Source organism: Spermophilus citellus (genome assembly GCF_964194105.1).
Source record: "Spermophilus citellus genome assembly, chromosome: 1".
NCBI classification, from domain to species: domain Eukaryota; kingdom Metazoa; phylum Chordata; class Mammalia; order Rodentia; family Sciuridae; genus Spermophilus; species Spermophilus citellus.
Genome location: NC_138182.1, coordinates 55,849,748 through 55,921,836, shown reverse-complemented (window position 1 = coordinate 55,921,836; position 72,089 = coordinate 55,849,748). Strand labels below are relative to the sequence as shown.

Genomic DNA, 72,089 nt, shown 5'->3' with positions numbered 1-72,089 from the left:
AGGCTTGTGGAGCGACAGGTTAGGGAGGAAAAAGAGTAACAGGACCAGTGTCCGAGAATCCTGGAGAGTTCTTCTAGTGTACAGATTGACCTGACACCGCTCATGTCATTCTCCTGAAGACTGGAACCTGTTGGTGTATGCCAATGTTGTCAAATTGGTCTCATCCTGAGGATCACCTGCATAATTTCTGACTAAAACTACAGATTCTCAGGCTGCCCTGGAGATAGAATTTTTTGTACCTGGAGTAACAGGAATTTAATTTTTAACAACCATCTTGGTGATTTCACCAACCCAGCAAGTCTGAACTGGACACTTTCCTCAATGGCCTTGCCATCGCCACAACTCTTCTTACTACCTACAGCTGATCTCAGGATTCTCATGAAAGTTCCTTTACTTTCTGAAATTTTCTATAAGCTTTAGAAATGATTCCTCTCTCTACTTAAACTGAATCATGGATAGCTCCATATATACTTGTACATAAGATTTTTTCTATTCCACTCCATTCTGGACAATGAGACACCAGGATCTGTTGCTTGAACTGAGTTCTCTTTGTCCCTGTATTATCACCTGCTACTTTCTTTCCCATTCAATATTACTTTTAGTAATTTCTGTTTGCTCATAGTTATGCTCTCTCTGTAACTCTTCATTGTGTAACAGTCAGGTAAATGGTTTTGGTTGCTTGGAAACAAACAAAATTTCCCTTAAAAGGTCTTTTTCAAGTGATAATGCAGGTGTCCATCTTTTTTCTATTAGTTGTCTCCTTAAGAGTTTTTTTTTTTTTTTTCTGGTTTCATGAACAGGGAAGAGAAAAAAAACATAGATCTCTAAAGGTATGTTAGAACTCCATATTGCTTTAGAAGAAGTAGTCACTTTTTCTACCAACAAGAAAGTATTTGCTATCTCTATATCTAGGAAGCATAATAGGAATGCTTAGGCTGAAACTGGTCTGTTCCACTGCCCCACCTCAGAGAAAATAATGTGGCTTCTCTCTTCTAGGATTACCTTGTGCACTGAATTGTGCTGGACTTTAAAGTTCTGATTGTGTCTAATAATTATTTTAGTGTTTGTATACTAATTTAAATAGATAAAAATTTTAAAACATTACCTTTGTTACCTAATGTACTAGTTTAAGAAAATAATAATGAACTTTAATCCTCTGGGAACAAAGGAAGATTACTTTTTTCTTTCAAGTTGAAGAAAAAGAAGCCAATTTCCCTACCACACATGAGCGTCACTGTTAATATACTAAGGACACTCAGAAAGATGGCTCCCTGAACACAATGTCTCTGTAGACCTTCATGAATAGGATTTGACTTCCATTTTCTTTCCTAATACCTTAGTTCTAGAGTCATTTAGTGAAATCACAGTGTTAAGGGAATATTTTAATTCAGATATTACTTATTTACATGAGGTGCATTACAGATTTTATGAGAAATGAAGAAAGCTGGGGGTCTTTTTTTAAAACAAAATTTTATTTTGCTTTAAAAATTCATATTTTATTTTTATTTATTTATTTTTTAAAAATTTGTTTTAATTAGTTACACATGAAAGTACAATGACCTTGACATATCATACATTTGAATCAGATGGGATATAATTTCTTATTTTTCTGAGTATACAGTTTGCAGAATCACATTGATCATGCATTCACATATATACACACAGTAATAATAATTTCTGTTTCATTCTACTATTTAAAAAAATTTAAAAATCAACAGAACCACAGCAACAATAATAATGAAACACCAGGAGAATTATTAAAAATGCTTTATGTTTTCAATAGGTTCCAGGCTTTTTTTTTTTAGATAATCCACAAACATCTTAGAACTAAACTTGATAACCTGACTTACGGTTAAACCTAACTGTGAAAGTCTAGTGCGTTCGGGTCCCTGGGTAAGGGTCACGAAATAACCCGGACACAGGGGATGCAGAGCCAAGGCAGCAATTGCAACTGCATGCTGAGGTTTATTTGTAAGTTCCTTTTATATTCTTCTTCTAACAAAGCAAGCAATTCTTCAGTAACACTTTACCTGCATTGCCCAAAAATCATGCCTCAGCGGGTACACAGAGCTAAATTCAGATTGTTCCTGTTCATTTGATAAGTACCCTCCCAAAGTTCTTTGTAGACATTATCTAATCCCCGAATGTACTGTTCCCAGGTCCAGTATGCAGGAAGCTTCTTCCTCTTGGCCAAACCTTGCAGAACTTGTGACTTGCGATAAGGGGAAGAGAACTTTTCCTCCTCCTAACTGAGGTTTGCCTCAGCTGACCTAAATCACAGCCACAGCTCTTGCAAAAAGTCAGGCCTGAGGGAGCTAAACTCTGCAGACTCAAACCCCAACAATTCCTTCCTTTTTCTTTTGTTTTTCTAAAACAGCTTTCCACAAAGTTAATATAGAGTTTTGAGATGGTCTTATGCACATGCAATATATAGTCACAAACAGGATAATAACTAAGCATAACACTATTCTCACTCCTCCAGCCGTATGGGTAAGACTTTGAGCAATTCCTTTGGGATCTAATCCTTCTAACTGTTTTAAAAACAATTCAGCTATTTGTGTAGCATCATCATGTTGAAACCCTTTTCCAAAAATTTCAAAGATATCCTTTTGTAAAGAATCAATCATTAATTGAGCTGTTTCATTACCATCAAGATAATTTTGTATGATACTCCATTCGTGTAAACTTTGATTATATTGTATATTAGTTATACAGAAAGAAGTTGAATTCCAGTCACATTTTAATCTAATTTCTTGTTCTAAAGTGAGTATCTTTTTTCCTAACCAATTAACTGTCTGTTTTAAAATATCCATTTGAGTTTGAAGTCTAGAATCAATTTGAGCTTGGGATAGCCATAACTCATGCGAATCTTTATGTCATTCCTCAACAAAATGTTTTGTTTGTAAAGAAGTATGTAAAGCTATCCCTGAAACTGTAGCAACTGTAGCCACTGCCGGTGTCCATTTTCTGTTGAAACATAAGCATAACCCTTTCCTCTATAAAGTAAAATCCCTGGCTGCCATTCAGCATCTGCCGCAATTTTTATCCAGATTGGTTCATGAGCTGTTTCTAAGGTTTTTTACTCAAAATGTCATTCTGCTCTTGTCAATATTTCTCCTTGTGGAAGATTAAGGAAATTTAAAATAAATAAGGCTTGATGTAACAATGCTTTAGGTTGATTTTGTAAATGTCTAAACAAGTGCATATTTAAATCTGTCATTTTCCTCCTTTTTAATTTTTTTAATTTGTGTTTTAAGCGTAGCATGTACACGTTCTACTAAAGCTTGTCCTTGTGGATTATATTTTATTTCGGTTAGATGAACAATATCATATAATTTGTAAAAATCTTTAAAATTTTTACTAGTATAAGCCGGACCATTATCAGTTTTAATCATAGCGGGAATTCCCATAATAGCAAATGTTTTCACTAAGTGTTGAATAACATGATGGGTGGTTTCTAATATCTTTAAGTTTTGGTCCATTGTTGTTTTTAATTGGGTCATTTGTTGTGTCCCATGGACCAGGGAAGTGGTCCCTGTGCCCACCCCTGCAGCAATTCCCATTTCTAATAAGATGGTTAAAGTGAGGGATACAGGTTCCCGGCAGAACCGGGTTGTATGTCCCCTTATTTGATCTTCAAATGAACCTGCGTCATGATAGAGCACTCTGGGAAACATCTGTACCATTATACAATTAATTACATCTGTTGACCATTTTATGAAAACATAAATAATGTTTAAGTATATAGAATTATACTGTTGTAGGGACAGACAAGGCAAGGCACCTAAGATAGCACTGAAGACAGGGAAATAGTCCTATTTGGTTGCAACTGGATTCAGAGGGCATTGCTTCTGTTGTAATCAATTAATCCCCTGAACCCCAAGTTCAGGTAGTTTTAGAATTTTGTACTCAACATGTAAGGGAAGGGGCTCAGAAGTTCACAGTCTGCAGAAGTTCACAAAAAGCAGTTTTTGTTTCTGTTTTTTCCTCTGTTCTGAGCAAGTTAACTTTTCAAGGACACCTGGGAGAACTTTTTTCTTTTTGTCAGCTGTTACCATGGAGCCCAGTTGATAACTTTTTTTATCTTAGAAATGTAGCCATCTCTGTGAAGCCCCAGCTCAAGGCCAGAGGCCTTGTTCACATATTTTGTGAAAAACTAGTAAGGGGGTGTCTAGCACCTGGAGTGCTGATTTTTTTGGACAGTGGCCAAGTAAAACAGGGCAACATGAAAAGTGGAAGTTTATCTACATTAAACTCTTTTGTAGAGATTCTTTTGCTTATACTTTGGAACAATTTTTGAAAACCTTAGAATCTATAAACAAATGATTATACTTTGATAAGAAATATCAATGAAAATATAGTTAAAACCCTTAGATATTTTGTAGAAATAATTATAATTATTTATGATCTTATGAGTTTAAACAGTAACTTTGAGAATTAGAAACTACTTGATTGTATTTTCACTTAAAAGTAAATTTATAGTAAACACATTTATCTCAAATATCTGTAACTGAAAAGGCAGAGTATCTGATAAATGTAAATATAAAACATAAATTATGGGTTTTCTGTTGAAGAAAAACAATTAGGCAAATATATATTAACTAATCAATTAGGCATGTGTTAATTAATTTATAGATTAACAAATATAGGTTATCTAAATATATATAAAAATATATATATTAAGAATAAGAACATAACTTATAATTGTATTAATTTTATGTAACCACGTGATCTTAAAATATTTGGATCCATTTTAATTTATTTTTAACTCTTCTATGTGACGTTACTTGATGTAACTGAAATAAGATCCTTGAGTATACATTTTTATTTTTATAGTTAGCAATGAGAATAAGGATTCCTTGGTCATCACAGGAACTTTGCCGGCTTGTTCCTGTGGTGAGCAAATGCATCCTCATAACCTCCAAAATTAAAAGTAAAATATAAAGAAGCATATTTGATATCTCTCATCAATAGAACATTATTTAGTAACACAACTATAGAGAAAAGTCAGGTTATTTAACTTAGAACTAGCTTAAATTTAGGACTGTAACATAGAAACCTGTGGAATTAAATTTTGTCTGAAAAAGATATCTTTCGTTAGCATTTACAGGTAGGCATTTTTAAAATACAGGCTCTGAGCAGCTCCGGTAGAAATCTGAAACACAGTAGTACAGGTTAGTGGCTGGAAGGTGGGACTAGAAGTCCTGTCTAAGTGACTGTGGAAGAACCAATCGGAAGCCCGCAAAAGTGTGGGAGGTGGGACCAGGAAGCCGCTCTTCCGGCCAGGCACCCCATGGTTACCATGGTGATGCAAACAACATGGAGTCCGCTGCCCATTTTCGGGGCAAAAGTTCCCCAAGTTTTCCTAGTCAATTGCATTTTGTCTGATTTTGTCTGCATTTTCCCCTGGGGAGTCTACAGATAGAAAGGGGTTTGTCTGAAGAAGGTGACGGAGTCGCCCACTCCCCAGGGCACCATTCCGTCCCTGGATTGCCCCGTACACTCTGGTTTCCAGGGCCTGGGGCGGGCACTGACAGGAGAAGAGAGGAGTGAATGGGTGGAGAGATTCTTCAGTACCTGTTACTTTAGCAAGGGGGCAATCGTCTGAGAACCGGCAGAGGTTTGGGTTCCATCTAGAATTAGTTAAAATTGAACATAAGCTCCCCATTGTTCTAAAATATCCCTTCCGATTATATTAAGAGGAACTTCTAGAATGTAGGGTTTTAATACAGCTATTTGTCCGTCCTCTGATTGAATAGTTATATGGTTTAAAGCTTGGCCAATACTTTGGATGGGAGCCAAGCTAACTCCCTTAATCTGACAGGGTATAATTTGATACTGAAGATTAGACGGCCAATCTTGAGTTTTTATTATAGTAATATCAGATCCTGTATCAATTAAAGCACTAATCATTTTAGTCCCTAGCTTTACTTTTATAAGAGGTTGCATTTTAGTAATTTGTGTGGCCCAAAAAACACTCTGTGTGTCAGTACTGTCAAATCCGCCCTGCCTCTGATTAGAGGAATCCCCTATAGGGAGGCAAGGTAATAAGAGAAGTTGGGCAATTCTTTCTCCTTTGGAAAAATGAACATCAGCAAGAGAAGACATTAAAATCTGAATTTCTCCTTCATAGTCTGCATCAATAATGCCTAAATGGACAGTAATACCTTTAGCATTAAGGCTGGAGCGTCCTGTGAGCCATAATGTTCTCCAGTAGGTCTAATTTTGTCCCAAGCTTCTAAAGCTATTTCCTTCAATTGCTCATGAATCTCAGGAGGAATATTGATTTGATGTTGAATGTCATCATACATACCAGTGCCAGATAACATAGGGTATCCTATTGTACGAATAACAGGATTTTGACTGTTACCATTTTCTCTAGCCTTAGTGGCACATCCTTCTAAAAACCACATGTGCCATTGAAGATATTCAGGTTCCCGTAAAAGAGCACAGCCCACAATCTTCCAATCCTCAGGAGCAAAATTATTGTAATGAGTAGCAAAAGCATTAAGCAATTCTTTTACATAATGGGACTGAGGTCCGTACATTGTCACTGCCTTTGTTAATCTGCCAATATGATCAATATCAATCCCCTCATACCGAGGTGGATGTGCCATTTCATTAGCTGGATCAGGCCTGATTATAGGAAAAGAAAAGAAGGGAGTTTCGTCCTCATCGTCAGAAGGCTCTGAGTCCATTTCCTGGACAGCTTTTAAAGAAGCTGCCAAAAAAGGGTTAATGGCCGGAGGGGCAGAGGGCCTGGTTCCCGATAAAGGCCTAGAGTCCGCTTTAGCTTCTAATTTATTGAGACGTCCCAGAACCTCCTCCATAACGAGTTTGAATTGCTCCGAAACGGAACAATCATCAATCATCGTTTTTACTTTCATTTTCTTTTCTGTAACATTGCCAATTAAATCAGCAGAATTTTGTGAAGAATTATGAGTTAATTGTTGCGTATCTTTTACTACCTCCTCCTTTTCACTAATATCCAGAGGGAGATCTAAAATAGAGGGAGCTAGCTCCTTTTGTAAATTGCCAATCAACCTTTCTTCCTCCATAGCTTTAAACATTGTATATAAAATAGACCAGATAGACCAAAACCGAATCAGAATTTTTTTGCCTTGCCTCATGGCCTTTTTAACATTATGACGGACCCATTTCCAATTATCCACATCCATAGATCCTTCCTCCGGGAACCAGGGATTCCATTCCCTGACCACCTTAAGACACATCTCTATATCAGAATGAGAAATGTTAATACCATAGATGGCAAGTGAATGCCTAAGAATACGTAAAAAAGGAGAAGATAAAGATTGTCCCATCACCCTGTAATATAAAGAAAAAAAACTTACCCTTCCTGACAATCCAGCAGGGTCCCTGTTCGGGCGCCAAATGTGAACGTCTAGTGCGTTCGGGTCCCTGGGTAAGGGTCACGAAATAACCCGGACACAGGGGATGCAGAGCCAAGGCAGCAGTTGCAACTGCATGCTGAGGTTTATTTGTAAGTTCCTTTTATATTCTTCTTCTAACAAAGCAAGCAATTCTTCAGTAACACTTTACCCGCATTGCCCAAAAATCATGCCTCAGCGGGTACACAGAGCTAAATTCAGATTGTTCCTGTTCATTTGATAAGTACCCTCCCAAAGTTCTTTGTAGACATTATCTAATCCCCGAATGTACTGTTCCCAGGTCCAGTATGCAGGAAGCTTCTTCCTTTTGGCCAAACCTTGCAGAACTTGTGACTTGCGATAAGGGGAAGAGAACTTTTCCTCCTCCTAACTGAGGTTTGCCTCAGCTGACCTAAATCACAGCCACAGCTCTTGCAAAAAGTCAGGCCTGAGGGAGCTAAACTCTGCAGACTCAAACCCCAATACCTAACAATAACAATAATTTTAAAACTTTGTAAAGTGCATGAAAGTGAAAGTCAAAATTTACAGAAATAGCAGGCCATTGATATATTCAAGTGCTTTTAATACCCTATATTTATTGTTTTCAACCAATTCTATTTATTATTCCCCCAAAGAATTGGACACTTTTTCCCACATGCAGTACTTGAAGGAAATAGATCATGTATCCTTGGCTTTCTGATTTATAGCAAAATTTATCTTCCATATTTATCTCTGCCTTAATAAATTGTGTGCTGATTTACGCAAATCCTTTTAACTGAAAAAATGTTACAAATTTTTCTTTTTGCTATATGTTCCATGACTTAAACAATTTCAACAACCATTACTTCAGTCAGCTTTAACTTTAATCAGTTTTGACATTCTGACTGCCCTGTTCTTGGGAAGGTTGATTACTTCATACTCTTTGACCTAGAAGTGATATCTTGCTGTTTTTATACATTTCATCTGAAAGATTTTCTAATTTTTTTCTTTGATACTATCTTTAATATTTTGAGCATTTCAGTAAGTATGTGGGAAAACAAAGAAATTATTCTATATACTAAATTAATGAAAATTAATGAAACAAACATCATAATAACTTCTATATTTAGCAACTTCAGGCACACTTAATATGCTCAAAATCTTAGGTAATTATTTAATTGCAGTGAAATTCAGAGTTGTTTATGAGAGTAATATATATGTACATGTATGTGTGAGTGCGTATTAATTTATATTTGTTTCCTATTGGTGCCATAACAAATCATCACCAACTGAGAGGCTTAAAACACGACAAATTTATTATTTTGAATTTTGGAAGGTCTAACAAGTTTCACCTGGTAAAGATCAAGATGTGGACAGGGCTTCATTTCTTTCTTTCTTTCTTTCTTTCTTTCTTTCTTTCTTTCTTTCTTTCTTTCTTTCTTTCTTTCAAAGATGGACACAATATCTTTATTTTTTTTTTGTTTTTATGTGGTGCTGAGGAGCGAACCTAGTGCCTCACATGTGTGACGCAAGGGCTCTACCCCTGAGCTATAACCCCAGCCCCATGCTGACTTTCTTTTTAAGGTTTTTAGGATCAAATTCTTTTTCTTCCTTTGTGTATGTGTATGTGTATGTTAAGAATTAAATCTAGGGTCTGTATTTATCCACTGAACTCCACCCCAGATCCCTTTTCCTTATCTATTCCAGCCTCTAGAAGTTACCAGTATTTTGGTTCATCTTTTCTTTCCTTCTTACCGGGGATTGAACTCAGAGGCACTCGACCACTGAGCCACCTCCCTAGCCCTATTTTGTACTTTATTTAAAGGCAGAGTATCACTGAATTGCTTAGTGCCTCACTTTTGCTGAGGCTAACTTTGAACTTGGGATCCATCTGCCTCAGCTTCCTGAGCCACTGGGATTACAAGCATGCACCACCCCACCAGGCTTCTTTCTTCCATTTATTAAACACAGAAATATTGCATTTTCCTAACACTTCAGTTACATATCTTTCTCTGGCAAAAACCAGGGAAACTTTGTTAAATTTCAGGACCTATAAAATTAAGCTGGACTCACTCAGACCATCTCATATAACCTCCATAATTTAAGGTCTTTAACCCGAATTTGCACTGCTGAATTATTTTTTATTATATAAGGTAAAACATTCACAGGTTTCATGCTTTAGAATGTAGATATTGTGGAGGGTTATTAATCTGCTTACCACAATATACTGTGATAAATGATATATATTCACATATGTGTATGTTATATAAGATATACTGTGATATATGATATTCAAATGTTTATATTAAATTATGAATTATATTTTGAAGCGTATCATACATAAAAAAATACACAAATTTTTGTATATAGTTTATGTTACAATAATAAAAACAAAACATATTTACCTACTAACTACAAATACATAGAATATTGGGCTACAAATACACAGAATATTACCAGTGGTTTGGAAGCTTTCCCGCTATTTTGCTTCTTTTTCAAATAAATAATGCTTTCTTCTTCTATACCTCTCCTCTTAGAGAACATTCATACTTGATTTTCTGTTTTTAGCCTTGGTAAACATTAATAGTGCTCAACAGTTATTTGTATATCTTTCCTGCTTAGGCATTTGAGAGAAAAAATTTCCAGTTATCAGATAGGTAAAGCTATGTATTTCTGAAAAATGAAATATAACAATTCTTTCTTTTCTGTGTAAGGCATTATAAAACTCAGCATGTTACTGAATTCTCTTTGAAATTCTTCTAGGAAAAAACATGGTAGGGTACAATTTCAACAGTCTAGCTTGGTGCATCACCATATAGGAGATACCTTCATTTGCACTGCATCTGGCATAGGCAAAAATTAGCCTAAATTCTGCAAAGATTTTTTTTTCAGAAGAAAAATATAGCTTTACCTTTGTGAATGAAACTATTTGCTTTCTTTGAAGTTTCCCCAATTTCATAATTATCACTAAATAATAAGTTTATTTATTTTTCTTTGTTTTCAAATCAATAGAAATTACATAAAATTTTATATATTTTTGTGGTTTGTATTGTTAGTCATTACTATGTCTTGATTTTTTTCATATAAAAATATGTAGCTATTCTCATTATTTTTCACTAAATTAAAATATTTCATTATAGTAATATATTACAAACTTTCCATTCATGATCATTTTATTTTTCTACAAAATTTACTGATATTATTGTTCTATATAATGAATCACACAAATATCTCCTGGTAAATATAAAATATTAAAGTTTCATATTGATGGGAGAGAAAAAGCTGCGGTATAGAAAATACATTAGTGCAACATATTAGAACTATTATTCTAAAACAACTACCTGGTTTTTGTACTTTTATTTTGAGTAAGACTCCTCTTTCATTCACACTCATGATATTATTTGGTATTGAGAATACTTTGAATTGTTTGTAATTTCATACTTTTTATGGTTTATGATAGTCATTTTATTGTAAATTTAATTTTCTTTATTATTGATGAAGCTAAGCATAATTTCAAATATTACAAACAACTTATAATAATTCTTTCTGTAATTCCCAACTATTGCTTCTTCCCAAATAACTTGTTTTTTCCCTCATTGTTGATTCATTACATTTTTATAGATTTCAAACATACATCAATTTGTCAATTTATGTCATAAATAATACTTTGTTTTGTGTTATACATTTTCTCTGTCATTAGGTGACTTTTAATTTACAATGATTCTAATTTTAATGTGATGTAATGAGTTGGTCTTTCCTTATATTACCAATTCATATAATATTTTAAGTAGCTTTTGTGTTGCTGTGACTGAAAGACCTGACAAGAAAAATTAGAGGAAGAAAAGTTTATTGGGGGCTTATGGTTTCAAAGGTATCAGACCACAGATGACCATCTCCATTCCTGTAGGGTGAGGTGATGCAGGACAACATGGCACAATGATGTTGTGGAGACAAGTAGCTGAGGATGTGGCAATCAAGAAGCAGAAAGCAAACTTTGATCATCAAAGATAAAATATATAGTGAAAAGACATGCCCTTAATGACTTCCCTTCTCCAGCTATACCCTACTTGCCTACAGTTTTCACCCAGTTAATCTATTCAAGTGGTTTGATGTACCAAAGAGGGTAAGGCTTTCCTAACCCAATCATTTCACCACTAAACTTCTTTGCATTGTCTCACCCATGAGCTGTTTGGGGAAAACCTTAAATCAGAACCATAATACTCTGCCCCTGGACCTCAAAAAGTCATGACCATCTCTCAAGGCAGAATGCATTTAATCTGTTTCCAAGAGTTAACCATAGTCTTAACAATTCCTGAATTTTTCACGTGTTCAAGACTCAAAGAAAACTCTCACCGTAAGCCCCTGCAAAAAATCAAAAGAAAGTTACATATTATAATATATGATGGAACAAACTTCACATTTTCATTCCCCAAGGAAGAATAGAGGCATAGAAAAAAGGGATGAGACCAAAGAAAGACTGAAATTAAACTGGACAAAGCCCTGTAGCTCCATGTCTACCATCTGATGCACATGGCATGGTAATATTCTCTCCAAAAGACTTTTGTAGATCCACTCCTGTGGTTTTGCTGGTTTTAGCCCACATACTCTCTTCCTTGGATTGTCTCTCCTTGGATCCTGCAGCTTTCCCTTGACAGGCATTCCAAGGTACTGGCATCTCTTAATCTTGTAGTTCTCCACTGCATCTTCAGTTTCCTTCTCACATATTCACATATCACCTTCTTAGGGGCAGCCTGCAGTGACTCCATCCTGCTATACTTTGCATGGGCTACAAGGTCTTCCTTTGAAACTTCCATGATCCCCTAACTTTAGCATCCTGCATTCCTTCAGAACAAATATCATATGGTTGATACCAACGTCCATTGAGATCTCCAGTAGTAGCCAAACTTCTTAGAACCCTCGCTATAGAATCCTCTGTGTGCCTGGTTCCAAGAGCATGGTGAAACCACTTCCTAGGCCCTCTGTACAAGCAGGGTGCCCCAATGGTCTTTTCTCAAAGGAACTTTCACTTTTATAGCTTTGAACTTGAAATGGGTGTGGTCTTGCCAATTCCTGAGATACCATAAAGCCATCTTTTCCATTATTTGAGGGGTAAAGTAATTGGTTTTTGTTTAATGATTGTAATTCCTTTAACAAACACATTGTCCTTAGCCTCAGTTGAACTCCCAGCTGTCTGTCCATGCTGTAATTATTCAAATATTTCAGCTTTGCTTTCTGCTCCTGATTATCACAGAAAATTTGCTTAAAAACCACCAGCAATATCCATTCTACTGCCTGGATGCTCTATTACAGTGAAATTTCCTTTATCATATCACCTTTAAATTTGATCTCACAGAAAATATTAGGACATGGCCAAAGTTCAGACAACTTCTTTGCCACAGCACAACATAAATAGCTTCCAGTCCATTTTTCAATAGTCCTCCTTTTCTGAAACCTAATGGGTCCAGTCTTTATTGTCCACAGTCCTATTGATATAATAGTTTTTGAACTCCCATGAGAATTGCCCATTAAGCTCAATTGACAACATTCTAAAGCTTTTCCAGATTGCATTTCTGAACTTTCCAAAATTCTTCCTACAAATTCCAAAGATCTCCAAAAGCTTCTGAACCACATTGTCAGATTAATTAGACCAATGCTCCCACTCCTAGTACCTATTTCTGTTTTATTTAGCATTTTTGTTACTGTGGCCAAAAATCTTGACAAGAGCTGTTAGAGGAGGAAAAGTTTACTAGAGGAGTAGAAGTTTCAGAGATATAAGTCCATAGAAAGCTAATTCCATGGCTCTGGGCCTGAGGTGAGGCAGAGCATTTGGCAGAAGGGTATGGTGGAAGAAAGCAATCATGAAGTACAGAGATGAAGTTCCACTCACCAGGGACAAAATATATACCCAGAAGACTACACTGCAAGTCACCTACCTCATAGCACCCAGTTAATTCATTTAAGTGTATTAATGCAGTGATTAGGTTAAGGTTCTCATAATGAAATCATTTCATCTCTAAACTTTCTTTTATTATCTCAAACATAGATACCTCATATTTAAACCATAATATATTTTGTGCTACAGAAATCATTACACATTCCAGGGTCATAGGATATTTTTAAAAAATATATGTTTAGAGAAATCTAAACATTTATGCATTTTCAGTCTTATGATGTTGAGATATAAATTTGTATTTATTCCTCTGTAACCAATTACTTAGCAATTTTTGCAGAATAGTTTATCTAATATATAGTACCCATTATCCAGAATCCATTCACGTGGCAATGCTTAACCAGAAGAAAGACTAACTGCTGTATCTGGAAAGAAGAGGAATGATTTATGTGAATTTCTTATTTCACATTGTTATCTTCTTGATACTAAATCTTTGTTTTAATATTATTTCTACATATAATGATAAGCTCGTCACTTCCACAAAAGAAAGTATTTAGGACTCGACCTAATCACTGCATTCAGCTCAAGCACAGCATACCTATCTGATGTGCTTTCCTGTGAACCTGGTTTATTTTACTCTATCCATACATGAACTAAAAAGATAAGGTTTCAACTGACTCTTGATCAATACACAGTGGGGGAAGTGTTGAAGGTAAGAATACTAAAGGATCCTGTATATAAAAGGGAAACATTCTAGTGTGCTTTTATATAGTGTGGTGACAATAGATAACAATAACGTACTAACATTTCAAAAAATTAGAAAAAAGGATTTTGAAAGTCTTTACCACACACAAAAAAATGATAAATGGTTAAAGACATAATCATGTTTAACCTGAATTAAACATTGTACAATGTTTATATATCAAAAAATAACGTGGTTACCCATTAATATGTATAAATTTTATGTTTCTATGTATAGGTTATGATGGATTTAACTTTAAAGTGGTAAATAAAAGGAAATCATTTTAAGATACATAGCACTCATTCTTCAAAATGATTAATAAATCAAACTGGACCAATGTTTGGAGATTCCTCCATTTTGCCACTTGCACGTACAAATTTCATTTTTCAGCTGCTAGAGCAAGCAAACTATAGAAATTCATAATGTTTTAAATACAAGGAAGTTAGTTCTTTCTTACATAAACTCCCAAGCCTATTTTTCCATTGATGGGTAGTTCTACTTCAATAGAATTCACTGTTTAATGGTTTCATCATGTTTATCATGAGACTTTCAGATTTCCTACATAGATATCAAGCATGGAAGAGTATCAAAAGCACAGATAATGGTGGATGGAAGATTTCATCATCTCTAGCCTAAAAGGAATCACACCAATTGTATTCAATTTGGAGTGAACTAGAAATTCATCATTTGGCCAAATTTAAAACTGCATGAAAATCAAAGAAATTTAGTCAATCTAGTTAGTCCAAGAAGAAGAGGATATTAGTTTCATAAAAATTCACACATATCTGTCATAGTATATTTGATCTTATTTGTTTTCTTTGATATAATTTCTTTGGAGATTAAAGGTGGGTTTTATGTCAAAGAGGAATAATATTAATATAAAATCATATAATTTATAAAATAATATGAATAAAGTGCATATTTTATTCAGTTGTTGGTCCCTATGTGCCAATAACTATGAATTTTATTTAAAGGTACAACTTATTTAATTATAATGACATTTGAAATAAATAACATTGTTATTTACATTTTTATTTTATTTTTATTTTTTTTTCTTTTTTTTTCTTTTTTTTTCTCTTTTTTTTATTGATTATTTAAAGCATTACATAGCTCATGATATATCATCTTTCATACATTTGACTCAAATTGTGTTTTGAACTCCCATTTTCACCCCAAATACAGATTGCAGAATCACATCTGTTACATATTCACATTTTTACATAATGCCATATTAGTGACTGTTGTATTCTGCTACCTTTCCTATTTACATTTTTAAATGAGAAAACTGAAGTGATGAAAGGGAAATTATTTTGCACAGAGTCACAAGGATGATAAACAAATGCAGTATACAGTAGCTAAATATAGATAACAATATCTATTTAATAGTAACAGAGGATAAGTGGGAGAGAGAATCATATGTTTTATGTCAGGGATTGAGCAAGAGCAAGATAAGTATATGCAGAAATGTACAAATTTATAAAGAAATATTTTTAAGATTCACTTTTTTTAATCTGGCAAATTTAAATCTATACTCATTAAACAAAACTTCTCCTTTCCACTGTATCCTTGCCCATATTAACCACATTCTACGTATAATGTGTTTTTAAGACACTGTGATTTTGGAATTTAAGTTAGATGAAAAGATCAATAGGAAACTATCTTTTGCATATAAGGAAACGAACTCTTTGTAAATATATGCTCCAGATGCAAACAAAACTCTCCATTACATCTTCTATATGAGAAAATACCAAAATTTATTTTGGGTGAGAAAAAATTATTACATTAACATGTAGAATATGAAAAAAAATCAGAATTGAGAATTCTCTTGTTTAGATAGAACTGAAATGACTGACAGCACAACTACACTTTGATGGGTACAGATTGTTTAAAAGAGTCCTGACAACTTGCCAAAGCAACAAGTATCTATGAAGGAATTTTACCCATTGGAAAGTGGCTTAATGGTTAATTGTGTAGCTTTAGAGTTAGTGAGAACTGGGTTCATATTCAATCTCTAACATATAATAACTATCTTTAAGCAAATGACTTTATTTCTCTGAGACTTGGTTTCCTTGTTTGTAAAATAAAGTCAATAGCAGTACCTATCTCATATGGTTATTTTAAAAAGTCACACAATTGCTCTTAATTCAGTTATTCATTGCTCCAGTAGCTGATTTGCTAGAGATCTTAGCTGTTGAGATAGTGTGAAGGAGGAAACAGAGACTTGGGACAGAGAAGTAAACAGAGGAAGGAACACATAAAAAATATGAGGTAACAAGAAAGTTGCAGCTTACCTTGCACCCACCCAATTAGATAATTTTCCTTGATGTAGTCATATAATTCTTCTTAACATGGAAACTGGGAATATCCTTTTCTCCCCACCAAATTCTTCAAACAAATGTCTACTTACTTATATGCAATACTAGCATATAAGAGTAGAAGTTTAAATATAGAAAGAGCAATGACTTCTTAAAATATCTTCAGAGACTTTATTCCAAATTTAAGTTAATCTGTTAAAATATTTATTGCATTTTTCAAAAACTAGAGACTTTCAATCTTGCTTCTAAATAGGCCTGTTTATGTTATAGGAAGAGAAGAGACATAAATATCTGTAGCAAAGGAAGAATTTTGAGTATGTACACATATATAACATAAATATACCATATACATTTAAAAATTAAAATATGACTGGTGTGTATATTAAGTTATATAATTATGTAAAACATTTATGTAAAATCTGATCTATTATTGATTGTGGAATATGACTGTATAGTTTTGTATTTATATAAGCACAAATAATGCCTAAATATGCCACTTATTTTGCTCAAGAATTACTGAATTTATAGCCAATACAAATCTGAACATTTCCCTTGGTGTTTTTAGATAATTCTATTGGTGAGCAGCTCTGCAGAAATTCCTTCTCCTCCCAAATTCCTCTCTCTTTTTTGGATATCTGAGAACTGTTTAACCTACAGCAGAATGGTACATATTATATTGATAACCATTTTTTAAATTGGGTTATGGAATACCAGTATTTTTTAATGAGGGTTTGTGATAAATTAAGATTTTCTACTATAGAAAGATTACAAAGTTGGGTTTCATAATGGTGCTTATATTCACAGTTACTCATATTTTAGTTATCCAAAAATAACTTATAGCAAAATCTCAAGAAGTTTTAATTTCTGCAGAATTAGATATTCACCAATTATTTGAAAAACATACTAGTTGTAAAAGATGAAAGTAGAAATACACAAGCTATTCTAACATATTATTAGGAAAAATGAGTCATCGACAATACTTAAAAAGTACACCTTGTTTAAAATTACTTGTTCATGTTTCACAGCTTTAGGGGAACATTTTATCTCTGCCTAAAATGGAAACTCTAATCTTGAAGTAAAATTCTTACTTCATTCACTTTTTTATTGTTTTTAAGTGTGTGCATTAAATATTTGTTTAATCTTTACCACATGTACCAACACATCTTTTATAGAGTTATTTTATTTTTTTTTAATGTGGTGCTGAGGATTAAACCCAGTTCCTCACACATGTGAGGCAAGCACTCTTATCACTGAGCCATAACCCTAGTCCAATCTTTTTTTTTTTTTTTTGGTACTGGGGATTGAATCCAGGACCTTGTGCACATGAGGCAAACACTCTACCAACTGAGCTATTTCCCCAGCCCTCAATATTGATAAGACACCTAGTACATTAAAAATTGTATTCATAACAATAATGTTATATGCAATTAGGCTAAAATCATACTGTGAGTAGCAATTTACCATGGGATGTCCTTGACACATCCCAAGATATCTCAAAACACCATTGTTTGTATGACTTTTAATAACACCACTAACTGCCTAAAGTTATTTTTCTGTGGTGAACTTGCAACCTTACACACATCCCTGATTTTCAGCATATAGCTACAAACATGTTTGAGAATCATGTTCCTTATGATAAGGAAATTTACAGTGATTTCTTATGATAAAGAATTTCCTTGCTGCAAAACCCGGAGTGTGGGTTATGTGAAAAATTTCCAGATAATGAATGATCATACTCCAAGGAGCAGAATGCCTAGCAACAGTTGCTCAGGAGGCTGACCAGAATTGGCATAAAAATAGTCTGTGGTTGCAACTTGCCCCACTTTGTGAACTGTGACTTCATTATACAATTTGAACTCTAGGTTATTTTTCTATAGATTATATTATGATGCATGACATATTTATATGTATGTATATTACATTATATTTATATTGTGATATATGGCATATGTGCATATTACATTATATATTTTATTGTGCTAGATCTGAGCGAGATCTGGTATTTCTTTTGGAATTATAGTTTTAGAGATAAGGAAACATCCTGTCTCTTTAATTAGGAATGATTTGAAAACACTTACCAGGAAGAGAATAATAGCTAATGCCAGAACCCCTGTTTACAGCCCAGAGGGACATGATAATGTCAGCTATATATGCAATATTTTTCCTCTCCACTCTGTTCATAAACTCATGCAGTATGATGTGTCAGTTTACATAACTTCCCCCAATAAATTTAAAAATCACAGAAATAAAATTTATAGCTCCAAATATTTATAACAGAGAGTCTGGTAGTATTTTATAACAATGGGCAGTAGGATGGATTTTTTCCCCTAACAATTACAATAAAATTATTGCAAAATTATAAGAAATTTTTATGTAAGTTTTACCAGCAGATGAGTATCTCTGTTTCATGCTTTGCTGAGGATTATTTGCCCCTCACAACAGGAATAATAATCCCCAGTTTTCCTTTACAATTATGAAGCCTTTGAAAAATGACTGGACCTCTTGATGCCAGGGCCATCTTTTACCAATAATGTGACTGAGTGCTACTCTTTTTTTTTTTTTTTTGGCACCAGAGATTGAACTCACGGGCACTCAACCACTGAGCCATATCCCAAGCCTTATTTTGTATTTTATTTAGAGATAGGGTCTCACTGATTTGCTTAGTGCCTCGCTATTGCTGAAGTAAGCTTTGAACATGAGATTCTCCTGCCTCAGCCTCCCCAGCCACTGGGATCACAGGCATGCACCACTGTGCCCACGTGAGTGTCTACTCTTTAGCATGTTTTTTTTTTCCTATTCCATTCTTACTTTTACTTGACTACAGGAATTCTCAAACTATAATAATACAGAATGACTAATAACTGTAAACTCTGCAAGATCTTACTTCCCATCACGCTCAACTTTTCTTCTGTCTTCCACAGAAAACATAGTAAAGAGGCCCCAGTGTTTGAATATTATATATTTTGCAATCCATTCCTTTGCCCCATTTAGAGGTTAAGATTTTTTAATTGATATTTATTTTAGAGATAATTAATGAAACAAGCAAAATTTTTGGATTCACATCTCCTTAATATTCAATGGCTTAAAGAAATAAGCTCAGGAATTGAATTGATAAATTGTAAAATATTCAACCAAAGCCACACAGTCATTGTCCACCAAGTTTGAACATGCTTTTCATTTGTCTTGCTTACTGTTCTATCTGTAAGTGGACCTGACATGTAAAAATAGCTCCAGCAGTAAACCTTTGGTCTCAAAGTGCCTACCATTCCCCATGAGTGCTTTTATAACTATAGCTTACTTTGTAGTGAAGTTGTAATGACAGCTGTCATCAAAAGGCTTTCATGAAGCATTTGCTGACCTTTAGATGCTGCATGTAACAAGTGATGTTGTAGAGTCTTCAGGGTCTTGCTTTGGACTTTCCTGATTCAACATAGTTTTCACATGGTTAACCCTTAACATGCTGAACAAAATCAGGTAATTCAAGTCTTTTATTTCCCCTGTGGTTCTCTCAGTCTTTAAGGATTTGTTGAGTTCCTGTTTTGCACCAGGGAACATATTAGGCTCTGTATTAAAATTACAAATGGAATAGACATAACCATTTCCATTCCAAAGTTGCCACCTAGTGGAGTTACTAGACCATGTACACAGATACAAATATTTTATTAATTTTATTTAAGTGTCATGAAGAAAGTTGTGAGTGAAATGAGACTGAATAATGGCAGTAGAGGGCTGCTTTTGAACTGGAAAATAAATCAGGCCCTGACCTGCGAAGGAAAGGCCTAATGGATGGGAAAAAGTCATTATGATATGGACAAGTGGCCAAAGGCCTCTCCTTCCATACAGAGTAGATGGATAGAACAAGCAACCACTTAAAATGGGGTGCTTTCTTAAACTCAAAATGTTTTAACATTTTAGAAATTTTGATTAGTTCAAATTATAAAATTGTATTCCTATATATGCTTCTGAGTAAAACCTTACCTTTGATATTTTTAGAAGTTTATAATCCAGATAGTGTATCTAATAGCTAAATGTTTAAAAAGAAAATTCAGACATCTTGAATTTCTCAAATTTTAATGTTGAGTTTAATAAGTCCTGAACATTCATGTTTTAGACTATGTTTTTCCACAAAGGTGTGTATCTCTCCAGGCCAATATTATAAAGAATACATACATTCTCCAAGAGTATTGCTTTCCATTCACAGGCTGCAATTCATTGTTACCTAGTAACTATTTATTGTTAAGACCACAAAGACCTCAAATTGCAAATAACATTCATGAAGAAATATTTAATTATTTTTCTATGATCAACTGTCAAGGAATTGTTTCATCCATGCCTTCTCTATGCCCTTGACTGTATAACATGTTCACACTTTACAGCACTTAATGATTTTCAGCATGAATTTGGATATCTGTAATTTATTTATCACCACAGTATTACAGAGATAAAAGGGATAATGTTTCATGAGAGGTAAGTGATTTCTGTAAATAAGTTCTTCCAAGTTCTTTGAATAGCTAGGAAAATTCCAGTTCCTTTATCATTGGTTCTGTTTCCATCCAAATTTTTAAAAAACTGTAACCTCTCAAGAACTCCAGTGTGATTGACAACTGATGTTCATTAAGGATTGGCTCAATATTGATATATTTTAAAGGCAGCAGATCAGGGATCTTCAAACAGTGGTTTTCAAAATCTTAAGTGCCAATTAGTAATATGTTTTCTGTGATCTGCCAATTCTATAGGATCATCATTACATTTCTAATGAATTTTAAATTTCTGATATCTATAATATTGAAAGTAATTTGAGGTACATGTTATAAGCAATGTAGAAGTACTTCAAAGTGCATATTGTTGAAGGGCATGCTGTGTTTTTATGTGGCATGGTGATCATGTAAAGTGTCAAAGTTTGATATTTAATGAAATGTTTTTTAAACTGAGATTCTCATGCATCATTTAGCAGTTGCTAGAAATACTCAAACTATCATACGTCTCTAACATACGAATAATAACCACTGAGAAAGGGTTGCTGATTTTTGTTTCTTAAAAAGAAGTTTTTTTTTCCCCCTGAAACATATTTTACTTGGCACCACAAAAAAAAGGTTTTCTTGGTGAAGACAATAATTATACAGGAAAAACAACAACAACAAAAAAAAAAAAACAAGCCATACAGCCTTAAAAAGATGTTTTCAAATGACACTGGAAAATATAATTGAGGATAACTGTTAGGTTACATATGTAATGTATGCTTTGCATGGCTAGAGTTTTTAAGCATGCATTAAATAAATTCTGAGGCACAGGGAAAGTTGTATTACCATGCTTTTTAACCTAAAGTAAACCGTATATGGTTCTTTGTTCCTGATTTGTTCTAATTCCCTTCACCCTAGTGACTCTGTGGAGAGTTTCCTGCCCAATTTCAGACTTAATCAGTTCAGCATCTTCCCTGGCCTCATGTGAACAAATATGAAAGATCTGAAAAGTGAAGCTGTTCAATACAATGGGGGCTCATTAACATTGTTTTAACAAGCCTTAGCTTATGCAAGCAGTTGTCTAACATGCAGCTCTAATTTGAATCTACACTTCTCAGCATGGTAATGAGGGCTCTGCTGAATGCCAGTGTTTGTGCATATACATGAGCACTCTGTATTTAATTCAATCAAGAAAATAGAAACTTTCAGACTCAAACTTAATTTGACTTTGGTTTAACAATTCGTATAATTCTAAAAAGTTTTTATGTGAACTCATATGCCTCAAAAAGAGTTGAAGAGTACATGATGAAACAGTGTATGATTGGCATTTACTTTAAAAGGAAAAACATCTGAAGTTCTTCATTGTGTGTGGGGGGAATCATATTTTCTGTTTCATCATTGCATGAATAATGTAACCTGTACTTGTGTGGTTGAAGAGAAAATGCACAAAATACCTTGCAAATCTCAGTTTTGCTACAGAGTCATATAAGTTTTCACATCTGCAAATTAAAATATGTATCAAATGAGTAAAATAAATAATATTTTTATTTAGAATGAATTAATCTATGAAATCACATATACAAGATGTTGTAGTGCTAATATTGCACAGAATATTTTTAAATATAAATTTCATACATAAATTATAAGTATAAATTATGAAAATATTTTAATTAAAACTGCTATGCAAATGTATATTTTTGTACAGTTACAATATAATACATTTAGTAATTCTGCAAATGTACTGTTTAAAAGAGATTCATTTTAAAAAATGTACATAAAATTAAATATTTTAGAGTATATATCTTTAGGTTTAAAATTCCAAAAGGAAATTTTTATTTGGCTAGGAAAACAGTCTACTTAGATAACAAAAATAAGACTCTGTCAAGACAAAAATAAATCTGAAGTTTTAAAATATTTATATTGAAATTACATCTTTGCCTTTTATCCCTTATAATGTATGTTATATTGCCAAAATATTTAAATATTTTTTATTTGCAATTAAGTTTATTAATTTCATCCAAAAATTAAAAATTAAAACAATTAATTTAGAAGAGTTTTTAAAAATTAGTTTTCTGTAACTCTAATTCTTTTTTTCCCACATTTTTTAAATTGATGCATTATAATTATATACAGTGGTGGAATTGTTTGTTACATATTATATTGCAACCAATATAATATAATTTGGCCAATATTACTCCCTAGACTTTTCCTTTTCCCTCCCCTTCTGCCACCACTTGGTCCCTTTTCTCTCTTCTAATACCTGTTTAACCTGCCCTCCCCCCCCCCCACACAAACACCTTTCTTTTCCTTTTTCCTTTAACCTTCTGAGTTTGGCTTATTTCACTTAGCATAATGTTCTCAAATTCCATCCATTTTTCTAAAAGTGGCATAATTTTATTTTTCTTTGTGGCCAAATAAAACTCCATTGTGTATGTATATACCACATTTCTTAAAACTCTCTTCTTGCTTAAAACTGCAATGATTTCACCATTTTACTTGGTGTCAAAGCCAAAGTTCCTGTAGCTGTCAATTGGCTTCTACAATTTATTCTGAATTACTGAGCACCTTCCAAAGCCCGGTGAATTATTCTCTAGTTTCTCCCTTCTCTAGTTACCCTCTTCATGTCTTTATTGTTTTGTGGTCCACTTGCTCCATTCAAACTGTCACTGACTCTTCCATCTGCCTTGGAAGCTCTTTTCAACAGATATTATTCTCATGGCTAATTTCCATATACCTTCAAGTCTTTCTCAGATGTCAGTTTCTGAATAAAGCCTATTCTGAAGCATTATTTTTGAAACTGAAATTCCCAATCACTTCCATGCACTCTGGTTACTATTACCTGATTGTACTTTTATTTCTCTTTATGCATAGCAGTAATGACAATATAATGTAATGCATTATGTATATGTTTAATAAGTATGTACATTTTGTTTCTGTAGAGATAATGCAACATTAAATATATCAAATAATATTCTTATCAATTTTGATTATCAATTATTATTTCTCCAACAACAATACAAGCTTATTGTAGCCAGGGATTTATGTTTTTATTTACTAATATGCTACTTATTTGTCTTTTGGGAATTGGCTAACTTCATGTAGCATAATCTTTTTCAACTCCATTCATTTACCTGCAAATTCATTTACCACTTTTATTGCTGAGTAAAATTTCATTGTGTATATATGCCACATTTTTTTTATCCATTCATCCAATGAAGGGCATCTAGGTTGGCTCCACAGTTTAGCTATTGTGAATTGTGCTGCTATAAACATTGTTGTGGCTGTGTCCCTGTAGTATTTAGCAAAATCAATGTTATAATTCGACTTGTTAGTTTATTACTCTCGAAACATTTCCCTTTTCTTAGCTCCATTGGGATTTGCTGAGATACTTCAGTGTTATATGACTTTGCTTTAGGGAATGGTTTTCATGTTTTTAGAAGTCTTATTTAGAACTTACATTGAAGTTTCCTAGTTTATTCTTATTCATTTTATTATTTTAAAAACAGACTAATAGATATGTCATATGTTTGGATTTCTTTTCCATTATTTATATGTGTATTTCATTTAATACTCTGGTAACTCATTACTTGTATATTAATTCCAATTCCATTGAAATACATATATAAACAATGGAATGTATATTTAACTATGTAATAAAGCTTTATTGATAAGTATACCTTTGTCATATTTTTCCAACTTGTAGTAATTAGTTTATTTTAAAAATTTGAAACTTTTTTAAGGGTAATTTTTTTCCCAAAATTGGACTCTGGTATACTTCATGGACAATGTTTTTTAAAAATCACAAATTTCCTCCATGATATTATTTCTTTGGTTGGTTGCATCATTTCTAAATTGTGTTTTTATAGTTTTCTCTTTTTTTAATCTACTTTTTTACTAGTAAGACAAGAAAGAAGTAACTCAATGTCGGCATAATTTTTTTTTTCCCATTTGTTGGCAACTTTTACTTTCTACTTGGAACCCAATGAGACTATTTTCAAATTGAGATAAATAATTCTATAATTTATGCCAGGAAACATTAGTTTTCTTATAAAACCAATCTGTAATTTGTTGAAGTATTTCAACCTATCAAAATAAGGTTTTACCTATCTCAAAGAATTTTCTTCTGGTTCCTGATGTTAATTAACTTCATAAACTTTTTCCATTTTGTTTTCTGAATGAAACTTTTTTGTTTCTAACATTTTTATTTTTATATCTATTTTCACCCCTTTACTTGGAGCTATTTTTTTCACATAATTTTTCAAGTGATGCTTATTTTTTCTTTATTTAATAGTTTTGATTAATTTATTATTTTTTTAGCTATGGGTTTGCATGAATTATTTTTAACTAAACAGATCAAACTAATTCCTTACAACATTATGAATAGATGACTAAATATACACCAAATGATTTAGTGTGTTTGACTTTTTGAAAGTTGATATGAGTATGTGAATTTAATGTCATAAAATTAAAACTATTTTTTAGCATCCCCAAATCATGAATATCCTTTGTAACTCAATATTTAAGATTGTAAGCATATCAAAGCATAAATATAAAATTACACATTGGCTGGGCTTGGTGACAACAGGTCTATAAACCCAACAACTCAGGAGACTGAGGCAGGAGAATCATGATTTCAAATTCAGCCTCAGCAACTTAGTAAGGGTGTGAGCAACTTAGTGAGACCCTGTCTTAGAATAAAATATAAAAAGGGCTGGAGATGTGGCTCAGTGTAAGCACCTCTGGGTTAAATCTCTGGTACAAAACAAACAAACAAAAACCAAAATTTAAAAAAAACACACATAGTACAAATTATAACTCTACAATCTGTATGGTGAGTCCAATAAGATACAGTTAAAGAATGAAGCCTCTATGAAGACCGAGAGAATTTTATGAAATAGAATCATTTTAATACCTAATCAAAAATTCTATGTAATAGACAATTTGTATCAATGTAATTGTAAACACCAAAGGTCCCAGCAACATATTTCTATGTTTTTTGTTTCATTTCACATGATCGATTTTACATAATTCATGGTATGTCTGTGATAGATGAATGTGTATGTTTCCTTTGGAATTTAAAATAAAAAATATGATTACTATATATTTAAGAGGATAGAAGGAGAATGTGCATGATATTTATTCCCTCAGTGCTTTATTAAAGAAAATGTTTAAACTTTATACTTAATGGTGCTGATAAAAATTTAAAAGAGCAAACCTGAAAGCTTACATAATAAAAAAAATGTAACTAATCCATATGGTTATCTTGCTTATATGAATACAGTGTATTAAATAATTAAAGACAAGACATTGTATCCCTATGCTTATAATGTTATGGACTAATGATACTTACTGTAAATCATACAGAATGTAGTTTCAGTAGAAGTCAGCACAGTTCTTAAAAGAATAAAAATCATTCTCTATTTAGGTTGAACAAACAATACTATAACGAGGTTCAGAAAAAAGTACACGTTTATAAAGATATTATATTAACAACAAATTGTAACATTTTTTTTCTCCCCAGCTCTAGGAAAGGAACATTAGGAAATATAGTCTGATAACAATTACTCTAACAACAAAACAGCATATAGTCAGGGAAAATTTAGGTGAAAAATTAAACATATCAAATTCCCTGTGCTTGGCAAACATATGTTTTTCAAATTATATAGATATATGATAGATTATATTTTCCAATTTTAAAATATCTACACAGATAGTGAAAAATTCATGTATCTGATAAATAATGATATATTTTTAAAAAATCTTCATTATGTGAGTTATTATTTCATTATATAATTTTTATGTTTAATTTTTTTCTGAAGAAAATATAAACATTTAATGTCTTGATCCTTAGTATTGTACCAAATATTTAAGTTTTGATTATTAATAAAAGAAAGATTAGGAAAAATACCCTTTATGTAATAAATATCATTACTTTGTATTTTTTAAAATTACTGAAAGTTCCAAGTAATTTACAAAGGAAAGCAGCCTAGAAGGGAATATTATTTCACAAAAGAGGATAACCAACTGTTCCATTTCTCTAGTGTGAACTGATGATGTTAAAAAAAATAGTAGAAACTTTCTATTTTTTTTTTCAATTAAACTTGTGCACCTAAAGAAAAAGGTAATGCTTTTCACAAATTTCCTATTGGAAAGCAGTTAATTAAGTCCTATTAAAATAATATGGATTGATTTCTGGTGTCCACTTAGGATAGAAACTCTAGATCAAGCATCACTTTTATCCTCACAACAAAAGTAAAATCTGGATGTTCTGCAAAGTTCTCTTTTATTCATCAGAGAACTAAGATGACAGAGAAGCCAACTAACCTGAAAAAAAAAAAGAAAATCAGAGATCCTCAAATAAGGTAAAATAAAACAGAAGAACTTCCCTCCCTGCGTTTAATAATGTCAGGCAATATTACAAAAAATTCAGCAAAATTTTAAATAAAACAATTAATTAAATCGTTTCTTCCACTTATATAATTTAATTAACTGTTTTATTTAAAATTTTGCTGAATTTTTTGTAATATTGCCTGACATTTATAGTAGAGGGGGTAGAGAGAGAGAGAGAAGGGGAGGGGAGGGGAGGGGGGATAGTGGAGAATGGGATAGACAGCAGAATACATCAGTCACTAGAAAGGCAATTTGTAAATCAATGGAAATGTAACTGATGTGACACAGCAATCTGTATACGGGGTAAAAATGGGAGTTCATAACCCACTTGAATCAATCTGTGAAATATGGTATATTAAGAACTATGTAATGTTTTGAACAACCAACAGTAAAATTAAAAAAAAAAAAACAATTAATTAGAAGGGCACCAGTAATTACAAAAAGTGGAGAATCAATGCAATAAATTTGTAGCCACCAGGATCTCACTCTAAACAAAAAGAAAACTAGAAAGTATTAAACTCTGTAGTTTCGAAGGGTAACAGGAGCAACTACAAATCAAAAATTTATCAAAAATTCTGGACAGTGTGGTTTAGGAGGCTGAGGCAGGAGAATCACAAGTTCAAAGCCAGCTTCTATAATTTATCGAAGCCCTAGGCAACTTAGTAAGACCCTGTCTCCAATTTAAAAAAAAAAAAAAGAAAAGAAAAAAAGGGGCTGGAGATGTGGTTCAGTGAATAAACATCTCTGGATTCAATCCTTGGTGCCAATAAGCAAGCAAGCAAGCAAGCAAACAAACAAATTCTAGCTTTATTTTTTAATAATTTACATGAAAATTCTAGTAGAAGAAATTTTTGCCCACTTTTATATATGTAAAAATACCTATACATGTTTTATCTTCTATAAATATTTTTCAATAACAACCATAAGGAGGCAGACAAAAGAACCTAAGAATTATTATCAATAAGCAAAACAATAAGTAGAAGGAAACTCAGTTGTATTATAAACACTAGAAGAAACAATTTAAAGTAATCTCATTAATGTGGTAAAGTATCTAATAAGAAAGGTGAATGACATGCAAGATAAATAATTATATCAGAGAGGTATATATAATTACTAGGAATAAAGTGAAAATGTGGCTAATAAAATACATAATAGGACACATTTATTGACTTCAGAGAGCCAAGAAATGAATCAGAGAAACCTAAAAGTTAAATCACCCACAGGGAAATGTAAAGTTATTAATAAGGGTGAAAAAAATAAAGAACATATAGAGCTGCAGGATATCATCAAATGGATTAACATATGTTAATTGGAATCCCAGAAGAAAAAGAGAAAGAATGGGTTAAAAGGAATGTATTTTAAAATAATGGCCAAAGGTTTTTTTCTCTAAAATTATTGCATTAAACTTGAAATCTGAAAAGCTCATAAAACATATAGCAGTATAAAAACCAGACCAAATCAAAACAATTAAAAACTCCAATGTAGATAATACATGGATGAAACACAGAAGAGCAAGAAAATATTGAAAGCAAGCAGAATAAGATGTTGTATTATACAAAGGGAAACATATGTGACTAATATTATACTTCTCATTAGATTCTATAAAGACTAGGAAAAATTGAAATGACATTTTTAAATGTTGAAAATTAAATAACTGTTCAATCATAATTGTGTGTTTATCCAAACAGAATCCTTCAAGGTCGAATTTAACAAAACTTTCAGAAAAAAAAACTAAGAGTGTGTATTGTGTGTAATAACAGCAGTCATATATTATAGGATATATTAAAACTAGTTTTAAACATATTTTAGAAAGAAAAAGTAGTACAAGATAAAAATTTGTATCTACCTTATTAATAAGAAATACTGGACACAGATTACATTAGAGTACATCTAAAAATCCATTTTCTGCAATAAAGAGACTGAAGATGTGTCTATAATTGGATTAGATTTCCTTTGAATAAATATATATCCAATAGTGGTATTTGTGGATCAGATGATAGGATAGCACTATGTTTTTAGGAAGCTCCATACTGTTTTCCTTATTGTTATACTGATCTACATTCCCATCAACAGTGTATGAATTACCCTTTTTTTCTCTATTTTCACAAGCATTTGTTCAACTGATGGCCACAATTTTTAAAATGTGGTATACATCCATAATGGAGTACTATTCAGCCAAAAATGAGAAAAATCCTATGGTTTGCAATAACAGGTGTAGCCCTTGAGGATATTGCATTTAAGTGAAATAGCCAAGTCCCCCAAAACAGGTACTACATGATCTCACTTTTATGTGGAATCTGAAAAGGTAATTTCATAAAAATTTAGAATAGCTGTTACCACAAACTGGGGAGAAGGGGCAGGAAGGAGGATGGAGGAGAGATTGGTCAATAGGTACAACATAACAGGTAGAAATAAGCCAATCATAGAAAGATAAATATTGCATGTTCTCACTTATATATAGCATATAAAAATGTTGAACTCATAAAAAATGATTCTGAATTCATATCTTCAAAAAAACTCAAAATATTTCATAGACTTAATGAATTTATAATTAAATAATCAGAAACAAAAAACCTATATAGGATTTTTTTTGTATCAGGCAAATAAATATTTCTTGCATACAAGCAAACAAAATGTACAACATGTAAAATTAAACGATGATAATTTGGATTCATCATAATGAAGATTGTGTACTGTTTGGGTAAAATGAAATAATGGGAGCGAAAGTTTCAGATTGAGAGAAAATATATTAAAATCTTAATTCTGCATACAAAATTATTAAGTACTCTTAAAATCAATAAGAATATTCCCACTGATGAATAAAATACTTGGACAGGCACTCTGTAAAACACTGATAATTTGTTGAGGATCTCAAGAGATATTTAACTTTGATGGACTTTGAAAAAAGAAAATTAAATTTCTATGAGATAGTTACATTTTATTAATTTTTTAAAAATTAACCACTCTTGCAAAACATGAAGTAAAGGAAAGTCATAGAAGTTTTGTATGAATGCAAAATGTCACAGTCACTTGAAAAATATTTTTGTCACCTTCTCTAAGCATAAAGTTGCCACATGATCAGTTGATGACATTTCTGGATATTGATGTATGTACTGAAATAATATAGTGATTTAGATGTAAATATTTATAGAAGCTTTGTTTTCAATGAACAAAATAAAGGAAAACAGCTCATTTGTACTTGAATGGTGAAACACATAAAATATATTGCATGGATATAATGAAATACAATCTAACAATACAAAGGAATTGATTGATGAAATGTGAACCAATATGTTTGAATTAAAATTGAAAGAAGCCAGAATCAGAAGGCTTCAAACTGTATAACTAAATTTATTTTGATCATAGGGAAAACCAATATATTAGTGATAACACACTATGGAGGGTATTGTCACTGAACAAACATGAAGGGAGTTTTTCAGTGTTGGAAATGTACTATAACTTCATATAAGGTCACTGACTATGTTTATGAGGCTAAAATGGATAAATTTTATTAAATGAAAACCATATCTAATTCAAATGGAAAACTATCTATGCAATTATTTATGCTGGCATAAAGCAAATAATTCTGTTTCTTCCAACTAATTGAAAGTTATTACTTATTTGACAAGAGAAATTAAGTTCCTTTTCCAAGATTATGTAGAAAATGAACTACTGAATGAGAAGTAAAATATTCCAGTCTTTCTAATAAATTTACTTTGGCATTTGTTTGAAACATTTGCAAATGTTGAGAGTCAAAACATTTTTTATTTGCTACTTGTCATTTCATTTTAAAAGTTGATATTTCTACATTATATTTTTAAAATATAAGTTAAGTTTATTCTTTAACTGATACATAAAAACATTGTGAATATTAATGGGGCATTATATGATGTTTTTATTTATATATATATATATATATATATATATATATATATATATATATATATAATCTTTAAATCAGTTAAACTTATCTATCTGCTGAAATATTAATCATTTCTTTATAGTGAAAATATTTTTCTGGTACAAATATTATTAGTATATATAGTATATATATTATTATTTTTAAGTATTTTTATTCTAATATAAAATATATAATTTTTTTAGAGGGAGAGATAACCTGAAATAAATCAGAAAACATCTTCACATTAATCAATCTTTTCATGAACTTCAAATTTGTACTTAATGCCTTTCTCCTCCTGTACCCCAGAAAGAACACCTGGGTATTCTGGAAGAATTTTATATTTCTCCAAATCAATTTCTGAAAAAAAAAAAAGGTGTTACTTTCAAATTCCTGCATGATCCTTATCATAAACAGTTTAATATGGCCTGGTTGAATCATGGCTTCCTTATAAAGAGAACTGCCTCCTACTATCCAAACTATGTCTATTTTACTTGCTAAGTCTGGCTCCTCAGTAAGTTTTAAGGCATTATTCAGACTTTTGGCAAAAAAATGAGATCCTAAGTAAGTTCTTGGGGTTCTCTATTGAGAACTTTATTAATTCTGTCTTCAAAAGTCTATTCTTCTCAGGAATACAGAACCAGGTCTTTTGGTAGGTAGATTCTGTTTACCTTCTACTGAAGAGTTTGTGGTCATTTTTCAGAAATACTTGAATTCATTTCTGAGCCAGGGCCAGGGCAGGTCCCAGTTCTTGCTAATGCCCATGTTCTGCGACATGGTGACAATGCAGTTTAGGGGACAATTGCTCCCAGATCACCTGCTATACCTGGATTCGACTTCTAATTATTATTTTTAAAAGGGTTCACAATTTGCCTTTCATCTCTGAGGAGATGTTGAACTTGGATTCTTGAGCAGTGCTAGAACACTTAAGATTTCAGGGACAATTGGAAATGAATGGAATGCATTTTGCTTTGTGGGATGGACAGGAGGCTTTGGGGGTCAGACATAGAATGTCACAGGTTTTATTTGGAATAGCACCTAGTTGCCCTGGCCCTAGTTGCCTAAGCCTTCATCCCTTGAAAAATCTTGTCAGTTGCAGCTCACATGGCTGCAACTCCTGGTCAACCCACCCTTTGCAAAAGACTGAGAGAGAAAGAAATAAAGGAACTACAATAAAACTATCCAATGATCTAGCCTGGAGAATGGTCTATGTGCTATTGAGAAGATTATTCTGTAGTTGTTGTGTGGATAATTCTATGGATGTTTAAGGTCTAGGCTGAAATTTACATCTGCTGGTAGTTTTCTGATTGGATGATCTGAACATTGATAAATGGGGGTTTTTAAAGTCCTCAAAAATCATTGCGCAGGAGCCTCTGTGTATTTAGGTCTGTTAATATTTGCTTTACATATTTAGGTGCTCTAACTTGGGATAACATTTTTAGAATTATTATTTCCTCTTAGGGAATTGATCCCTGTAGTAAGGTATAATGAGTTATTTATCTTTTTTATTACTTTTGATTTAAATTTTATCTTAACTAATATAAATATGGCTATTCCTGCTTTCTTATGAATTCCATCCACTAAACTATTTTATTTCACTTTCATTTTCAGTTTATGGGTATCCTTAGAGGTGAAATAAATTTTAGTAAGCAACATATATTTGGGTCTTTTAAAAAATATACTCAGTCACTGTACATTTTTAATGGTTAGTTTAATTTATCACTTTTAATGTAATTATCAATTGATAATAGGTCTTACTATAGTCATTTTCTAAACTGTTTCTACTTTTGCACTCTTCCTTAGTAATTAAATTATTTACTCAACTAGTGTATTGTGATTTCATCCTCATTATTTTTGCTTGTCTATTATATATTCAAGCTTTGTGGTTAACCCAAGGTTTACAAAAAACATCTTTTGATTATAACAAGCTGTTTTGAAATGATAGTAATGTAACTTTCTATAAGGACAAAAGAGATACCTTAAAGAGAGGGAAAATATGTTTTTGAAAAAAAAACTACACTTGTACTCCATTCCTCCTCATATTTTATTTTCTGATGTCTCATTTTTGCATTTTTACATATTGCCTATCTCTTAACATATTTAGTTCATTATTTTTCATTTTTAAAAATTTTATTTTATTTTTGTATTGATTTTTTTAAAAAATAAATGACAGTGGAATGCATTACAATTCTTATTACAAATACACAGCACAATTTTTCATATTTTTGGTTGTATATAAAGTATGTTGACACCAGTTTGTGTCTTCATATATGTACTTTGGAAAATGATGTCTATCACATTCCACCATCCTTGCTAACCCCTGCCCCCTCCCTTTCCCACCCACCCCTCTGCCCTATCTAGAATTCATGTATTCCTCCCATGCTTCCCCTCCCTAACCCACCATAAATCAGCCTCTTTATTTCAGAGAAAACATTCTACATTTGTTTTTTGGGGGGGATTAGTTAATTCATTAGCATTATCTTCTCCAACTCCATCCATTTACCTGCAAATACCATGATTTTATTCTCTTTTATTGCTGAGTAATATTCCATTGTGTATATATGCCACTTTTTTTTTTATCCATTCATTAATCCACTGAAGGGCATCTAGGTTGGCTCCACAATTTAGCTATTGTGAATTGTGCTGATATAAACATTGATGTGGCTGTGTTACTGTAGTATGCTGTTTTTAAGTCTTTCGGGTATAGACCAAGGAGAGAGATACCTGGGTCAAACATTACATAAAATATTTCTAATATTGGAGTATTCTGAATTTTTCTCTGAAGTTACTATTATCAATTAATTTTATACCTTATGATTTTTTTATTATTCATAAATGTCTTCTTTGAGTTTGAAGAACTTTCATTAGCATTCTTATAGGATAAGTTTACTGGATGTACATTCTCTCAGCTCTTGTTTATCTAGGAATATTTTTTTTCTCTTTTTTATTTCTAAATGACAACTTTGCTGGGTACAGTGTTATTGGTTTTTATTCTTTTTTTTAAAATTTTTAGTTGTAGTTGGACACAATACCTTTATTTTATTTACTTTATGTGGTGCTGAGGATCTAACCCAGGGCCTCTCATGCACAAACTCTACCACTGAGTCACAGCCCTTGTCCCTATTGGTTTTTATTCTATTTTATTTTTGCCTTCAGTACTATGAAAATATCAAACTACTCTCTCATGAGCTATAAGGTTTCTGTTGCAAAGTCTGCTACAAGTAAACTGGGACAATCTTAATAAGTATTTGCTTATTTCTTCTTGGTGCCTGGGGAATTTTTTCATTTTCTTTCACTTTTGTGTCTTTGACCATAACATATCTTGGAAAGATACATTGAAATAAATTGACAGGTGGCCTTTGACTTTTGATACTTGGCTATTCACAAACTTCTCTAGGGTTAGAAAATTAGAAAATTGTGTCTTATTTTCTCCTTTTTTTTTTTTTTTCTTTTCCTACATCTTTGACATTCTCAAATTCTTTAACCCTATAACCCAAATGTTTGGTCTTTGAATGCTGTTTTGAAGTTCCTGTAAGCTTTCTTCATTCTATTTCATTTTTGTTCACTTTTATCTTTTCTGTGTCTCTTCAAAAATCTGGTTTTTGAGGTTATAATGCATTCTCTGTTGGATGTTTTTTGGTTATTGATTTTTTCTCTCATATTTAAAATTTCACTTAGTGTGTTCTTCAGCATTTCTGTTTGATTTTTTTTTTCAATTGCTTCCATCTTTGTTCTTTCCCCATTAGAGTTCTAAATTTTTTATCCACATTCTGTTGAAGCATCTTGAGTTTCCTGAAAACATCTATTTTGAATTCTCTCATAGTTTATCCATATTGATTACCCAATGGTTGGTTTCTGGCACTTTGTTGTGATTGTTAGGTGAAATCATGGCTCCTCAAAAGGTTTTGCTACATATTGGGATGGGATAACATCATGCTTTGGAGTTTTTAGACCAGTGTTCATAATCTGGCTTTGTTTGCAACTGTCTATAAAATTCTCAAAAGGCTTCCCTGACCCTATATGGGCTTTCTCTGAGACCATAGTAACATCTACTCTTTCAGCACTACATGATGACCAAAATGCATGTTTACTGTGAGTCCTCTGTTGTATTTTCTCTGAGCATTAAAAGCTGATTACATTCAATTTGTCCCAAATCCACAGTTGATGTGTTATTCAGCATAAACTAAGAAATAACTTCAGAGTAGCCCACCCCCAACATTCCTCTACTTGGGCCCAGTGTGCGCCCATATACTTGTCTAGCACGTGGTCAATGTACTGAGAGATCCTTCTTGGATTTTGCAGAATCATCATGGAGAAAGAAGTCCCCAGTTCCCATATTGCACCTATGACCACAAATAGGATCACAATTTATTGCAATGCTGAGTCACACTCTGAACCCACAGTTTGCCAAGTTCAATATCTTGTGTGAGACAAAGACCTATACTTCTATGGTCTGCCTCCTGCTGAAGAGAACTCATGGCTCAAGTTCACTGCATCCAGTACAGATGGTGCTTGCTGGAATAGAAGACCATTAGACTATAGCCATGTGTCTCTACTGTGTATCTCCCTGGCCCCAGAAATGTTTCAGACCTGGTTTTCATTCTTGGCATTAGTGCAAGAATGGAAATCTTTAGGATCTGTCACATATTAGGTTTCACCACTTGGCACTTTGTTCCATGTAAGTCTTGTGTTTATGCTGTGTCCTACCCGAAGCAAACAGACTTGCTAAATGTTATGCTATCCAAGGTTAGGATAGAGCTGTTGAAGGCAGTATGTTAATTACCAAGGCTGATGTAACCTGGGTTACCACTGCTTCAAAGCCATAAAGACCTACTCAGTTTCTGGGGTGCACCCAGGCAAATGCCACAACTGGAGGCAATAGAGGTTGAAATGTATGTCTATCTCAGGGATCACATTTATACTTGGTACCTGGGCTAATCTAGAGGCTTCATCTGTAAGAACTGGCTTTGGGATAGCTACCTGCACCAGGTTAGGTGAAACAGTACATTCATGGGCTGCCAGATGATGCTAAGAGTATAATGCCTTAGTCTCATAGTTAAAGCCCCTGTATAGTCTTGGGAAGGGGAATATGATCCAATCCCACACAAGGCTGGCAATGATATGAGCCAAAACTCAAGCACAACTCACTATAAATAAGTTTCTTTCTCATGCTTGGGTAGATCTGGAGTTTCCATTTCTGAACTCTGTTTTGAGTGTAGACTTTGCTCTCTGTCTCATGTTGGGTATCAATTTACTGACCCTGATGTTGAGCTCCAACAGGAAGTCCTGGGGGGGGCTAGTTTTTGTAAGGTCCTCTCTCTGTCACTTTTGTTTGGGTGAGTAGGGGTAGAATATTCATTTAGCCAGCAGGCTAAAGTAGTTCTAACAGAACTGGTCTGGGGACATGGGTTGCAACACTCTTTCTACCTCTGGGTTTCACCATGGTAGCCCTGGTTTTTAAGTCTATGACCTGAAATTAATTCATTCATTCTCCCTTCCTCAAGTTTGAGGTACCTGGTTGGGGTTGCAGCTTAGCAGCTGACAGTTTTTGTCCCACATGTGGGAGGTCCTTGGTTTGATCCTTAATATTCCAAAAACCAACCAACCAATAAAAATCAAAAACAACAACAAAAAATTTCAAAGTAGAAGGAATCACTCTTCAGACTCTTTGCAGTTAGGGTAAACTTCTGCCTTCTTCGATGTGTCTTTCTTATTATTATATTAAAACTGGCACTATGGTTCTTTTACTGGCTTCCTTCAAATTTGTGAAGGTGGTTTGGTACATGAAGTGATTCAAATTTGTATCTCTGTGGGGAGTTGTCTTCTATAGGATATTATTCAGCTCCCACAGTGCTCTACCTCCAAATAGCTTTTAGTTTCTTAAAAATTAATCATGGTTAACTAAATACTAAAAATTTGTTTTTGTAAAATATCCCAATAAAAATACCTCTTGTCTTTGAGAATAACGATTTTTAATCTTGATTGAATAAGTTGAAAATACTTATAGAATTTAAATGAATATTTTAGATTACACAGCTTCAATTTATTTAAAACAAAACCAGAGTATAGGACCAATTAGACCTTTTTAAAAGTGACTTTGTTACCACACTATTGGTAGGAAGGAATCAGGCTCCTTTGATTCTGGCCCTGAGGATGATAGAGTAGTTAGGTCTCCAAACTCTTTTTCTGAGAGTGAAGGGCTTCTATGGGAAAGGAAGGCAACAGAGAAGGTGCTGGCTATGGGGTCCTCATCAGTGTCAAAGAGGGTGTGTGCCTTACCACAATGGATTTGGACCTCCTGTGCTTAGTTACTAAGGAAAAGTGTCACAAAAACTATCTTGAGTTCTGTGAAGCTAAAGGTAGATTTTCTTGTAAATGGTCTTAGAATATACGATGACCTTGAGAATGGAAGACAAGAGTTTATATTGGTAGAACAGAGCTAGAGACAGACCATGGGTGTAAGATGCCATCAAGAGGGTTTAATACGGATTTTGAATTATTTACATTTGCTTACAATTTTTAAAGAAAACAATATAGCAAATTTCTTAATAAACTTACCATGTTTACAATCATTGCTAGTAGCAGGCAAATAATACTTCTTAAGTGGTGAACTTTGCTAAGGATTTTGAATTTTATCCTAAAGTGAATAGAAAGGCATACTTGTATATTAACTAGGTTCACTAACTGATAAGATCTGTAACTGATAGAGTGAAGAATGACTTTTGCCATGAAAATGTAAGTTGTGGGGGTTGATTATTGCAGATGGTGGTAGCATTGATTAGTGAATGGCAAAAAGGTAAAGGAAGCCAGGACAACTATCATACATCTATATTTTTAGAAAGCCCTAAATTATAGGTCACTGAAATGAAAATACAAAGCCTGATTACAGACATTCACTCTACAAAACCTAGTGTAAACTGATAACAATCACATCTATTAGTAATAGCTCCCAGTTGTAACAATGAGTAATGACAAAAACAGAGTATAATAGTTGTTCATATAAATCTTCCAATATTCTTGCCTCTAGCTTTCATGTGTTTGACAAGTAGGACTTTCTGTCTTATCTAGAATATTTTTCCTAAAATATTTTTGAAAATCCACAGAATGCATTTATTATATGACTTTTCACCAAGCAATATGATTTGGGGATTCTGGCAAGTGGTATAACTTTCTTAATATTGGTTTCACTGACATTGCACCTCACAGACATTTCAATCTTCTAAAGCTGTTGTCCATATCACTCTCCAGTATCCTCCATAATGGTGAGTTCAGAATTCATATGTCAGTGTCTATACTGCTACACATTTTTTTAACATGTAGTTAGCAGTGAAATACAATATCTGACAAGTAGTGGGGAATAAGTTTTAGTTACTTTTCAACTGGAAAGTAAGTAAAACAAACCCACTGTTTTATTCTTTTCAAGTAATGGAATAACTAAATTTCAATGTATTTTTTAATTCTAAAATCAGTAATAAAGAAAAGGTTCATTTAGGTTTACTCTTGTTCCATTGGATTTTCTAATCTTTAATACTCAGGAGTTGTAGTCAAGAAAGGATTAATTGATAAAGGAGAAATAATACAAACTATAAAATGAAATTTTAGACTTTCCCTCAGAAAGTAAGTTCATGAAATTCATCACCATTGGATGGAAACTAATTTCAGAATTGGTCAAATAAATATTTTCTGGCCCAAAGTGAATGATCTAAAATGTAATCATGAAACTAGATATGAAATTGAATTATTAATAAGTACATAATCAAAATTATAGCAATATTTTTAACTTGATAAAAATAAGGTTTATATCAAAAGAACATTAATAAAAATACTAATAAAGGGTTAAGTATAATACTTTCAATTTCAAAAGCTAGAAAACTATATTTAATACCACACTAATTTTCCAGTTAGGCCAATATTTTGTTTTTAACACACTGGGAAAAATTTCCAGAATTTAGTGTCAGAAAACATATTGAAACTCTGAAAGAATAGTTGTCACTGAGATGAAATATACTTATAAAATGCATTGGAGAAATTTCATATCAGTCAGTCAAATTTCACATCAGCATTTTGAGTGTAAATGGTCTAACTAAAATGACATTATTTCATATTTCTATTTCATATCAATGTGACAGATAAGAAATTATAAAATGAATAAAAAATAAGAGAAATGTGATGTTGGGTATATTTTAATGCTCAAATGTCTGTTTTCTATATCAGAGACATTTTTTAAAAATCTTCTGGCATAATGGACATGTTGTCCAGTTTTTTTCTTTTTTATTATCTTGTGAGGGTTCTCATTAACTTTTTAGTGTTTCAGAAATCATTAGAATGCTAAATACTAAGACAAAGATTCTTCATCATCTGTCCCTGCGTCCCATCAACAAAACAGGTTTCCTTCTGGTCACAGTCTAACAGTTGCCCAGTGCCACATTCTAAACCACCATTGGTAGCATCAGAATTTTATCTGCTACACTTCCTTCTCTGGATCCCCAGTCTCACAATTACTTTCTTTTTTAAAGTGAGCTTTTAATTCTGTCTCCAGGGGCAACGTCACCTTCAATATTTTCTTTCCTTCATGCTTCATGTATGTGAATATCAGTCCTTAACCATTTATGTAGTCTAATAAATAGATATCTACTCTTAAACACTCAAGAAGCTAACTTTTTTTTCCTTTCTCCCTACAACTAGTGTGCTAGTTTATTATGGAGCCTACACTCGTCCTCTTGGCCGCTCAGGGTACCTGCTGCACTGCTGGGGGGCAAGGGAGCCTGAAGGGCACAGGCCCCTCTCCACGCTAAGCTGGGGCACAGCCAGCAAAGCCCAGCTCCAGTGGGGAACTCAGGTTTGGTGCGAGTGAGCTGGTGGGCCTTTGGAGAGGCGCTCCCAGCTGTGGGGCCTATCTGGTCTGGGGCACCTAGCCACAGGCAGTAGGGCCAGGCCCTCACCCCAGGCTCGAGGTTGGGTGGGGTAAGACTGTGCCACCCTGCTCTCGCCCGAAGAAGCTAACATTTTGAAAAAAAAGTTTTCAGTCTTGTCTTTAGTGGTTTTAGATGTATGCTTTGCTTCTTCTGGTTCATTCTTATCATCCTGTTATACCAACTTCACTCACTCCTTGTAGTTTTCTACATTCTATGTAACCCACAACTTTCTTAGAAAATGAAACTCAGGCCACAAGAAAAAGTTCTCACCATGGGGTAGTCCTTTCTTTGTAACCACCCCAGTTACCCAGCAACTTGAACCAGCTTCTTCTGCTGTTCTTGCCCAAATAATTGGCTGTCTTCCAATTCTTCAAATCTTTAATGATGATACTTTTTTTTTTCTTTAACTTTCAACTACTACAAACTCAGAACCTTTCTATAATAGTGACTAGATTCCAGTGGAGGAGTTTGGCAAGTTTTAATTACCACAGACAAGTCACTAACCCATCTCTAGAATTGTTACTACAAGTTCTCTCTTTCCTATTTGATAACTGCATTCCCAGAGTTTATTTTATATTATTTAAAAATTGTACTTAAATTTAAATTTTATTCTTCACATTCCCAGTGAATTAAAAGCTACTCTTAACTGCTTGACATGAAAAGGAAAAACATCAGGCTATTTTATTAAAAAGTAACAAGTATTAAGATATTAATTATCCTGTCTTATTCTCATGATCATTTTTATATATTTCCTTAGTTGATCCATTAATTCTTTTCACATCTCAATTTATGTTGATTGCTTATGATATACACTTTTCTCCTGGATTTTTATTTCATCCTCACCTCTTTCTTTAAGTGACATTTGAGATGATATTTTTTCATGATCCTTGCATAATAGATAAGCAATAAGATATATTTTCATTATTTAATTATTGCTGCTACTATAAATCTAATGTTTTATTTTGAACTCAATGAATCCTTTTTTAAAACAGCTTTTATATGTGATCTTGGCCTCATTTTTTTCTCAGCTCAATGTAAAATATTTCATTGACATGTTTATTTATGTTCTTAATTTATTATTTTTATTTAATGTTAAGTCTCATGTGGCAAACATGCAATCTATGCAAATTTATTGTATAGTACTTAAAATAAGAATTTATTCTCATTTTTAATATATAAATATAAGAAGTCTCTATAATTCATCATTTTAACCTCTGATTCAACTGAAACAATCTGTTATTATTGAATTATTCCCATTAAAAGTGACTCTCAAATTTACTTTTTTAAAGGCATTGATGGGTGAAGGACTTGAATACTGTTGTTGCATCAGTACTTTATATGATTCCTGGTCACAAAATGAGCATATATTAAATAGTTGTTGTGTGTACTAATCATGAAGATTACAAAGACCCCAAAATACCAAGTAAAATTGACTTTATAGCAAGACATAGCCAGTTTTATTTGTCTCAGTTTTGCTTTGCTGAGAATGACAAGCTTTATATTTTCCTCTACCATATATAGTTGTAAAAGTAAAGAGCTTTGTCTCAAGTAAGACTAATATGATCTTAAAATATTGCATTTAGAAACATTCTTTTCTGCCTGAAATACAGCCCTTATTGAAAGTCTAAATTAAATACAAGTAGAAGGGCTTTTATAAAATTCTATTATGGCTCAAAATTGAAGTCTAATAAGAAAACCCATCACAGGACACCACTAGATGGTAATTCATGAGCTGCTGACATTTTAGGTTTTAGTCCTTAATGCATAGGAAACCAATTATTATCCAAATGACAACATATTTCTCAGACTCTTATTGTCAAAAACCACATATTCAATCACTCAGCTTTTGACTATTCTGTGGCTTTCTTTTCAACCCTATTTATTCCTGTACATCTGTGTACTTTCCAAAGTGTCATTTGTGCATATGGAACAGATAAATGATCTATTCTTGGTCTATTGTTTTAAAATAGCTACTTGTTCTGAAGGAAAAGTAAGTACTAATTTTCTTCCTAATAATATTAAGAAAACTAACCGAAAGCAGCAAAATAGTGAGTATCTAAAATGTTATTCTTAAGCCAATATCAGGTATGTCTTAAAAACATAAAAATAAAGGGTATTTTCAATCATTTGTTACAATTAATACTTAAAAGGGAAAAAAAACAATTAGCACAACAGGATATAACTTTTTCATCATGTATTCAAGGAACCTATTCATCCTTAGGTATTGAAAATTTAGATTTCTGGACTTCATCTCCATTACCTCATGAGCATCACTTTTTCTTAAATTGAGACCCAGATAATGTGTTAACAATTCTTAAATAAAAGGTTAGAATAGTTCATTATGCCATATCACTGATTTTATTTATTTCTCAGTTCATTTTTAAAATTTTGTTTTCTCTGTGAAATTTTGAGATAACATATTAGGGCAAATGAAATTCAATATTCCTGGTTTTATGCTTAGGAATATTCCAGGTGTATTTTTTTTTTACCTGATATTTTTTTCACTATGAAAACTCATAGACAGAGTTTATTGTTAAAATGTCAGAAAGGGACAAAAAGGTTAGGAAGATGTCCTGACACTTGGAGGGAACACATTTTTCAATGAGAAACTGGTGTCAGCATGATCTGTGGATCATTGTGATGAAGGAAAAACTTATATGTGTTCCTTTCTTTACATGGTTGCCTTTATTTAAACACAACACATTAGTATTTTTCTATTACTATTTAATATATATATATATATGTGTGTGTGTGTGTGTGTGTGTGTGTGTGTATATATATATATATATATATATATATATATATATATATATATAAAATCTAATACTATGCTAGTTTGAGGCGAAGCCAACCTCATGAAAAAAAGCCATAATTAAACATGGCTGAAGTAGTACCATAGTTTCCCCAAATGTCCTGTGTATTTTTTAGATATTGCTAAAAATATACATGTGTAGTTAATGTATCAGTAATGCTGTGGTACTTTAATAATTGACCTTAAAATAGAGTCAGGATTTTAAAAATGTAATGAAGTGTTTGCTAGATTAATTAGAACCCAATCAGGAAATAGCAGAGATTATATAAATATAGCATATGACAAATGGCATAGCACATGGTCTTTTAATGCACTATTAAATTGCAACTATCTTGGGTAAAAGAAATACACATAAAGACTGTCAGGAGAACTTAAAGTAATATATCATCTTCTCATAAATAATAGTTACCTGTCAACATAGAACTGTTTTGTGTGCAGTAATTCAAGTTAAAAAGTAATGCTTCAATTGCTGGCATATCTGCACTATTTCAGTATATCTGTTTTTGAATGCAGTTTCAGAATCACTTATGCCACTACTTATAACTAACAATAAAAACACATACGTTATTTAAACAGGAAAGTTTTACTAACATATAATTAAAAAAATATTAATTTGCAAAGTTTAAGTATATTCTAGTTATACACTGCATAGCTGCCTGGTAGACATATCAAAAGTTTGAATTGAACTAAAACAATATTATTTGTTTATTTTCACCCTCATTTAATAATAGATTGCTTTAAATAAACTATTAAATAAACTATCCTTTAAATACTTTAAATAAACTATTTAAAAAACTTTAAATAAACTATCCTTTCTATAAACTATTAGATATGTAGTTTCTTTACCCAATAATGTCTCCAACATATTATATCCTTGAATTGGGTTTTACAATGAATGACTAGATGATAATTATCAGTAAAATTAAAACTTTTAGAGGTTTTTACTGTATTGTTCTAGCCTGCATTATTAAAAGTCATACCAATTGCATATTTCATTGATTAATTGAAACCTGAATGTCAAAGACACAAAATAAATAGAAATTAGAAGTCTCTTGCTATAAAAAGGAAACAATTTAGGTTTATAGAAATGTGGAGTAGATTATCTTATTCAATTATTTCTGACCAACCCTAGATTTGTACCACAAGAAAGTACAAAAGATTGTCTGTATAGTATACTATTAAAGAATATATTGGTGAAGGGAGCAGCACTGTCATTAAAAAGAAATTTTAGTAATGATTCAGAAGATGACTGAAGGAAGCTAGGCAGTAAGTTCCAATTTCCTCACAACACAGAAAGGAGACATAAAAGAAAAAGCAGAATTGAAAGGTGGGTGACAAAATAAATGCTCTAAAGACTCAATTTTACAAAGTCAGAGACCTGGAGAGACTTGAAGATAGACTACCAGCATAGAAAATAAGTTCAGAGTTCCCCAACCCAGAAAATGAACCAGGGTAGGAGAGGAGAAAGGGCATCAGAGAGAGAAATAGGCAGCGAAGAAACTGTTAAGCTGGACCACTTAGAAACATTTGGAAAGGCAGGCAAAATTTAAAGTGTAACAGGATGAGCAGGGTTCTTAAAACAGAGCAAACATCTTAAAACCAAATTGTGAATAGGAACCTGAGTCAGTGGGCTACAGTCATCTTGTGGAGCCCTCAGCCTACCGGTTACTAACTTAAATCAACATGTCATCTTCTCATGCCCAGACAGATTCACATTAAATTAGAGAGACATACCCTGCACTGGGGCCTCTTAAGAATCTGGTCAAGAAGGACTTACCAGAGGGACCACTACTAGCCAAGAATCTCTGAAGCCCCTTTTCCCTCCATAAAGAAGGGAAAGGGGGTTGTGAGGACCTAGCCCAACTCAGGCTTCCAGGACCCAGGCAAAGTCAGAAATCTCTGTGAAGCATCTACTCAATTTAAATAGATACAGCAATGATGCAAGCTTTTGTCACAAGCAGAAGAAAATGGACTCATCAGGAATGTACCAGCCTGACCACTGATGTTGTGATTAGGTACCATGGGAAGCTGAAGGAATGTCCCAGGGATTTCAGGGCTATCATTGAGGGAAGCTTCCTGAATATCCATAGACAAAATGATCTGGTTCCCAGATGGTGGTAAGTTTTCAGACAAAATTGCTGCTGTAAACTTAACTGCCACTCAGCCTAAGGTGTGATCACAACTGTTGGGAGAAAGGGCATAGTTTGGATACTGGTGGGACCTTGAATCAGAAAGAGTCAACAGAGGGAATCAATGCCTGTCATTCACAACCTGGGGCAGTGAAAACTAGAACCTAGGTGAGTCTCCAGAGTCCCTTCACTACAGTCCCCAAAGAGTGGTGTCAGCCAGGGAAATACTTCCCCACCACAGAACACCTATGGAAAACCCAAAACCAGGGTTCTTGTGCTCACAGACAGCCACCAGGTTTTCACCAATACAGAAAGGAAAGGATGCTGTAGAAGGGAGCATGTACACAGTGATCCACAGCAATCACAGGGACACTTCAGAGCCTGCATCCTGAACTTCACACAATAGAAATAATCAAGCAAAAAACATTGCACCTTCCCAGGAGTTGGCTGCAAGCCCTTGAACTGAAAATCCAAACTGCTGCTGAAAAATTCATAGCAACTAGGAAATTGGCTCCTGCCCTCCTTCAACTTTGGAGGTATCTACAGCCAAAGAATGATGGACATCTGCTAAATGTTCAAACCCCAAAGAAATCCCAATCAAGATTCAAACATGATTTTCTTCACCTTCACATAGTTTATTGTAAATAGCTTTAGTGTCAACTTTGATCATATAAATAACTCTTTAACTTGAATGATAGTTGTTACCCCAGTAGCCAACATTGTACCTTCAGCCTATTTAAATATATTTAATTTAATAACTTAAAAAATTGGAATCAATCTTTCCTATCTTGGTTTTCTTAGCTATAGTTTTCATTTGTTCCCCATAATCCTCTTAATTACTTGTTCCCCTCAATTCATTCTTTTGTAGTATCTACTGCTACCTCAAATACCCACCATCCATCCATTTCTCCTTTCTACCTTTGTGTGAATTATTCATTTACATCTTTCTTCTCTCTCTCTCTCTTTCATTTGTCCAATCTTTTTTAATGCCCCCCCCTGTATCCCTCATTCAAGTTTACAGTAATTTCACTAAATCTAATAACTAATTTTCAACCTATTCCAGAACTTTATTGTAAATTTATAACTGGATTTGAAAACCCTGGAGAACACTATTAGCAATATTTTTACTTTTTATAAGGTTGAATTTGACTTCGCTCCCGGCAGAGAAGCTGAATGGGCAATCAGCAGTGGATTGTAAGTACCTGAGGCAAAGAAAGCTCAGTACACCCCGCCCTTTTTTTTTTTTTTTTTGAATATTGTCTATACAGGGAGAGTTAGTGGATTGGAATTGTTGGCGGGGCTGTAGTTTCGGGGCCGAAAATCCACTCCGTGGGAGCCGCCATTTGCTTTCTGCATGCTGTCTTGATGGCCCTGTCTACACGGTCCAGCTACCGCAGCTAGAGACTGGAACTGGGCTGCGTGCCGAACCCTGTCCTCCGAAGGCAGGTCCACGGCCTCAAGTGCCTCAGTCGCCTGTTCCCTGCTGCACCTTGGGGCATAGCCTGCTCTGGGGTCATTCGGCATCCCTCTGCGAGGGGTCAGGCGCGGCGGCAGCCGCTTGGGCCCCCTGTGGCGGCAGCCGCTTGGGCCCTCCGCGGCGGCACTGCTAAGGCCGCAGACAAGTGCGGCGCCAAAGAGCGCGGACCAGAGGTGGAGGCGAAGGCAGCAGGATTTCAGTTCTAGAAAACTGGACTGGAAACAGAAGCAGCAGTTTGTATAACCCCAAGATCTTGCTTATGCCAGGAAACTGTAAGGGTAACATGAATATCATTGAGGAGGTCTAACATGACGGCAGACGCGGAGGGATCAAGTCTCTGACCTCTTCAACTGCGAGGGCATAGGGAGCTGTAAATTATCTAAAGCCTATTTGCTCAGGATTACTAGGCAATGCTGAGCTGACGTGGAGCTAGGGCGTACACTTTGGGCCCCTCAGAAAACACACACTGAGCACGAATTTGCTGCATTTAAGCCCCGGATCGCCTGCTTCTCGTGACTCAGCACTAACGATCCTGCTGAAATAACTAGTCGGCCCACCTGATCTCACAGAGGTAAAAGCCAACTGAGCACCATAGCCAGACCCAGGGAATCAGGAGTGACGTGGGACTAGCGGAGCAGAACCACGGCTATCGCTCCCACCAGGGCTGACAACAGAGGTCCCTTGCACCAGCTACCAGGGGAGTTGCTACCTAAGGGCAAACAAATTTGCTGGGGGTCCTCAGCCCCAAGCCCTACAAACTTAGGGTCTGAGGGAGGCAAACGGAAAGGGTGTGCCCAGGCATCCGTGAAAACAGGGCTCCCAGGAGCAGCAGACCCGGCGTGTAGCCAGTAATGTGGTAAGCGTCACAGGTGAGTGGGGCCTGGATTGAGGAACCACAAGAGAAGGACCTAGACACTCAGGACTGGAGACTCGCACAGTCTGGGAAGAAGAGCTGAGGCACAGTGATTGGTTCCCACCTATCACGAGGAGAAGCCTGGCCCAGTGGGCATAGCTCCACCTACTGGAAGAAAAGTTAATTGAGCTCTATGACTGCATTTATTATTATTACTATTTTTTTTAACGATTATTATTAGTATTTTTTTTTATTCTCACTTTTTGTAGTTGATGTTGTTGTTGTTCTTTAACTTTCTTATTAATGGTTTCAATTTTTTTAATTCTTTTTATTCTATTATTATTATTATTTTTTAAACTCCAATTTCCATTTTTCTATTATCATTATAATTTTTTTGTTTGTTTTAAAATTTTTATTTTTTCGTTTTTTCTTTCTTTCTTTTCACTTTCTTTTCTTTTGTCTTTTCATTTCTTTTCAATTTTCTTATTCCCCCTCTCTTGAATTCCACCTGCCTACACTCACTCTATTTAGTCACTTCTTCCCTTCCCTTCTAATACCTCTCCTCCCAAGCATCAAATAAATTTATAAGAGTAAACAGTAACTCAGCAGTCAAACAGAACAAGAAGTATCATGAGCATAAAAAAGCAAGGAAGAAAAGGAGTACAAACAATGAAAGACAGCCTAAATATTCAGGAGGACCTGGAGTCATCAGAAAAATGGCCATATAAAGAACTCAAGGAACACCTTAGACAGATGGAAAGGAACCTTAAAGAGCACATTGAAAAGGAATTACATAAAAAGATAAAAGAAGAAGTTAAGCATCTTTATCAGGAGATAGAGATTATAAAAAAAAATCAAACAATAATTCTAGAAATGAAGAAAACGATAAACCAAATTAAAAACTCTATCGAGAGTATCACTAACAGAGTGGAGCAAGTAGAAGCCAGAACGTCAGATAATGAAGACAAAATATATCATCTTAAAAAGAGTCTAGCCAACTCAGATAGACTGGTAAAAAATCACAAGAAAAACATCCAAGAGATTTGGGATAATTTAAAAAAATCAAACTTACGAGTCATCGGGATAGAGGAAGGCACAGAGATACATGCCAAGGGAATGAGTAACGTGCTGAAGGAAATAATTACAGAAAACTTCCCAGAAATAAAAAAGGAAACAGACATACAAATTGTAGATGCATACAGGACACCGAGCACACAAAATCACAGTAGACCAATGCCAAGACACATTGTTATGAAGCTATCCAATATGCAGAACAAAGAGATAATATTAAAAGCTACAAGAGAAAAGAGGCAGATTACATTTAGTGGTAAACCAATAAGGTTGACAACCGATTTTTCATCATAGACGCTGAAAGCAAGAAGATCCTGGAACAACGTATTTCAAACACTGAAAGACAATGGATGCCAACCAAGAATTCTGTATCCAGCAAAATTAAGCTTCAGATACGACAATGAAATAAAAATCTTTCATGACAAACAAAAGCTAAAAGAATTTTTAGCCAGAAAACCAGCATTGCAAGGCGTCTTGAGCAAAACTCTACACGAGGAAGAAATGGAAAACGATAACCAAAACCATCAGCGGGAAGTGCCTCAGTAAAGACAGAGGATGGGGGGAAAGCCAATCATGGAGAAACAATCTAAATTAGGGGGAAAAAAAGAGATAAATAATCAAACATGGCAGGAAGTACAAACCATATATCAATAGTAACTCTAAACGTTAATGGCTTAAACTCTCCAATAAAGTGACATAGGCTGGTAACATGGATTAAAAAAACAAATCCAACAATATGCTGCCTCCAGGAGACACATCTGATTGGAAAAGACATACACAGGCTCAAGGTAAAAGGTTGGGAAAAAATATACCACGCTCACGCTCCTCGTAAGCAAGCAGGGGTGGCCATTCTCATATCGAATAAAATCGACTTCAAGACTAAGTTAATCAAAAGGGATAAGGAAGGACATTATATACTGTTAAAAGGAACCATTGACCAACAAGACATAACAATTATCAATATTTATGCACCAAATAATGGCGCTGCGACGTTCATAAAACAAACTCTCCTCAAGTACAAGAATCGAATAGACCACAACACAATAATCATGGGTGACTTCAACACACCTCTCTCACCATTGGACAGATCCTCCAAACAAAAGTTGAATAAAGAAACTATTGACCTCAATATCACAATCAATAAACTAGACTTAACTGACATATATAGAATATATCAACCATCATCAAGTGGATATACTTTTTTCTCAGCAGCTCATGGAACCTTCTCAAATATAGATCATATATTATGCCATAGGGCAATCCTCAGTTAATATAAAGGGGATGAGATAATACCATGCACTTTATCAGATCATAATGGAATGAAACTGGAAATCAATGATAAAAGAAGGAAGGAAAAATCCTACATCACATGGACAATGAACAATACGTTACTGAATGATCAATGGGTTACAGAAGACATAAAGGAGGAAATCAAAAAATTCTTAGAGATAAATGAAAATACAGACACAACATATCGGAATCTATGGGACACAATGAAAGCAGTTTTGAGAGGGAAATTCATCGCCTGGAGATCATTCCTCAAAAAAAGGAAAAACCAACAAATAAATGAGCTCACACTTCATCTCAAAGCCCTAGAAAAGGAAGAGCAAAACAATAGCAAATGTAGCAGAAGGCAAGAATTAATTAAAATCAGAGCAGAAATCAATGAAATTGAAACAAAAGAAACTATTGAAAAAATTAACAAAACAAAAAGTTGGTTCTTTGAAAAAATAAATAAGATCGACAGACCCCTAGCCATACTAACGAAGAGAAGAAGAGAGAGAACTCAAATTACTAACATACGGGATGAAAAAGGCAATATTACAACAGACGCTTCAGAAATACAGAAAACCATTAGAAATTATTTTGAAAACCTATATTCCAATAAAATAGAAGATAGTGAAGACATCGATAAATTCCTTAAGTCATATGATTTGCCCAGACTGAGTCAGGAGGAAACCCACAACTTAAACAGACCAATATCAATAGATGAAATAGAAGAAGCAATCAAAAGACTTCCAACCAAGAAAAGCCCAGGACCGGATGGGTATACAGCAGAGTTCTACAAAACCTTTAAAGAAGAATTAATACCAACACTTTTCAAATTATTTCAGGAAATAGAAAAAGAGGGAGCTCTTCCAAATTCATTCTATGAGGCCAACATCACCCTGATTCCAAAACCAGACAAAGACACCTCAAAGAAAGAAAACTACAGACCAATATCTCTAATGAACCTAGATGCAAAAATCCTCAATAAAATTCTGGCGAATCGGATACAAAGGCACATCAAAAAAATTGTGCACCATGATCAAGTAGGATTCATCCCTGGGATGCAAGGATGGTTCAATATACGGAAATCAATAAATGTTATTCACCACATCAATAGACTTAAAGATAAGAACCATATGATCATCTCGATAGATGCAGAAAAAGCATTTGACAAAGTACAGCATCCTTTATGTTCAAAACATTAGAAAAACTAGGGATAACAGGAACTTACCTCGACATTGTAAAAGCTATCTATGCTAAGCCTCAGGCTAGCATCATTCTGAATGGAGAAAAAGTGAAGGCATTCCCTCTAAAATCTGGAACAAGACAGGGATGCCCCCTATCACCACTTCTATTCAATATAGTTCTCGAAACACTGGCCAGAGCAATTAGACAGACAAAAGAAATTAAAGGCATAAAAATAGGAAAAGAAGAACTTAAATTATCACTATTTGCAGATGACACGATTCTATACCTAGAAGACCCAAAAGGGTCTACAAAAAAAACTACTAGAACTAATAAATGAATTCAGCAAAGTGGCAGGATATAAAATCAACGCACATAAATCAAAGGCATTTCTGTATATCAGCGACAAAACTTCTGAAACGGAAATGAGGAAAAACACTCCATTCACAATATCCTCAAAAAAAAATAAAATACTTGGGAATCAACCTAACAAAAGAGGTGAAAGACCTATACAATGAAAACTACAGAACCCTAAAGAAAGAAATAGAAGAGGATCTTAGAAGATGGAAAAATATACCTTGTTCATGGATAGGCAGAACTAACATCATCAAAATGGCGATATTACCAAAAGTTCTCTATAGGTTCAATGCAATGCCAATCAAAATCCCAATGGCATTTCTTGTAGAAATAGATAAAGCAAGCATGAAATTCATATGGAAAAATAAAAGACCCAGAATAGCAAAAACAATTCTAAGCAGGAAGTGTGAATCAGGTGGTATAGCGATACCAGATTTCAAACTATATTACAGAGCAATAGTAATAAAAACAGCATGGTACTGGTACCAGAACAGGCGGGTGGACCAATGGTACAGAATAGAGGACACAGAGACTAATCCACAAAGCTACAACTATCTTATATTTGATAAAGGAGCTAAAAACATGCAATGGAGAAAGGATAGCATCTTCAACAAATGGTGTTGGGAAAACTGGAAATCCATATGCAACAAAATGAAACTGAATCCCCTACTCTTGCCATGCACAAAAGTCAACTCAAAGTGGATAAAGGAGCTAGATATCAAATCAGAGACTCTCCGTCTGATAGAAGAAAAAGTTGGCTCCGATCTACAGATTGTGGGGACGGGCTCAAATTTCCTTAACAGGACACCCATAGCACAAGAGTTAATAACAAGAATCAACAAATGGGACTTTCTTAAACTGAAAAGTTTTTTCTCAGCAAGAGAAACAATAAGAGAGGTAAATAGGGAGCCCACATCATGGGAACAAATTTTTACTCCTCACACTTCAGATAGAGCCCTAATATCCAGAGTATACAAAGAACTCAAAAAAATTATACAATAAGAAAACAAACAACCCAATCAACAAATGGGCCAAGGACATGAACAAACACTTCACAGAGGAGGACATAGAATCAATCAACAAGTACATGAAAAAATGCTCACCATCTCTAGCAGTCAAGGAAATGCAAATCAAAACCACCCTAAGATACCACCTCACCCCAGTAAGATTGGCAGCCATGACGAAGTCAAACAACAACGAGCGCTGGCGAGGATGTGGGGAAAAGGGTACTCTTGTACATTGCTGGTGGGACTGCAAATGGGTGTGGCCAATTTGGAAAGCAGTATGGAGATTCCTGGGAAAGCTGGGAATGGAACCACCATTTGACCCAGCTATTGCCCTTCTCGGACTATTTCCTGAAAACCTTAAAAGAGCACACTACAGGGATACTGCCACATCGATGTTCATAGCAGCACAATTCACAATTGCTAGACTGTGGAATCAACCCAGATGCCCTTCAATAGATGAATGGATAAAAAAAATGTGGCATTTATACACTATGGAGTATTACGCAGCACTAAAAAATGACAAAATCACGGAATTTGCAGGGAAATGGATGGCACTAGAGCAGATTATGCTTAGTGAAGCTAGCTAATCCCTAAAAAACAAATACCAAATGTCTTCTTTGATATAATGAGAGCAACTAAGAACAGAACAGGGAGGAAGAGCAGGAAGAAAAGTTTAATATTAAACAGAGACATGAGGCGGGAGGGAAAGGGAGAAAAAAAAGGAAATCACATGGAAATGGAGGGAGACCCTCATTGTTATACAAAATTATATATAAGAGGTTATGAGGGGAATGGGATAACAAACATGGAGGGAAATGAATTACAGTAGATGGGGTAGAGAGAGAAGATGGGAGGGGAGGGGAGGGGGGATAGTAGAGGATAGGAAAGGTAGCAGAATACAACAGTCACTAATATGGCAGTATGTAAAAATGTGATGTGTAACCGATGTGATTCTGCAATCTGTATTTGGGGTAAAAATGGGAGTTCATAACCCACTTGATTCTAATGTATGAAATATGATTTGTCAAGAGCTTTGTAGTGTTGTGAACATCCAATAAATGAAAAAAAAAGGTTGAATTTTACATGGTTTGGCTCTAAAATGATTATAATAAATATGGTTTAATGGAATCTCTCTTAAAGCGGTGCTGATATTCGGATCAGCAGAGGTCACACATTGACTTAAAATATAAATATCCGGACATTCACCCAAACCAAGGCTTTTAGGAGAAAGAAGCTCAAAAAGTAGTCCCTTGCTTAAAAGAGGAAGTAAGAACTCTCCCAATAGATGTGTATACATACAAAAAAATATAAAAAAAACCAAGGGAACAAACCACATCAAATACCCCATAATGCTTCAACAACTGACTCCATCAACAGCACATTGAGGGTAATGTGAAAGAAAGAATTTAGAAAGTTTATAGCTAAAATGTTCTATGAGATAAAAGAAGACAAAGGAGTAAAATTAGAGAGGAAACATAGGGACTGAAAGATTGCTTCAATAAGGAGACAGAGATTCTGAAAAATAACCAAACAGAAATCCTGGTAATGAAAGACTCAATAAACCAAATAAAAAAATTAAATGGAAAACATAACCAATAGGTTAAACGACTTTAAAGATAGATTTGTTTTTAGCCTTCGAAGTATATAATCTTGAAAATAAAGTTGACCATAAAGAAAAGATATTAAAAGACCAAGAACAGAATACTCAAGAAATGTGAGCTAACATTAGGAAGCCAAATTTAAGAATGATTGAGATAGATGAAGGCTCTGAAATACAAACAAAAGGGACACACACTCTTTTCAATGAAATAATATTAGAAAAAATTCCAAACCTGAAGAATGAGATGACAATTCAAATAAAAGGGCACATAGGACTTCATATAAGACTGCATCCTTTAAGGGAATGCTAAGTACTTTGCATAAACACAATAGGAAAGATGTCTTGAGGGCATCTCGGGAATACGTAAGCCCATACCCACTAAAGTCTCTGAGGTACAGAAGAGAATATTTTGTGAAGAGAGATCATGGGACACTGTGCTGGCACCGGGGATACAAAAAATTATTTTACCGAGCTGAGTTACAGAGACCATCAGAGGCCACTTCAGCCTTCATTCTAGTTTATGACATTGGGCACTAAGTGCATAAAGATGGTATTTTGTGACATCGGTAAGTAAGGGGAATTGGAATCAAAATGTGTAGGAACAGCATTCTTTATCTTATTTAAGTTATACTGCCATAGCTTCACATCGGAGTAGTTTCTCTCTCACATTAAATGCAATTCCTGTGAGAACCACAAAGTGTACCCTAAATGAAAGGAATATAAATTCAAATATTTCATTTACAAAAAAGCAACTAGAGAGGAGAGAAACTTATAACATAAAAAAGACCAATTCATATGAAGTAGCAACACAGGCTGTTCTCCTTATAAGGGAAAGTCCCACTGAACCAGTAGATCACCCTGCTGTTCTCATGAGGACAAAAGTCCCACTGAGCCAATAGCTCCTCCTGCTCTCTCCTTATAAGGATGCAGTATTCCCCCTACTGCCTTATGACCTAATCTTTAGGGAATTTTACCATATTAATGACATTTCTCAGAAAAAGGATTTAGTCCTACGTGTGGGGTTAGAACCTAAACATAAGCATTGGGGGGATGTAATTTAACTCATAATACTCACTATTTCCATTTTTCCTAGATTTTTTTAATCCATAAAAATTGAATTTTGTCATATGATATTTGTACATCATATGACATACTGGGCCTATCCTCAAGTGTATTCTGTAGGGATTTTCACATCTATATATGATGCAGTTTGGCCTGTCAATTCTGGGTTGCTTTCATTGTTTTACTTAGGCACCATGTTTTCCAGTACAACAATTGGATAACACTAGCTTCATAAAATAAATTGTGAATTGTTCCCTGTTCTTTTAGTTTCTGGAAATGACTATAGAGTTAGTATTAATACTTCTTTAAATGTGTGGTAGAACTCTTTAGTGATACCATCTATAACTGAAGACACTTTTGGAGATTTTCAAGTTAGTAACTTAATTTGCTTAGTGGTCACTGGACTGTCTGATGTCCATGTTCTTGTGACTGTTCATGCTTCTCCACAAATTGATTACTTCATCAAATTGTACAGTCTGTGTGTTGTTCAGTTGTATGATCCATTTTCTCTTACTCTCATGAAATACTTGCGGATTCATACTTTACAAAGAAAATAGGTTTATCTAGCTTTCACTGTGCAACTGAGGCCTGCTCCTATTCAGGGTGTGTGAAGATGAATGTCCTGAGTTGCTGAATCACTGCCAATGAACTCCTGAATTGTGAATTGTGAACTTGCATAGACCCAAACATCCTTTCCCACCTGACTGCACGTGTGACAAGGAGGCAAGAGGAGGCCATGGGAAGTTGTGGACAAAAGGAGGCTTCAAGAAGAGCAGGCATTTGGGGACGAAAATGGAAAACTCAGCATAGGCCATAAGGATGGAACCCATAGTTTAGGTGTTACCTGATAGAAGGGGCTCACTCAGCATGAAGGAGGTAAGCATTCACATATTTAAATAATTAAGTAAAACCGCTCTTCCTTCTTCCCTACCGAGAAGGAATTATACTGCTCACAGGGGAAACACTAACATCTGCTTCTAGGAGCTTCAGCCCAGCCCAGCAAGAAACCTATGTTTATCAGATTTCTCCAGCAGCTGTGAGCCACCTTATCTAAGGGAGAGGAATTCCTTTTGGAAAAAGCTAAAAGTAAACCATGTCTACATTGGCTCAAGGGGAGAGACTCCTTCAAAAGGTCAAGGAGGTGAGTCTCTGAACACTCTAGATAAAGCAAGTGAGTCCCTGATGACACTGGTAAAGGAAAGTGAGTTCCAGGGTACACTGGCTAAGGTTAATGACACCCCATCTACCCTGGCTCAAGGTGATCAAGTCTCTAACTAAACAGGAGAGAGAGGCAAAGAGGTCCAGGCCTTGGAAAGAGGTGCTGGTGGGCTCCCTTCCAAACCCTGAGGTCCTAAGTCCCCCACCTCCTTTTTTTTTTAAAGAAACACTTTTTTTTCTTATAAAATTTGTGAGAAACAAATTATCAAGAAACACCTGTACTATTCCAGAAATATGGGAGCAAGGACAGAGAAGAGTGGTATAGGGAGAAGTGTCCCAGGGAAAACATTCTTGGATGTCTCTTGCAGGTGGAGGCAGAAGAGATTCCTGTTGTCCAGGAGGACACACAGGGGCCTCTGATTGAGCCTGGTGCAGAGAAGCCTGAGACAGTTTGCACACCTTGGTCCTGCAGCTGTTTTGAGTCCACAGGAAACATGCCCATGCCCTGATGTCAGGATTCAGAGAGCACAGTGTCCTCTGGCTGCCTGTGGATTGGGTCTGTCTTGGCTCTCTATCGCACTGAAGCTACTTTCACTCTGAATCTGCCACATTTCTACTCTCCAGTCATTAGAGCCTCTTTTTTGCTGACACAGGGCAAGCAACAACACAGCTGGTGGAAGCAGGTGGCAATCCTCCTACCCACTCACTTCCAGGCCTTAGGCCTCCCTGTGGAGGTATGTTTGGAAGAATGGTTGGGCATCTGAGATTCAGGGTCATGCTGGGGTCTATGTCGAGAGTGGGGGTCCTTGAATACATCAAGTGAAGATAAGAATGAAAGCCTTAGCAATTGAAAGGTTTGCCCTTTTCTCCTCATAAGGTCACTAGTCTCACTGAACCAGCAGCCCACCCTGCTCTCCTCAGGAAGATATAAAATTCACTGAATCAACATCCTGCCTGCTCCTCTAACAAGGATACAGAAGAGATTATTCCTTTGGAGAGATACCACAGGAAACCTGCTGGCATAGGGACCTAAAATATTGTTCACCATATTTAGCTTTGCATTCTCTCTGAGGCCACGTCAACATTGACTCCAGGAGTCCCATGTTTTGTGCAAATGGCAGCAGAGCTCGGTGTTATCCACGTGGTACTGATTCCATGTAAATGCTCAAAAAATCCGTTGAGTCGTGAATAACTTTGTTAATAACATACATGCTTGATCAAGGAATAATAACAGATTAATATACTTTAAATGCATCAATTATTTTAATTTTCACAGAATTCTATGATCTAGATATTATTAGCCCTATTTTACAAATGAGGAAATTAAGACCTCAAGATCATACAAGTAGTGTCAAAGTTCAGAATCATTCTAGAATACCATCAATTTTTTAATTAAATTTTTAAAAAGTTATTTTTATGCTTTGCCATTATTTAGTATAATTGTGTTTGGCAATATATTCTCTAAAAAGCCCAACTTAAGGAATCACCAAATTACTTTATCTCAACAATATCAACATGGCACCATGGCACTAGGACACCTTCATAAAGCAATTCAAAACAATCCTCCTCAGTCACACTATCCAGGAGCAGGCCATGGACATCAGATAATGGACTCTGGCTTTCTTCACTTGTGTTTGGAATATAGTTACTAATAACAAAGGGAAGAATGTTAGAAGATGGTAAAAAGGAGCAAGTGGTGAATCTCAATCCCCCCAGAGAAAAAAAAGAGGAGAAAAAACAAATCTGAGAGGTGAGTGGCAAAACAAATGTGCTAAGATCCAATAATACAAAGTCTAAGACCTGGAGAGACTTGAAGATTGATTACTAGAGTAGAAAATAACCAGAGTTCTTCAAACACAAACCCAGACCAGGGTAGGGGGAGTTTGGAGGGACAACAGAGAAAGAAAGATAGAGAAAGAGGGAGAGAAAAGCACATGCGCTCACCCGCTTAACAACATTTTAAATGAAAACAAGGAATAATTAAAACATGATAGGAACAGCAGTGACCCTGAAGCAGATCAAGCAGTATAAAACCAAATTATGAAGAAAGCTCTGCTGGACAATTTGGCCATTTTGGGAAGCTCATAGTTGACCGATTACCCACTTAAATCAACAGAGCATCCTCCCACTTCTAGACTTCAGCAAATTAAATCAGAGAAGCCCTGCACCCTCTCTAAACAATCTAGCTAGAAAGAAGTTATAGAGGAATTGCTACTAGCTGAAAGTCACTGAAACCTCCTCTCCCTCACTGCAAAAAAAGAGAAACAGGGTGGAGCCGCCATGACTGGGAAGTGCTCACCCACTCAGCACTCTTCTTAGCTGCCACCAAGGCACCAGCAGATATCCACAACTTGGGGTGATGAAGTCGGGGCTCAGATCTCAGCAGCAAGGCAGTTTAGGCACTGAGCAGAAGAAAGGAGAAAAAGGGAGACCTTGTAAACCCTACCACTGCCTCCTGACAATGGGGGTGGGGAGACACAGCTTGAAGTTATGCTCGTTTTAAGAACCTAGAGAGATTGTCCCCTTGATCATGGGCCTCTGTGGGTTCATCTGGAGAGAAGCTGCCTAAATATCCAGTGACATAGAAGTATGGATCCCCAGATCATGGCTGGAACTGGAGGAGAGCCATTACAGAAGGAAGCTTAAAGTAAAAGTGCCCAGACCATTACTACAGCCATCAGGTCAGTCAAGGTGGAAATTTCCCTGAATTCAAGGAAATAAATAACAATGACCTGAGCCTGACTTGTCTCCCAGCCAGTCCCTCAACCAGGACTGTGGAGTAATACTGGCTAGACCCAGCCTTATTCACAATCAGCAGAAGGAAATAGCCCTTGATGTTTATAGCCTTAGGCAGAACCTAGATGAACCTGCTGAGTCTCTTTCTTCAGTACTAGCAACAGTACTTATTTGGGCTATGTCAACCAGGGGAAACATTTTTGTACCAGAGATCACCCTCAGAGGACCCACAACCACAGGAAAGTCACCAGACTTTATACCATCAAGAGAAGGACCATGTATTGGGGAGCAGGTATACATTAACCCACAATAATCACAACCACAACCCAGAGCCCTGGATTCTGAACATTTGTACATAATAGAAATAAACAATAGATATAACACCATATTCCTCAAGTTGGTACTCATGAGTTCCTGAGTTGATAAACCAGAACAAGCCCATGGGAGAGCCATCGTAACTATGTGAGTGCCTCCTGGGCCCCAGCACATCTGGAGGGACCAAAGCCAAAGATGTTGTACATCTTCTAAATGTTCCAAATCCTAGTGGAATTCCAACCAAGATTCCACAAGAATTGTCTTCACTATAGCACTATAAATAACTCTAACACCAATTTTGATCCTATATATCACTCTTTATCTGGATTGTTAGTTGTTACTCTAATAACCTGTTTCAATGTATTTCTTCTAACACTTTAAATCATTAATTGGTATCTCTCTCCCTGTCTTTGCCTTTCCATGCCTAGTTAATATTACCTGCTCTTACTCCCTATTCTCCCTCTCATATTCTTTGTTACTACCTCAAATTACCCTGAATCCACCATTTTCTCCTTTTTACCTTGATCAATATCATTATTTTCTTTTTCTTTCTTCTTTTCAACCATTAGCCCAATTTTCCTTCATCCCCGTTTTAGCCCTCATATACTATTATAGCTAATTTACTATATTTAAAAACTATTCCATTAACCTATTCCAAAACCTTACTACAAATCTGTACCTGGGTTAGTAGAACAGTATACAATAATATCAACAGACTTTTCACTTTTCATAAGTTGAACAGTACATGCCTTAGCTCTGAAGTAACTTTAGTAAATAGGGTTTGTTGGCATCTCCCAAAGTGGACTTGATACTGAAATTAACAGAGGTCAATCACTGAGTTAAACTAGTAATGCCTGGGAATTCACACAATCCAGGGTTGTAGCAAACAAAGAAGTTCAGAAAGTAGTCCCTTGCTTAAAAAAGAAGCAATGAACATCCCAAGAGATAAATAGATATACAAGCAATATGAAAAAAAGAAGGCAACAAACCATCTTAGACATCCCATAACACTTCACCAACTGGTTCCATTGATACCACAGCAGGGGAACTGTCAAAGAATTTAGAGAGTTCATAGTTAACATGCTCTCTGAGCTCAAAGAAGATGGAAGAATTAAATGAGAAAGAAAATGGCAAGAACCAAAAGATCACTTCAATAAAGTGATAGAGTTTCTGAAAAATAAACAAATGAAAATCCTGGAAATGAAAGACTCAATAACCAAATCAAAAATTTAATGTAAAACATTACCAATAGATTAGACTACTTTAAAGATAGATTTTTAAGCCTCAAAGACAGATTATATAATCTTGAAAATAAATTTGACCATAAAAAAGATGTTAAAAGATCATGAATCAAATATTCAAGAATTTTGAGAAAACATCAAGAAAACAAACTTGGGATGGATGTTCTTGGGATAGATGAAGGCTTTGAAATACAAACTAAAGGGATATATAAGCTTTTTTTTATAGTTTGCTTTCATTTTTTTAAATATTTTTTTATTGGTTGTTCAAAACATTACAAAGCTCATGATATATCATCTTTCATACATTTGACTCAATTGGGTTATGAACTCCCATTTTTACCCCAAATACAAATTGCAGAATCACATCGGTTACACACTCACATTTTTACATAATGGCATATTAGTGACTGTTGTATTCTGCTACCTTTCCCATCCCCTACTATACCACCTCCCCTCCCCTCCCATCATCCCTCTCTACCTCATCTGCTGTTGTTCAATTCTCTCCCTTGTTTCCCCCCCACCTTTCCCCTCACAACCTCTTCTATGTAATTTTGTGTAACATTGAGGGTCTTCTACCATTTCCATATGCTTTCCCTTCTCTCTCCCTTTCTCTCCCCCCACTGATCTTTGTTTAATGCTAATCTTTTCCTCATGCTCTTCCTCCCTGTTCTTTTCTTAGTTGCTCTCTTTATATCAAAGAAGACATTTGGCATTTGTTTTTTAAGGACTGGCTAGCTTCACTTAGCATAATCTGCTCTAATGCCATCCATTTCCCTGCAAATTCCATGATTTTGTCATTTTTAGTGCTGTGTAGTACTCAGTGTATAGATGCCACATTTTTTAATCCATTCATCTATTGAAGGGCATCTAGGTTGGTTCCACAGTCTAGCTATTGTGAATTGTGCCGCTATGATCATTGATGTGGCAGTATCCCTATAGTACGCTCTTTTAAGATCCTCAGGGAATAATCCGAGGAGGGCGATAGCTGGGTCAAATGGTGGATCCATTCCCAGCTTTCCCAGGTATCTCCATACTGCTTTCCAAATTGGCCTTACCAATTTGCAGTCCAACCAGCAGTGTACAAGTGTACCCTTTTCCCCACATCCTCGCCAACACTTATTGTTGTTTGACTTCATAATGGCTGCCAATCTTACTGGAGTGAGATGGTATCTTAGGGTGGTTTTGATTTGCATTTCTCTGGCTGCTAGAGATAGTGAGCATTTTTTCATGTACTTGTTGATTGATTGTATGTCCTCCTCTGTGAAGTGTCTGTTCAGGTCTTGGCCCATTTGTTGATTGGGTTATTTGTTATCTTATTGTTTAATTTTTTGAGTTCTTTGTGTATTCTGGATATTAGGGATCTATCTGAAGTGTGAGGGGTAAAAATTTGTTTCTAGGATGTAGGCTCTCTATTTACCTCTCTTATTGTTTCTCTTGCTGAGAAAAAACTTTTTAGTTTAAGTAAGTCCCATTTATTTATTCTTGTTATTAACTCTTGGGCTATGGGCATCCTATTAAGGAATTTGGAGCCCGAACCCAGAGTATGTAGATCATAGCCAACTTTTTCTTCTATCAGATGCAGTGTCTCTGATTTGATATCTAGCTCCTTGATCCATTTTGAGTTAACTTTTGTGCATGGCGAGAGAAAGGGATTCAGTTTCATTTTGTTGCATATGGATTTCCAATTTTCCCAGCACCATTTGTTGAAGATGCTATCCTTCCTCCATTGCATGCTTTTAGCCCCTTTATCAAATATAAGAAAGTTGTAATTTTGTGGATTGGATTCTGTGTCCTCTATTCTGTACCATTGGTCCACCTGCCTGTTTTGGTACCAGTACCACACTATTTTTGTTACTATTGCTTTGTAGTACAGTTTGAACTCTGGTATCGATATACCTCCAGATTCACACTTCCTGCTTAGAATTGCTTTTGCTATTCTGGGTCTTTTGTTTTTCCATATGAATTTCATGATTGCTTTATCTATTTCTACAAGAAATGCCATTGGGATTTTAATTGGCATCGCAATAAACCTGTAGAGAACTTTAGGTAATATCGCCATTTTGATGATGTTAGTTCTGCCTATCCATGAACAGGGTACGTTTTTCCATCTTCTAAGATCTTCTTCTACCTTTCTCTTTAGGGTTCTATAGTTTTCATTGTATAAATCATTCACCTCTTTTGTTAGGTTGATTCCCAAGTATTTTATTTTCTTTGTGGATATTGTGAATGGAGTGGTTTTCCTCATTTCCATTTCAGAAGTTTTTTTGCTGATATACAGGAATGCCTTTGATTTATGCATGTTGATTTTATATCCTGCCACTTTGCTGAATTCATTTATTAACTCTAGCAATTTCTTTGTAGACCCTTTTGGGTCTGTTAAATATATTATCATGTCATCCGCAAATAGCGATAATTTAAGTTCTTCTTTTCCTATTTTTATGCCTTTAATTTCTTTTGTCTGTCTAATGGCTCTGGCTAGTATTTCAAGAACTAAATTGAATAGAAGTGGTGATAGAGGGCATCCCTGTCTTGTTCCAGATTTTAGAGGGAATGCCTTCAGTTTTTCTCCATTTAGGATGATACTAGCCTGAGGTTTAGCATATATAGCTTTTACAATGTTGAGGTGAGTTCCTGTTATCCCTAGTTTTTCTAGTGTTTTGGACATAAAGGGATGCTGTACTTTGTCAAATGCTTTTTCTGCATCTATCGAGATGATCATATGGTTCTTATCTTTAAGTCTATTGATGTGGTGAATAACATTTATTGATTTCCGTATATTGAACCATCCTTGCATCCCAGGGATGAATCCTACTTGATCATGGTGCACAATTTTTTTGATATGCTTTTGTATTCGATTCACCAGGATTTTGAGAATTTTTGCATCCAAGTTCATTAGAGATATTGGTCTGTAGTTTTCTTTCTTTGAAGTGTCTTTGTCTGGTTTAGGAATCAGGGTGATGTTGGCCTCATAGAATGAATTTGGAAGAGCTCCTTCTTTTTCTATTTCTTGAAATAGCTTGAAAAGTATTGGTATTAATTCTTCTTTGAAGGTTTTGTAAAACTCTGCTGTATACCCATCCTGTCCACGGCTTTTTTTGGTTGGTAGTCTTTTGATGGCTTCTTCAATTTCGTCCTTTGTTATTGGTCTGTTTAAATTGTGTGTGTCTTCCTGACTCAATCTGGGCAGATCGTATGACTTAAGAAATTTATTGATATCTTCACTATCTTCTATTTTATTGAAATATAGGGTTTCAAAATACTTTCTAATTATCTTCTGTATTTCTGTAGTGTCTGTTGTGATATTGCCTTTTTCATCCCGTATGTTAGTAATTTGAGTTCTCTCTCTTCTTCTCTTCGTTAGCATGGCTAAGGGCCTGTCGATCTTATTTATTTTTTCAAAGAACCAACTTTTAGTTTTTTCAATTTTTTCAATATTTTTTTGTTTCAATTTCATTGATTTCTGTTCTAATTTTAATTATTTCTTGTCTTTTACTACATTTGCTGTTGTTTTGCTCTTCCTTTTCTAGGTTTTTGAGGTGTAGTGTGAGTTCATTTATTTGTTGTTTTTTTCTTTTTTTGAGGAAAGAACTCCAAGAAATGAATTTCCCTCTTAAAACTGCTTTCATTGTGTCACATATATCCCGGTATGTTGTGTCTGTATTGTCATTTGTCTCTAAGAATTTTTGTATTTCCTCCTTTATGTCTTCTGTAACCCATTGATCATTCAGTAACAGATTGTTCATTTTCCATGTGATGTAGGATTTTTCCTTTCTTCTTTCATCATTGATTTCTAGTTTCATTCCATTATGATCAGATATGGTACATGGTATTATCTCCATGCCTTTATATGTACTAAGAGTTGCCCTATGGCATAATATATGGTCTATCTTTGAGTAGGATCCATGTGCTGCTGAATCCACTTGATGATGGTTGATATATTCTATATATGTCGGTTAAGTCTAGGTTATTGATTGTGCTATTGAGGTCAATAGTTTCTTTATTCAGCTTTTGTCTAGAGGATCTAATAGTGAGAGCGGTGTGTTGAAGTCACCCATAAGTATTGTGTTGTAGTCTATTTGACTCTTGAACTTGAGGAGAGTTTGTTTTATGAATATTGCAGCTCCATTGTTTGGTGCATACAAATTGATAATTGTTATGTCTTGTTGGTGGATGTTTTCTTTTAACAATATATAGTGTCCTTCTTCATCCCTTTTGATTAACTTAGGTTTGAAGTTGATTTTATTTGATATGAGTATGGCCAGTCCTGCTTGCTTCCGAGGGCCATGTGAGTGGTATGATTTTTCCCAACCTTTCACCTCAGCCTGTGTATGTCTTTTCCTATCATATGAGTCTCCTGAAGGCAGCATATTGTTGGATTTGTTTTTCTGATCCAGGTTACTAGCCTATGTCTCTTGATTGGTGAGTTTAGGCCATTAACATTTAAGGTTACAATTGAAATATGATTTGTACTTCCAGTCATGTTTATTTATTTATTTATTTTAGTTTGGCTAGTTTTTACTTTTTGGTTATTTTCCTCCCCCTTTACTGAGATACCTCCTGCTGTTAGTTTTGGGCACTATTTTTCAATTCCTCTTCTTGTAGTATTTTGCTCAAAATGCTTTGCAGTGCTGGTTTTCTGACTGCGAATTCTTTTAGCTTTTGTTTATCGTGAAAGATTTTAATTTCATTGTCAAATCTGAAGCTTAATTTTGCTGGATACAGTATTCTTGGTTGGAATCCATTATTTTTCAGTGTTTGAAATACATTGTTCCAGGATATTCTCGCTTTCAAAGTCTGTGATGAAAAATCAGTCATTAACCTAATTGGTTTACCCCTGAATGTAATCTGCCTCCTTTCTCTCATAGCTTTTAATATTCTCTCCTTGTTCTGTATGTTGGATATCTTCATAATTATATGTCTTGGAGTTGGTCTATTACGGTTTTGAATGTTTGGGGTCCTGTAGGCTTCCAGGATTTGGCAATCCATTCCAACTTTCATCTCTGGGAAGTTTTCTAGAATTATTTCATTTAATAGGTTGTCCATTCCTTTGGTTTGATTCTCTATGCCTTCTTCTATCCCGAGGACTCTCAAATTTGTTTTTTTTATGACATCCAATATCTCTTGAATAGATTGCTCGTGGGATTTAAGCATCTTTTCTGTGTTGACTATATTCTTTTCAAGTTGATAAACTCTGTCTACATTATCTGATGTTCTGACTTCTACTTGATCTAGTCTATTTGTAATATTCTCGTTTCAGTTTTTAATTTGGTTTATAGTTTCCTGCATTTCTAGGATTACTGTTTGATTTTGTTTCAAGATCTCTATCTCCTGGTAAAGCTCGTTTTTTGCCATTTGAATTTGTTTGTTTAATTCGTTTTCAAAATATACTTTCATTGCTTGGACTTGCTGTCTCATGTCTTCTCTAATATTCCTTTCCATCTGAGTTAGGTATGCCTTGAGTTCTTTCCCTATCCCTGTTTCTGATGCTTCTAGGTCCTCCTGTAGATTTAAGTTGTCCTGCATTGTTTTTACTCCTTTTTTCCCTTGTTTTTTCATGATGTTTATGCTACTTTCCAGCTCTATTTGATTGCTGTGTTTCTGCTCTCTTCTATAAATTTGTTTTGTTTTTTTTATATCTCTGTTGTCTCTCCTTTGTGTTGGTAGACTATGCCTGCTAAAGTGGATTCCGCTGGGAAGGAATTCCGATGGCCGAGCTCTAGTGACATCACCTCTCTGCTATGGCAGGCCCCAGGCTCCTTGCCGGGGTGTCCGAATGGGGGGGGTGGGACTGGACTGTCTCTGGTTGGTTTCAGCTCCCGCACGCTGGCGGCAGGGCGGTCTCCAGCCGCCCAGTCACGCTGGCAGCCGGTGGACGATCGATCGCCGGCGGGCAGGCGGAGTCTAGCCGCCCAGTTGCGCGGGCAGCCCGCGGGCGATCGGTCGCCAGCGGGCGTGCAGTCTCCAGCCGCCAAGTCACAGCAGCAATGGGCTGGCTGTCGCTGGTGGGCGGGCAATCTCTAGCCACCCAGTCTCAGGGGCAATGGGCCAGCTGTCGCCAGCAGGCGGGTGGTCCCCAGCTGCCCAGTCGCGAGTGCAGCCGGTGGGCGATTGGTCACCGGCGGGAGGGCGGTTTCCAGCCCCCCAGTCACAGGGGCTATGGGCTGGCTGTCGCTGGTTGGTGGGCAATCTCTAGCTGCCCAGTCTCGTGGTTGGTCACCGGCGGGGTGCGGACTCCAGCCGCCTAGTCGCAAGGGCCTGGCCTCTAGTCCCCTGGTTTCTCCTGCTAGTCCTGGTTTCTCCTGCTAGACCAGATTTCCCCTGAGTGATGCCTCTTGGCAGTTCAAACTGTACTCTGGGCCTGCCATTTGTTGGGCGTGGAGGGTGGCTATTGAGAACCCCGGCACTCTATTGTTTTGATTTTTTCCGCTTGCCCCTCCCCCCGTGCTGGCAATACAGGTTTCGTTTTTCCCGCTGATGGGAGGGGAGTTGAAGGTCGGGTGTCTCTAGTTTTCCCCGTGTCTTTATGCAGGCTTGCTCTGATAATCCCTCCCCCAGAGAGCCTAGGAGAGATTTTATGCGAATTCCTCGCTGTATGGGAGATGAGCTGAGTAACATGCACCTGTTTTATTGTTGCAATCTGTCGGAGAGTGGCGGTTGTTACTTCAGCTCTCCAAGATGATGGCCGCTGGTTTCCTTGGTGGAGTTTCCATTGTGGGGGATAGGATAGAACTGTCCCGCTTCCTTCCCCGTCTGAAATCCCGAACTCAGCCCGGGGCTCCGTGAGTGCTCAGGCGGCAGGATTCCACAGAATCTGCAGCAACATTTCTCCCTGCTTGCTGGTCGCTTCTCGGCGGCTCCCCACCATCTGTAGCCGCGGGGTGGGTCGCGCGGATCAGTCAGCCCAGATCTCTGGTCGCACAGTTGGCTCATGTATGAGACTCAATTACCGGACCTCGGTGCTGAAAATCCTTCCTCTAGGTTTCGGTGCACCCCCATTTTGCTGTAAGTTCCTAACAAGATAGTTTTTTGTCGTTCTAACTCGTTATTCACCCGCGCAGTGGCGCGGTACACGGGGTGTGATGCACTCTATTCATGGCCATCTTGGGAATCCAGATATATAAGCTTTTCAGTGAAATAATGTTAGAAAATTTCCCAAACTTTAATAATGACATAAAAATTAAAATACAAGAGGCATATGGGATTCCAAATACACAAAATCACAATAGAGCTATTTCAAGACACATTATAATGAAAATACCTAATATATAGATGAAATAAGTATAGAATCCTAAAAGCTGCAAGAGAAAAGTGGCTGGTAACATTTAGAGATAAACCAATTTAGATTTCAACTAATTTTTCAACCCAGTCTGTAACTGTCAGGAGTGCTTGGAGTAATATATGCCAAGTTTGGAAAGAAAATTGATTTTAAATAAGACTAATATACCCAACAAAATTAAGCTTCAGAATTGAATATGAAACAAAAACCTTCCATGATAAATAGAAAATAATAGAATTCATCACCACAAAGCCTGCACTATAAAACATAAATAAAATTTTTCATGAAGAAGAAATGAAAAATAAAAATATAAACCAAAATAAGGATACATTACAGTAGAAGAATAGTCAATTAAAGAAGAACAAAGTCTAAATCAGACATAAATCAAAATGTCAATAAATAAAAATCATTTTTTCTAAGACATTAGAATGAATTAGAAATAACTTTTCTATGTTCATGTACGAATACATGACCAGTGTAACTCCACATCATGTACACCGCAAGAATGGGAAGTTATACTGCATGTATATATAATATGTCACAATACATTTTACTAAAAAAGAACAAATTAAAAAATTTAAAAAAAGAATTATGCTGACTAAAATTCATGCTAACTTAATTCTGAGTTGTGAATTTGTCCATATTTTGGTCTTGATTTTTCTTTCTTCTTTCTCTTCATCCATTGTCCTAGATCAGCTACAGAATGGATGAAGGCATAGGAGATTTGAAGTCAGAAAATGTGATTTTAACTCTTGCTTCTGTTATTTGTTAGTTATTTGTGCAACTTAGAAAAACTCTTCATCTCTCTCTGGCCTAATTTTGTCTGTTAAATGGTTAATATCTAAAAGATATTTTTGATGATGAAAGATGTACATAAAATTAGCCTCTACACCATGTCTACATAGAGTGGTTATTTTATTTATGCTTATATGCAAAGAAATAAAAATTATTTGTTCAAAAAAACCCTATCTTTCTATAATATTCAATGTAAAGAGTCTAAACCCTTTCATCAAAAGATATAGATTGGCAGATTGGTTTAAAAAAAACAAGTCTCATCTATATCTTGGTTGCAAGAGACTCACCATACATGCAAAGACATCCATAGACTGAAGATGAAAGTATGGGAAAGATGTAAGATGCAACATAAAACCAATCAGGGGTAGCTATTCTCATACTGGGCACAGTGGACTGAATGCAATATTAATCAGAAGAGAGAAGGTAATTTTGTACTGGTTATAATTTATAAATATTTATGTCACAAACAAATATCTGTTCATAAAACAAACTCTTCTCAATATCAAGAGTCAAATAAACCACAATAATAAGACTGGGTGACTTCAACAACCTCTCTCACACTAAATAGATCATCCAGAAATCAACTAAATAAAGATTCCTCCGATTAAAGAAAAACTATTAACCAAATAGATCTAATAGATATCTATACAATATTTCATCCATCAACAACTGAATTCACCTTCTTCTCATCAGTACAAGGAACATATTCTAAAATAAATCCTTTTAAATCACAAAGTAAATAATAGCCAATACAAAAAAACAAAACAAAGACAATTCCTTGCATCCTATCAGGTAATAATGAAGTAAAATTAGAAATTAATGACAAGATAAAAAACAGAAGCAACTCTAAGACCTGGAGACTACATAATACATTTTTGAAAGATGAATGGATAGCAGAATAAATCAGGATAGGGAAAAAAATTATTACATTCCAATGAGAAAAGTGATACAACATATCAAAATTTCTGGGATAATATAAAGGCAGGTCTAAGAGGAAAATTTATAGTGATGCATTTATACTAGAAAAAAATTGTTAAAAAGACAAATAAATAATTTAACATTGCACCTGAAGGCTCTAGACAAAGAAGTCAGTATGACAGGAAATACCAAAGTCAGTATGACAGGAAATAATTAAATCAGAGCCAAAATCAATGAAATGAAGAATAAAAAAAGATACAAAGGATCAATTAAACAACAATTATTTTAAAAAGGATAAACAAGATTGATAAAACCCTAGCCAAGTTAATCAAAATAAAGAGAAGATGAAAATAAATAAAATTAGACATGAAAATGCAAATATCACCATAGACACTACTGAATTTATAGAGAATCATCAGAAACTATTTTGAAAATTTATACTCCAACAAACTAACAAATCCTGAAGATATTGACAAATTCCTAGGGGCATATGACCTACCCAAATGCAAGTATGAGGTATAGAAAACTTAAAACAGATAAATATCAAGTAATGAAATTGAAGCAGCTCTTAATAGCCTTCCAAAAAAGAAAAGCCCAGGACAAGATTTTCATCTGATTTCTGAGACCTTTAAAGAAGAACTAATATCAGTCCCACTGAAATTATTCCATAAAATAGGAAAGGAGGGAACATTGTCCAACTCATTCTACAAAGCCAGTATCACCCAAATACCAAAACCAAAGACACATCAAGAAAAGAAAACTTCAGATCAATATCCTTGGTGAATATAGATGCCAAAAAAATATTTAAAAGATAGTACACCATGATTAAGTGGATTTCATCCAAGGAATGGAAGGTTGGTTCAACATTTGGAAATCAATAAATGTATTTCACCACATAAATAAAGACAAGTATCACAAGATTATCTCAATAACTGCAGAAAAAGCATTTGACAAAGTAGAGTACCCATTTGTGTCTAAAACACTAGAAAACATAGGGACAGAAAGAACTTATCTCTATATTGTTAAGGCTTTATATGACAAATCCAAGGCCAACATTATGTTGAATAGAGAAAAACTGAGCATTTTCTCTAAAAATAGAAATAAGATAAGAATACTCACTTTTATCATTCCTGTCCAAAATAGTCCTTGAAATTCTAGCTGGAGAAATCAGGCAAGAGAAAAGAAATTAAAATGATACAAATAAAAAAAGAATAACTCAAATTATTTGTTTGCCAATGACATGATTCTATATTTAGAAGACCCAAAGGCTCCACAGATCCTAAGTGAATTCAGCAAAGTAGCACCCGTGCACAATCAACACTCATAAACCAATCATGTTCCTATACTTCAATGATGAATCTGTTGAAAGAGAAATTAGAAAAACTATCCTATTCAATCTGATATAAAAAAACATAATATAATACAATACAACACAATACTTTGGAATCAATCTAACAAAAGAGGTAAAGGACCTTTACAATAAAACTATAAAACATTAAGAAAAAAATTGAAAAAGACCTTAAAAAATGGAAAGACCTCCCAGGTTCTTGGAAAGGCAGAATTAATATTATCAAAATGGCTATACTATCAAAAGCGCTATACAAATTTGATATAATTCCTATCAAAATTCCAATGATATTCTTCACAGAACTAGAAAAGGCAGCTGTAAAATTCATTTAGAAAAATAGGCAACCCAGAGGAGCCAAAGAAATACTTAGGAAGAAAAGTAAAGCAGGAGTCATAACAATATTGGAATTTAAATTATACTACAGAGCTATGATAACAAAACAGCATGGCATTGGCAACAAAACAGTCATGAGGTCAATGAAATAGACTATAAGACATATAGACAAATTGACATAAATACATTATCTGATACTAGACAAAGTGCCAAAAGCCTATGTTGATGAAAAGACAGCTGTTTTAACAAAAGTGCTGGGAAAATTGGAAATACTATGAATAAAAATTTAATTAATTCCTATCTCTTACCTTGCACAAAAGTCAACTCAATGTTTATCAAAGATCTATAATTTAGACAAGAAACACTACAACTTCTAGAAGAAGTCCCAACACTCCAACATATCAGCATAAGAACTGACTTCCTTAACATGATCACAAAAACACAATAAATACAATAAAAAGTCAATAAATGGGAGGGCATTAAATTAAATATCTTCTGCATAGCAAAGAAAACAAGTAAACATGTGAAGATCCAACAGAATGGGAGAAAATCTTTGCCACTTGCTCCTCAAATAAGATATTAATAACTAGAATATGCAAACAATTAAAAAACTTAACACCAAACAATAATAATAATAATAACCCAATCGATAAATGGGCAGAAGAATTAAATAGACACTTCTTAAAAGAAGAAATATAAAGTCAACAAGTACATGAGAAAATGTTCTACATCTCTACCAATTAGGGAAAAGCAAAATAAAACTACATTGAGATTTCATCTCCAGTCAGAATGGCAATGACAAAAAATACAAAAAATAATAAACATTTGTAAGGATGTGGGGAAAAATGTACACTTATTCATTATTGATGGGACTGCAAATTAGTGCAACTACTCCGGAAAGCAGAATGGAGATTTCTCAAAGAACTAGGAATGGTACCACCAGATGAACCAGTTACAGCACTCCTTGAAATAGATCTAAAAAGTCTAAAATAATCATACTATAGTGATACAGTCATATCAATATTTATAGCAACACAATTCACAATAGCCAAGTTATAGAACAATCTAGGTGTCCTTCAACAGATGAATGGATTAAAAAATATAGTATACATACAAATTAGAGTATTACTCAGCCACAGCATGTCACACAAAACACACACACACACACAC

General features: G+C 34.7%; 1 pseudogene across 1 annotated transcript; it reads right to left on the bottom strand.

The window, feature by feature from the left end:
• Positions 1–31,309: 31,309 nt before the first annotated feature.
• Positions 31,310–31,854, bottom strand: LOC308651951 (dihydrofolate reductase-like; annotated as a pseudogene). The gene has a single exon. The product of its transcript is annotated as a dihydrofolate reductase-like (transcript).
• Between the last annotated feature and the right edge of the window lie 40,235 nt (positions 31,855–72,089).